Source organism: Amblyraja radiata, chromosome 35, assembly GCF_010909765.2.
Source record: "Amblyraja radiata isolate CabotCenter1 chromosome 35, sAmbRad1.1.pri, whole genome shotgun sequence".
NCBI classification, from domain to species: domain Eukaryota; kingdom Metazoa; phylum Chordata; class Chondrichthyes; order Rajiformes; family Rajidae; genus Amblyraja; species Amblyraja radiata.
The window spans coordinates 3,176,992-3,237,939 of NC_045990.1; the positions used below are offsets into that span (position 1 = coordinate 3,176,992).

Below are 60,948 nucleotides of genomic sequence, written 5' to 3' on the forward strand. Positions count from 1 at the left end.
CCCGTTTTCCGGGGTAGGAAGGCTGAAAGGTCCCGGCCTGAAAAGTTGTTATCCATATCCTCCAGAGATGAAGAGTAGAAATAAGGAACTACAGATGGTAGTTTACACAAAATGAACACAGAGTGTTGGAGTAACTCAGCGGGTCAGGCAGCATCTCTGGAGAACATGGATACGTGATGTTTCGGGTCGGGACCCTTCTTCAGACCCTTCTTCTTCAGAGATGGAGAGAGCACGGCACGGTGGCGCAGTGGTAGAGTTGCTGCCGTACAGCGCCAGAGACTCGGATTCGATCCAGTCTACGGGTGCTTGTCTGCACAGAGTTTGTATGTTCTCCCCGTGACCTGCATGGGTTTTCTCCAGGATCTCTGGTTTGCTCCCATACTCAAAAGACGTACGGGTTTGTAGGTTAATTGGCTTGGTATAATTGTAAATTGTCCCTAGTGTTCGTAGGATAGTGTTAGAGTGCAGAGATGGCTGGTCGGCGTGGGCTGAATACAATACAATACAATATTTATTGTCATTTGTCATGGGCCTGTAACTGCGCAGTATCCCTAAACTAAACTAATTAATGTTCTGTGAAGCAGTGGGAGACTGGTTGGTTTGAATCCATGTGCAGAGCAAGTCCCGGCAAGCTTTCAGCAGTCTGAGTTATTTTGCTGCATGCCTTCTGACAGAGGGATTCTCCAGCTAAATGTGTGCTCCTGTGTTTCAGCAGCCTCTTCTGCTGACGGTTGGGGCAGCGAGGTCAGGATGGCAAGTGGAGTGAGCGACGTCCCGTGCAATCCGCCTCCAACCGAGGGAGAGTTGGAGCAGGAGGATGAGCTGGAGCTGCAGGCCCAGGAGTACATGGACCACGTGCGCAACCCCGAGCTGTGCGGCCCCCGGCCCCGCAGCTGCCCACTGGAGCCGTGCAGCGAGCAGCAGCAGCAGCCGCGCGGCAGCAAGTCCTGCGCCTCTGACCTAAGTGTCCGGCGGCGGACCAGTCAGGTGCTGCCCATCGACAACGTGCAGTCCAGCCTCCTCTCCCTCCCCTGGGAGCTGGTCCTGGAGATCTGCTCCTACCTGGACGCCAGGTTCGTGCTCGGAGTCCTCCCCTTGGTGTGTCGAGCATTCCAGTGCGTCCTGACCGATGAGGTGACCTGGAGAATACGGGCGCAGAAGATCCTTGGCTTGACCTACCCAGTGTTGGAAGGTTGGTGACCAGCGCATAGACCAGGGGTTCCCAACCTTGTTCGCCCCGTTTACCCCTGGTAACTTTAATAGCACATAACAATGTCATTTCACTTATTTATGAACAACTAATGATGAACAGATACCGGTATACCAGAACCAAACACAGTCAGTCAATGAGAAAAAAAATGTACAAATTCAGAATCAACAAATTTACCCCCTAACTTTTGTCCATGCAGACCAAAGTTAGCATCTAAGCTAGTCCCATTTGCCTATATTTAGTCCATATCCTGCTAAACATTTTCTATCCATGTACCTGCCCAAGTGTCTTTTAAATGATGTTAATGTACTTTCCTCGACTACCTTCTGTGGCAGTCCATTCCACATAACCACCAACATCTGAGTGGAAAAGATGCACTTCAGGGTGGTATTAAATCTTGCCCCTCTGAAGTTATGTCCTCTTGTTCTTGATTCCCCTATCCTGGGTAAAAGACTCTGCGCATTCACCTAATCTATTCACATCATGATTTGATACACCTTCATAAGATCACCCCTTAGCTGAGAAAAGATAAGAGGATCCACATCTTAGGAGACACAAGCTCCAGACTGCTGGAGTGGGGAAGAAGTAGTTGAGGGATAGAAGGTAGGGTGCGAGCCCTGGGAGCGAAGGAAGGCGGCGGTGGTAGTAACAGCGTTAGGGTAAGATCTATGAGTCTGGAACAAGTACAAGCCCCATGACATGTATAGAAACCCGCTGGGGAGGTGTGTGGTTGGGACCAGGGTGAGAATGGGAAGAGACTGAGCTTGATGTGGAGAGGTCAGAGAGATTTCGTCAGACTTAACTCTGTTTAATTCTATTACTTTTTTTAACAGGTAAAGATTTTGATTGGCCGACTGTGTGCATTGAGCTCGAGGAGCACCTTTCCCACTGGTCAGGCACCAACCCGAAGGTGGAGCATTTCACACTGGCCGATGGCCACTTTGCCTCCGTGGACTCAGTGCTGCTCATTCAGGTGATGCTCCAGCTCTTGGCGCGTACTCACCAGCCCATCCCAGCAAATCCAATTATCCCCCTCCATCCCCCTTACCCTCCCCCCTCTCTCTCTCTCTCCCCGACCCTCCTCCCCCCCCTCCCTTCTATCTCTCTTTACTTCTGTCTGTCTTCCTCTCTACCTGCACGCGCTGTTTAATCATTCCTGCTCCTTCATGTTCTCCAGAATGCCACACTATGTATTTCGGGATCCAGGGACAGGAACGTTAACATCTGGGACCTTAGGCGATTAGCCCAGGATGGTGAGAAGGCGCTGGTGAAGACTCTTGGACACCAACCACGGGGAACGCACAGGGTGAGGATTTCAGCTTCAAAATCTATAACACGGCGGCGCAGCTGGTAGAGCTGCTGCCTCACAGCACCAGAGACCCGGGTTCAATCCTCACCTGGTGTGCTGTCTGTGTGGAGTTTGCATGTTCTCCCTGACTGTGACCGCAAGGGTGCCCTCCCTGTGCTCTGGTTTCCTCCCACATCCCAGAGATGTGCGGGTTTGTAGTTAATTGACCTCTGTGAATTGCCCCTAGCGTGCAGGGAGTGGATGCATTAGTGGGATAACAGAACCGGTTAATAAATAGTGGGAGTGCATTTGATCATAAGGTCATAAGTGATAGGAGCAGAATTGTGCAATTTGGCCCATCAAGTCTACTCCGCTATTCAATCATGGCTGATCTATATATCCCTCCTAACCCCATTATCCTGCCTTCTCCCCATAACCTCTGACATTCGATGGGCTGAACGGCCTGTCTCTATGCTGTATTGCTAAACTAAACTGTAAACATGCAGAGATAGTTTTATGTTATATGTACCTGAGAGTCACGTTATCGACCCGAGAACTTCGTCCTCCCTCTGGTCAGACCATCCAACCCCTGAGTCAGACTTCTGCTCAGTCTGCACGATGAGCTGCCAATCTTCTTCTTGCGTATGGCGTGCACAGCCTAAAGTTGTAGGACAACTTGTTCTATTTGATCTTGTTTGAACGTGCACGCCGGGTTGATTGCATTCGTCGAAACAGGGCGGGCCACGTGAAGGTTGCAATTATGTTGTGGTGAATGTCACTCAGTGGGCCAAAGGGCTTGTTTCCACACTATCTCTAAACTGAACTAAACACTGGTGTCACCCTTTCTGTGCTCTTGTTGCAGGGCTGGGTGTGGGCTCTCGCAGCCCAGGAGAATATGCTGTGCTCTGGATCGTGGGACAGCAGCATCAAGCTGTGGGACATGGCTGCAGAGGGGGCGGCAGTCCGGGACATCAGGTAGTGGCTGTGTCTCTGTATCACTTCATAGAAGATAGAACAGCACAGGAAGAGGCATCTCTGCTCATTTGCACGTGGGCATTTCACACCCCTCCGCATGTCCAAAATACCTCCCTTGATTGAATGGCTGGAGGAGATGGTTGTTCCTGAGCCACTAGATGCTGTGGGAGGAGGGGGGAGACAAAATGGGTGGGCACAGTTGTACAGCGGTAGAGTTGCTGCCTTACAGTGCCAGAAACCTGGGTTCAATCCTGACTACGAGTGCTTTCTGTACGGAGTTTGCACGTTCTCCCTGTGACCACGTGGGTTTTCTCTAACACTACAAAGGCGTGTGGGTTTGTAGGTTCATTGGCTTTGGGAAGTTGTAAAATTGTCCATAGCTTGTAGGATAGGGCTGATGTACAGGGTTGATCGCTGGACGGCTGTGGCTCTAATGTCTGAAGCAGTGCATTCAGCGTCATTCACCCTTGAGTCTTTATCACAAAATTTCATTCACCCTCGACTACATTTTCTTCTGTTTTTTCGTCTTATTCTCCCTTGTATAATTTTATATATAATTTATTTTGCCACATGAGCAAAAAACATAAATTAACTAATTTCTTAAATGTTTATTTTATTCAACTTTTTGAACATCCTAAAAATATGTTATAAAAACTAGGAGTGAAAAAAAAAAAGAAGTTTAATTACCACCGGAGTTGGAAAATCATTATTCAAAAGATAAAAAACCATTCCTGGGAACACTGGGCTTCAGCCCCATCCTACCCTTTCGGGCTTTGATTACTAGAGGTTTTTTTCTTGGAAAACTAGCCTTTTTTAATTGTGGAAAAATATATATAAATACCTGAATAAATTAAATCATTCACCCCTTTAGTTTCATTCACCCCAAAATAATTTAATTTGCCCTTGCGTGAACCATTCACCAGTTTAAGAAGCAGCACTGGTCTAAAGAGGCGGCTGTCCTCTGATGTTTGGGGGCTGGGCAATACGAACTGATGAATGGGTGACTGTGATGTTATTTCCACAGAGGGAAGGCGGCTGTGCTTTGTCTGGTGTATCATCCTGACGTCCTGGTAACTGGATCATACGATAAGTTGGTCACCATGTACGACCCACGAGGTCAGTATTCTCCTTGCACTGATGGGGAGGGGTAGAATCCTGCGGGGGGGGGAGTGGCCTCCGAGAACTAAGGGGGCTCGATGGGGGGGGGGGGGGGGATACAAAAAAATATATAAAGTGCTGGAGTACCTCAGCAGGTCAGGCAGCATCTCTGGAGGACATGGAAAAGTGATGTTTCAGGTCGGCAGCCCTTCTTCAGAAGTTTTGGTTCTGAATAATAATAATGATAATAATATCTTTTATTGTCATTGCACATAAGTGCAACGAGATTTGCAATGAGAACGCTCCCGAACCGAAAAGTCACCGATCCATGTCCTCCAAGAGATACAACGTGTAAATATCATTCACAGACTGTTAGAGCAAGTCAGACCCATTGAGCTGCTCCAACAGTCTGTAAATTATTTTGTGTAGGAAGGAACTGCAGATGCTGGTTTAAATCGAAGGTAGACACAAAATGCTGGAGTAACACAGCGGGACAGGCAGCATCTCTGGAGAGAAGGAATGGGTCACGTTTCGAGTTGAGATCCTTCTTGAGTCTCAAGGGTCTTGATCCAAAACGTCACCCATTCCTTCTCGTGTAAATGATTTTGCTGGTTTATTATTGGTGAGTGGGTGGTGTTTATTGCCCTGTGCCCTCCAACCCACAGTCAATTACCCGGTGGTGTCCAGTCGGAAGCTGCACTCCAGCGCGGTGCTGTGCCTGGCAGCTGATGATCGTTTTGTACTGTCTGGTAGTGAGGACAGGACCCTGGTGGTAGTCGATCGCAGAAACAATCATGTTCTACAAAGGCTACAGGTACGTATTGACGTTGGCAATAGATAAGGCCAGAGAATGGTTGCAGCAACAGCCTCCCCTCGCCCTGCTGTATCCTCCCTTCCCCTGCCTGACTGCCCATCCATGTCCTTTGGTCCATGCCTGATAGCTGGCCAGACTCAGTGGACAACAATAGCTTTTCACTGTACCTCGGTCATGTGAAAATAAACTAAACTGAATTGGAACGTTGGGCGTATTGAATGCTTTATGATTGAACACCCTTGCTCCCGCTCCCTCCGACTTTCTCGACTCGCTCTCTCCCTCTCCACCTCCATTCTCACTTGCTTTCATCTCCTCCTCCCCATTCAGTTGGACTCCTACCTGCTGAGCATGTCATATGAACGTGGTGAGCTTTGGGCCGGCGACAAGTGGGGCTTGGTACACGTCTTCGACCAACAGGGTGGCAACTTCCAGCATGTCAAGGTAAGGCCCTGCACCTGGTCTCAGGCTGACTCTGACAACAAGTTGTGGGTAGGAAGGAACCGCGGATGCTGGTTTACACCAAAGGCAAACACAAAATGCTGGAGTAATTCATAGAAACATTGAAAATAGGTGCAGGAGGAGGCCATTCGGCCTTTCGAGCCAGCACCGCCATTCAATGTGATCATGGCTGATCGTCCCCAATCATTAACCCGTGCCTGCCTTCGCCCCATATCACTTGATTCTACTACCCCCTAGAGCTCTATCTAACTCTGTCTTAAATCCATCCAGTGATTTGGCCTCCACTGCCCTCTGTGGCAGGGAATTCCACAAATTCACAACTCTCTGGGTGAAAACGTTTTTTCTCACTTCAAACTTAAATGGCCTCCCCTTTATTCTAAGACTGCGGCCCCTGGTTCTGTACTCGCCCAACATTGGGCGAGTCCAGAGTCCAGAACCACGGGCCACAGTCTCAGAATAAGTGGGACAGGCAGCATCTCCGGAGAGAAGGAATGGGTGACGTTTCGGGTCAAGTTTAGTTTAGAGATACAGCATGGAAACAGGCCCTTCGGCCCAACGAATCCACGCTGACCAGCGATCACCCTGTACACGAGCAGTATCCAACACACTAGGGACACTTTACAATTTTTACCAAAGCCATTTAATCTACAAACCTGCACGTCTTTGGAGGAAACTGGAGCACCCGGGGAAATCCACGCGGTCATAGGGAGAACGTACAAACTCCGTACAGACATCACCCGTAGTCAGGATGGAACCCGGGTCTCTGGCGCTGTGAGGCAGCGACTCTACACTTATGTTGCGTAAAGTGAGCTGCGTGTGCTCTATGGCCCTGTTGAACATTGATCGCCTGCAGGCTATGCAGCTAGGTGTGGCAGAGCGGGAAACCGGTTTCTTATCCACTACCGATGGTAATCACTTTACTGGCGTCTCATTCCTCACCATGAACTATTCTACTTCTCTCCCCCAGTGTTTCAATGTTGGTCACCATTCCCAGATGACAGGGATCAAGCATTCCGTGGGCACTCTATACACATCATCAACAGATAAGACCATTAAGGTAAGCTCCTGAGCTGGTGATTCTGATATCTGTTTGTGTGCCTCTCCACTGGATATAGTTAGCCCCCTCATCCTGAAGCGGGTAGACTGATGGGCTACTGTTAGTTACCTTTAGTGTGGGTGGGAGAGAGGATTGTGGGGGTGGGGGGGGAGGTGGGGTTGTTGTGAGAGAAAACAAGTTACAGGAAACTAGATGGGGAATGAGACTGTTTGGAATGGTCTGAAAGCTAGCATAAACTCGATGGGCTGAAGGGCCTACTGCATGGTAAGCTGGAAAGAGTGCAGAGAAGATTTACAAGGATGTTGGTAGGTACTATTGCAACTTTTAAGAATCATTTAGACAGGTACGTGGATAGGATACGTTATAGAGGGATATGTGCAGAACATGGGCAGGAGGGACAAGTGTCTTGGCATTGGCAAGTTGGGCCGAAGGGCCTTTTTCTATGACTATACAGTTAGATCACAGCTGCTGTGTACCTTTGCTCCACTTTCTTCAGCATAGTAACCTATTAAACGTAGTCCCAAAAGTATCCAAAGGATTTTAAAGGTAGACAAAAACGCTGGAGAAACGCAGCAGGTGACGCAGCATCTATGGAAACATAGAAACATAGAAATTAGGTGCAGGAGTAGGCCATTAGGCCCTTCGAGCCTGCACCGCCATTCAATATGATCATGGCTGATCATCCACTCAGTATCCCGTACCTGCCTTCTCTCCATACCCTCTGATCCCCTTAGCCACAAGGGCCACATCTAACTCCCTCTTAAATATAGCCAATGAACTGGCCTCGACTACCCTTTGTGGCAGGGAGTTCCAGAGATTCACCACTCTCTGTGTGAAAAAAGTTCTTCTCATCTCGGTTTTAAAGGATTTCCCCCTTATCCTTAAGCTGTGACCCCTTGTCCTGGACTTCCCCAACATATGGAGCGAAGGAATAGGCGACGTTTCGGGTCTCGACCTGAAACGTCACCTATTCCTTCGCTCCAGAGATGCTGCCTCACTTGCTGAGTTTCTCCAGCATTTTTGTCTACCTTCAATTTTTCCAGCATCTGCAGTTCTTTCTTAAACAAAGGATTTTAAAGGAGAGGTTACGCGACAAAGCGAATCCCGGACTCTCTTGGTGTTAAGATTATTCCTCTTTTGTTCTGGATACCTTTCTCTGATGCTTGCTGTGAACCTTTTGACCAGTTCACCCTCAGGCAGTGGAATACAAGGTAGATTTCTCCTGCTCTCTGAGCCCCAGCACCCCCTGATTCACTGGTGTGTTAATATTGATGGGCTGTGTTCACTTTGTCCCCAGGTGCACGTACCAACGGAGCCGCCTCACACGGTGTGCACTTTGCCGCACAATGACGTGGTGAATGGGGTGAGTACGGTCCGCGTGCGTGCTTGCGGTGGCCAGGCTCGGTGGCTATTTGCTGCCTATCTCCGCAACATAGAGAGTGGCACGGTGGCGCAGCGGTAGAGATGTTGCCTCACAGTGCCAGAGACCAGGGTTCCATCCTGACTACGTGTGCTGTCTGTATGGAGTTTGTACCTTCTAGTCGTGACCTGCGTGGGTTTTCTCCCACACTCCAAAGACATACAGGTTTGTAGGTTAATTTGCTTGGTAAAAAATGTGTGTGTGGGGATCGCTGGTCAGTGCGGACCAGGTGGGCTGAAGGGCCTGTTTCCGTGTTGTATCTCTAAACTAAACTAATCTCCCTACAGACGGTACCCGTATTCAGGAATGAATTGGGTCTGTGGCGCTGTAGGGCAGTAACTCTACCGCTGCACCACTGTACCCCCTCGATGGGATGGAGGGGGGGTGGTGAGCTGTGTTTTTGCGGGATGGGCACACCTCCAGTAATGCTGGCATTGATATTTCCTGCTGCAGATCAGTGTGGAACGGGACGTGTTGGCAGCAGCTTCTGGATCCATGACTGTGGAGATCTGGAGAATGACCAAGTGACGAGGACTGGCTCTAGCTGAGGCAGCGGCCTGGGTTCCTGCAGAGCAGCGTAAGGAGGTCTTCAGCCCATGCCAGCCTACAGCCGGTGTCAGGATCTTCCGTATGAAGGAATGAACGCTTTAGCATACTTTAGTAAAATCTCCCACTGGCACTATGTGGCTTCAGCCAACCTCATCATTTTCCTAATGCATTAAATTCTTATTGAATGGGACAGTTACACACTAATATTCTTCCTTGTTGTTCCTCGAATCTCTTCTTTCCGTGTGTGATAGTGGGAGGTGCTAGGAGTGCAGAGCCACACAGGAGGAGGCAGGTGTCGTACTGTTCTCTGCCAGGGAGCAGCCCTACTGTTTAATCTCAGAGGCTGCTGCGGCTTTGCTTAGAGCGAGCTTTCTTCCTGCAGCAATTCGAATGTTTTGAGATCCATCGATCCACTTCTTTGACCCACATTCATGGACATGTGTAATTATAATTGCGTGTTTAATATGCATGGTATTCTGCTGAAGGACTTATCAGTGGCGATACCCTCGGAGCAGTAGATGGGAGACGTTCTGTCTGATTTCCAGACTGTACATTGAAGAGACTCCCACTGAAAGATTGTGCTGACATATAGACAAAGAAGCACTTTGTAACGTCCCTTCATCGCACGCTCCCAACCCTGTGACACCACCTCTCCTCCCCTCCATCCTGCTTCTCTCTCTACTGCGGCAGGGTTTGGTTCCAGGATGGAACCCAGGGCTCAGTGCAGGTAGCTGGCCTCGTGGCTCTGCCTCGTCTGCAGGGACAACACACTCGCCTGAATCAGAAGGTTGTGGGTTCAATTCCTGCTCCAGCGTCTTGAGCACAGAAACTAGATGAACCTTACGATGTAGTGTGTTTGTAACATAGGACATGAGCCCTCTCCGACCTTCATATGGACTTAAAATAATTGTGTCTGTGCCTTCTCCTTGTACCTTTTCCTGTATGTTCACAAAACCTGTATCTTTCCTGACACTAAGCCCTGGCGTTTGCCCCAGTTGCCTAAATGCAATCCTCATGCCTTTTCTTTTTCTTATATACTCAAAGTATACCAGTATATATAATTATATACAGTGGCTTGCAAAAGTATTCATATCCCTTGAACTTTTCCACATTTTGTCATGTTACAACCACAAACGTAAATGTATTTTATTGGGATTTTATGTGATAGACTAACACAAAGTGGTGCATAATTGTGAAGTGGAAGGAAAATTATACATGGTTTTCAAATTTTTTTACAAATAAAAAACTGAAAAGTGTGGCATGCAAAAGTATTCAGCCCCCCTGAGTCAATACTTTGTAGAACCACCTTTCGCTGCAATTACAGCTGCAAGTCTTTTGGGGTATGTCTCTACCAGCTTTGCACATCTAGAGACTGAAATGTTTGCCCATTCTTCTTTGCAAAATAGCTCAAGCTCAGTCAGATTGGATGGAGAGCGTCTGTGAACAGCAATTTTCAAGTCTTGCCAGAGATTCTCAATTGGATTTAGGTCTGGACTTTGACTGGGCCATTCTAACACATGAATATGCTTTGATCTAAACCATTCCATTGTAGCTCTGGCTGTATGTTTAGGGTCGTTGTCCTGCTGGAAGGTGAACCTCCGCCCCAGTCTCAAGTCTTTTGCAGACTAACAGGTTTTCTTCCAAGATTGCCCTGTATTTGGCTCCATCCATCTTCCCATTAACTCTGACCAGCTTCCCTGTCCCTGCTGAAGAAAAGCATCCCCACAGCATGATACTGCCACCACCATGTTTCACAGTGGGGATGGTGTGTTCAGGGTGATGTGCAGTGGTAGTTTTCCGCCACACATAGCGTTTTGCATTTAGGCCAAAAACTTCAATTTTGGTCTCATCTGACCAGAGCACCTTCCTCCACATGTTTACTGTGTCCCCCACATGGCTTGTGGCAAACTGAAAACGGGACTTCTTATGGCTTTTTTTCAACAATGGCTTTCTTCTGGCCACTCTTCCATAAAGGTCCAATTTGTGGAGTGCACGACTAATAGTTGTCCTGTGGACAGATTCTCCCACCTGAGCTGTGGATCTCTGCAGCTCCTCCAGAGTTGCCATGGGCCTCTTGGCTGCTTCTCTGATCAATGCTCTCCTTGCCCGGCCTGTCAGTTTAGGTGGACGGCCATGTCTTGGTAGGTTTGCAGTTGTGCCATACTCTTTCCATTTTCGGATGATGGATTGAACAGTGCTCCGTGAGATGTTCAAAGCTTGGGATATTTTTTTATAACCTAACCCTGCTTTAAACTTCTCCACAACTTTATCCCTGACCTGTCTGGTGTGTTCCTTGGGCTTCATGATGCTGTTTGTTCACTAATGTTCTCTAACAAACCTCTGAGGCCTTCACAGAACAGCTGTATTTATACTGAGATTAGATTACACACAAGTGGACTCTATTTACTAATTAGGTGACTTCTGAAGGCAATTGGTTGCACTGGATTTTATTTAGGGGTATCAGAGTAAAGGGGGCTGAATACTTTTGCACGCCACACTTTTCAGTTTTTTATTTGTAAAGAAATTTGAAAACCATGTATCATTTTCCTTCCACTTCACAATTATGCGCCACTTTGTGTTGGTCTATCACATAAAATCCCAATAAAATACATTAACGCTTGTGGTTGTAACGTGACAAAATGTGGAAAAGTTCAAGGGGTATGAATACTTTTACAAGCCACTGTATACCAATGCATATTTAGAAAGAGCAGTGGGTCAAATAGTATGGGATTCAATAAAACCTTCTATTGTCACATTTAGAGACCCGGGTTCAATCTTGACCTAAGGGGCTGTCTGTGCAGAGTTTGTGTCTCCCTGTGACCGCGTGGGTTTCCTCCAGCTCCTCTGGTTTCCTCCCACACTCCCAAAGGCAGGCGGGTTTGTAGGTTAATTGGTTCCTTGAAATTGTCGGTTAAAAAAGTTGTAAATTGTCCCTAGTGTGTGGGTCAGTGCTAGTGTACGGGGTGATCACCATTCAGGGTGGGCTGAAGAGTGTTTCACGCAGTATCTAAGTTCTTACCCAAAGTAATACAATTTATTACATGCATTCTTGTTCACCCCAAGCAGCAGTCGTTTGGTTGAGGAATATACAATTCTGGATAATGAGCTGCACCTTCATGGCTAATTATCTTTCTGTTACCCGATCAGACGCTCTCACCCCCGCACTTTGATGCTTTTTGGAAGCAGGCAGAGTAAATAATCTTAGTTTTCTTAATCACATAATGGGAAGATCCTGTTGTGGTTGTGTGTGCATGAAGAAGTTGGAACTAATACTGCTCAACAGACTCATAGATCTCCTTCCGCCATTTGCCTCCATCTTGTCTCCTGGTCATAACATTCAGAAAGTTGTAGTCAAATGTGAAGTCAGGAGAATGCCTTTAATTTCCAACAGTCACGCATTAAAATTGATGATTCCTAACACAATAAGTCTTCTCACTGACCTTCCCTTGTCCACCCTTTGGCACCTAAACCTTATCACAGAACCTCCACCATACACCCCTCCAAGGACACATTGCTGTCTTCAAGACTGAAGCCAGAATCCATCTTGGGTTCTAACCAAACACTGAGGGGACTGAGAAGGTAGAAAGGTCCCATGTCATCCCCACTCTTCGCCCCCATCTCTCAACACTATAAAACAATCACCATTTGCAATGTTTGTACCCAGGGCCTTTGCTGTGTTACTACGATATGTACATCACTACTGCTGCTCCCCAACCTTCTGGCCTGCTCCTGCCTCTCTACAGCTCAGAAATTGAGATTATTAATGTATGCCATCTACATTGACTGATGAGGAATGAGAGGTCTGTATGTCTGGGGTAATACAGGAATGGATGATGCTTCCAAATAGATGCTGGGTGATGAATCTCCGTCGGTGAGGCTACAATATGGCGCAAGGCTTCTTGTCTTTGAAAGGATTGTCGGAGGTTGGAATTCCTGTCAGCAGTGGGTCCTTTGTGCCATGTTCCTCGCAGTAGTTCATCAGGTCTGTGGCAGCTTTTGAAATCTGAGGAGGGAGGGAGTGTGAGAGAGAGACCAAGAGATTAAAGTATGTGAAAGGCAAGCAAGCGATAGAGTCATACAGCATAGAAACTGGCCCTTCTGCTCAACCTGCCCATGCCAACCATGATCGTCCATCTAGGCTAGCCTGACGCGTTTCGTCCCTATCCCTGTAAACCGTTCCTATCCATGTGCCTGTCCAAATGACACCTGTTCTCCAATCTAAAGTTAGTGTCTGAAAATGAGGTTAAAGCTCTTGGTATCAATGAAGGCAACCCAGTGGGCGTCATGGCGGTAGAGTTGCTGCCTCACAGCGCCAGGGACCCGGGTTCGATCCTGACTACGAGTACTGTCCGTTCTCCCCGTGACCACATGGGTTTTCTCCAGGTGGGCTCCAGTTTCCTTCCACATTCCAAAGGTGGGCAGGTTTGTGGGTTGATTGGCTTCTGTAAATTGTCGCTAATATGTAGGATGTGAAAGTGGGATAACGTAGAACTAGTACACCGGTGATCGTTGGTTGGCGTGGACTCGATGGGCCAAAGAGCCTGTTTCCGCGCTGTATCTCCCAAACTAAAAACGGATTACTCCCTTTCCCTTGAGTGAAAACCTTTACAGCATTGTTTCAGAAATCACCCTTGAGTTTGTTCCATGACAGTGAAATTACTTGGCCTACCTGCAGGGACTTGCTTTTCCATCTCATATACTTGTAGTTATCAACTTGGGTAACTGATGCAGATATTGATCACCTTCCATCCAGTCCATCTTCACTGTGCGTTGCATCAGGAAGGCCGGACATGTCGTCAAAGATTTAAGAACTGCAGATACTGGAAAATCGAAGGTAGACAAAAGTGCTGGAGAAACTCAGCGGGTGCAGCAGCATCTAAGGAGCGAAGGAAATAGGCAACGTTTCGTCCCGAAACTTTGCCTATTTCCTTCACTCCTTAGATGCTGCTGCACCCGCTGAGTTTCTCCAGCACTTTTGTCTACATGTCGTCAAGGATGCCTGCTTCCTTGGCCATTCCCTTCTCTGTCTTCTATATTCTGGGAGAGGGGCTTGAAAGCCCCTGGACATCCAGACTTAAGAACAGCTTAAGATAGACACAGAATGCTGGAGTAACTCAGCGGGACAGACATGCAGCATCTCTGGAGAGAAGGAATGAGTGACGTTTCGGGTCGAGTCCCTTCTTCAGACTGGTCAGGGGAAAGGGAAACGAGAGATATAAACGGTGATGTAGAGAGATATAGAACAAAAGAATGAAAGATATGGAAAATGTAATGATAATAAAGGAAACAGGCCATAGTTAGCTGTTAGCTACAGTGGGTGAGAACGGGAAGCTGGGGCAACTTGGGTGGGGGAGAAATGGACAGCTTCTTTCCCACTGCTGTCAGACTCCTGTACAAATCACACCCCTTTCTGGAAGGCACATCCACTTTTAACTCTACCTCATTCAGTTATTCCACTCTTAAGTTTATGGGGTTTTTTGCACTATAATCTCAGCACCATTTTGCAGTTTTGTATTTATTATTGTATCTATTATTGTCATGTCTACTGTTTGCTCCTTGAACTTCATGCATGCAGGAGTATCATTACATCCCAGTGTATATGACAATAAACTAAACAAAACTATCAGCATATTCTACCACTCCATTCTCACACCTTGGTTTATCCCTGCTCCCACCCACACTCGACAGTACAACCACCCTGGTGCCTGAGAGATGTTTCTACTCTTCGGTGAGAAGAACAAACAAATAAATCCCTTAGGAAATGATCCTGGAAGTGGTGAGAATGTGGAACCAGCTCCTGAAGGCAGCGCTGGAAGAACTCAGCGGGTCAGGCAGCATCTGGGGAGGAAATGGACAGGCGACGTTTCGAGTCAGGACCTTTCTTCAGACATAACTCATGGCGTAGAGAGGAGTGGATAAATGTGCTGATACTGCGGTAAAGAGATGGTGAGGATGGTCCCAGATAGAGCAAAGATCGCACCACCGATCTGCTTGTGATCAATATCCACGTCACTTTCCTAACTTGCTTTGCAGTTTTTTAATTGACCCATGTGTAGCTTGAATGAAACAAAACATAATTACAAAAACTTTTGAAAGATAATGAATTCCTGAGAAATGGAAATGAGATAATCGATAATAGTCATACTGTGTGGAAACAGGCCCTTTGACCCAACTTGTCCACACCGACCAACATGTCCTATCTACACTAGATCTACCTGCTTGTATTTGGCCCATATCCCTACAAACCTGTCATACCCTGTCTGATTGTTTCAAGCGTTGGGATAGCCCCTGCTTCAACCACCTCCACTGGCAGCTCGTTCCATATACCCAAGGTAAGGATAAGGATAGCACAGAAACACTGCCTCACAGCATCAGAGACCCAAGTTTGTTCACAACCTTTGGTACTGTCTGTGTGGAGTTTGCACAATCTCCCTGTGACTGTGTGGGTTTCCTCTGAGTGTCCGGCTTCCTCCCACATCCCAAAGACGTTCAGTAGTGTAGGTTAATTGGCCACTGTGGAGGGAGTGGAGTAACAGAATCGGATGGTCGGTGTGGGCCAAAGGGCCTGTTTCCATGCTGTATCTCTAAAGCGATTAACTGGGGGGAAGAAGGTGACATGCTGCCAGATAAAAAAGCTTTGTCTAGAACGTGTCAGAACACAGAACATGCTCTCTTCTGTTTCACTAGATTTATAATTAATATTATTTTGTGTTTATGGTTTCTCAAACTTCGGTACCATTTATTTGTCCTTCTGTAGCTGTCATTTATTTTGCAGAGCTGCTCATTTCTTCTCCACCCTTCCTCGAGTTGGTCTCATGCCCGAATTGGAATCAATCTGCTGACCACACTCCCATGATCCACTGACTGACAAATTCTCCAGTCTCTTCATCTGCTGCCACTGATTGCCATGGATTTACCTTAATCCGTTCGATGCCCGCCTCCATCCGCAGCTGTTCCACCGCCTTCCTGGTGTGAGCGATGTGGTTTGCGGTGATCGCCTTTGTGGACATCGTTGAGCCTGTGCCAACTGCAGTGAGCAGCCCCAGCTATAATCCTGAGGGAGGCAAAACAGAGCAGAACCCGTGGGGCAAACGCAGGAATCCATCCGCACAGTACTGGTAATGTCTCAGCAAGCAGATCCTCAGCATTTGTTAGAACAAGGTCCAAGATGCAAGACCCTTTCTAGAAAATAACAGGTTGAATCCTTCTCTGGGCACTCAGACAGGGATTAAACCAGAACTGGAGAAGGGTCAGCTGCATCAAGTCACAATATACAATAGGTGCAGGAGTAGGCCATTCGGCCCTTCGAGCCATGAATGTGATCATGGCTGATAATCCACAATCAGTACCCCATTCCTGCCTTCTCCCCATATCCCCATGACTCCGTTATCTTTAAGAGCTAACTCCAACTCTCTCTTGAAAGCATCCAGAGAATCAGCCTCCACTGCCTTCTGAGGTAGAGACTTCCACATTCTGGGGAGTAACTAATGAGTCCTGAATGGCAGCATCAAATCTCAAGAATGGGTGAAAGGTAGACTACAAACAGAGTAGTTACACTGAAGCTCAACATTTTTGTGGTCCCAGTGCCCATCCAAGTTTCCCTAATCAATCCATGACCTGATAGTTTTCGTTTAGTTTAGAGATACAGCGTGAAAACAGGCCCATCGAGTCCACGCCGACCAAAGATCACCCCGTATACTAGTTCTATCCTACACTCGAGGGACAATTTTACAGAGGTCAATTAACATACAAATTGCCAATTAAGTTGTGCCTCAGGTAATCTCCAAGCCTATGTGGTTGGTCTAATAATTTCCCTACCAAATCCTGTGGTGAGCCTGAACTATTAAGGCAAATTCTTCATCAACCAACTGCACTGATGCTGGTATGAGTATTCTACATACTCCCTCTCACCTCCCTCTTCTGATGTCTGCAACTCAAACCCAGTCTCATTAGCAAGCCTTAGCTTTAGGCTCTGTTCTTTAAGGCTGAGCAGTCCCACAACAGGCGGTGCATAAGACAGCACCCAGCACAGATGTTTTATGCTCAAAGGCCCTACAGAATGCCACCTAGATCTCACAGTGGATGCTGCTATGATGCCAATGCTCAACTCCACCACCCATTTACAACAGCATCTCCCATTTATACATCACCTTTGATAATGTTACACATTGTTGCACGTTGTTAAAGTGTTACACATTGTATCAGATTGTTGCACATTGCTACACATAGTTGCATATTGTTGCACATTGCCCAAGATAGACACAAAAAGCTGGAGTAACTCAGCGGGTCAGGCAGCATCTCTGGAGAAAAGGAATGGGTGACGTTTTGGGTCAAGACCCTTCTTCAGACTGAGAGTTGGGGGATAGGGGAACAAGCTTTTTTTTGGTCCATCTTCGGTTTAAACCAGCATCTGCAGTTCCTTCCTACACAAACAATCCCAAGACACGCCACAGAAGCACAATCAAGCAAAACATAGGCGTTGGGGCTGATAACCTGGAGAGATTGTAAAGGTTAATAAGGAGCGCGAGAGAGAGATAGAGGAGGTTAGAGGTGAATGTAGGGGTGGGAACTTCAGAGTTTGGAGCCCAATGGCAGAGATGAAATCCAGGAAAAGAACAGAAATGGAATAGTGTGTACATACATAAAAGATGAGGCCAGCCAGAAAGTGCTGGAGTAACCCAGCGGGTCAGGTAGCATCTCTTGGAGAAAATGGACAGGTGATGTTTCGTGTTGTGACACTTCTTCAGACAGTCACCTGTCCATGTTCCTTCTTATACACAATGTATTATACTATTCTCTAACTCCACACATTGTAACATGGAAAAAGAGTAAAATAAAGTTGTGCTTGAGTATCATAGGAGTTCTATCCAAAGTCCAGCAAATCTACCAATCTAACACTAGAAAACAGAAGCTACTGTATTAGTTTTACTGTAGTCTATTAACTTGTCCATTGATTAAATTAGTAAGATATTAAAAACTAATAATACTAACTGACCAAGATTAAACACAATTTTACATACCCAAGGCAGCAACTAGTTCTTGGACTCTGCGTTCTCTCTCTTCAGAGCTCTGGTGTAGATGGTGCAGGTAAACCACTTCAGATAGGAACCAGAATTCCCTTTGAAGGTAAAACCGGGGACAGCAGCCTTTCCTCGTGCTCGGAGCAGTGTGTTCAGACTGACTGATGTACTACTGATGCTGGTGCACATTGCTCACACTCTGCCTCCATCCCACCTCCCTCCCTGATTCATTTGCTTCCCGGTGCTGCAGAGCAGCGGCTCACTCATTGAAAACTGCAGGGAGCTGCCTGCACACCAAGGGGTCATGCAGTTAAATGTCAGACTTCAAAACAACCCATCCCTCCCTCCACTGCTCTTTGCTTATTTATAAAGTCTTTGTTTTAAAAATAAGGCCTCTTTGGAATTCTTTTAATCCTTCAGGGCCACAGCACAGTGCTCCTGTTCAGATGTTTAAAGTTGCATCTTTGAGAATAATTGAAGTTGTGAGAGGGTTGATAAATCCGAAGGGGCCGTTTATTATCTTTGTGATGATTTAAACAAAGAACACCCGTAGAACAGTGCAGTAGGATAGACAAAAGGGGATCAGTGGATATTTGTTACTTGGATTTCAAAAGGCCTTTGATAAGGTACCACACATGAGGCTGCCAAACAAGATGAGAGCCCATGGTATTAGTGCGGATAGCATGGATGGAAGACTGGCTGAATGGCAGAAACATAGAAACATAGAAATTAGGTGCAGGAGTAGGCCATCGGCCCTTCGAGCCTGCACCACCATTCAATATGATCATGGCTGATCATCCAACTCAGTATCCTGTACCTGCCTTCTCTCCATACCCCCTGATCCCTTTAGCCACAAGGGCCACATCTAACTCCCTCTTAAATATAGCCAATGAACTGGCCTCAACTACCTTCTGTGGCAGAGAATTCCAGAGATTCACCACTCTCTGTGTGAAAAATGTTTTTCTCATCTCGGTCCTAAAAGATTTCCCCCTTACCCTTAAACTGTGACCCCTTGTTCTGGACTTCCCCAACATCGGGAACAATCTTCCTGCATCTAGCCTGTCCAACCCCTTAAGAATTTTGTAAGTTTCTATAAGATCCCCCCTCAATCTTCTAAATTCTAGTGAGTACAAGCTGAGTTTATCCAGTCTTTCTTCATATGAAAGTCCTGACATCCCAGGAAGGCAAAGAGTTCGTATAAAGGGAGCTTTTTTTCTGGTTGGCTGCCAGTGACCAGTGGTGTTCCTCAGGGGTTAGTGCTGGGGCCACTACCCTTCACGTATATTAATGATTTGGATGATGGCTTTGTAGATAATGCAAAGATAAGTGGAGAGGCAGATAGTGTAGAGAAAGAAGATAGTCTGAAGAGGGACTTGGACAGCATTGGAGAATGGGTACAGAAATGGCAGATGGAATACAGTATAGCAAAGTGTGTGGTCATGCACATTGGTAGTAGGAATAAAGGCGTAGACTATTTTCTAAATGGGGAGAGGATTCAGAAATTCGAGGTGCAAAGAAATTTGTGCAAGATTCCCAAAAGGTTAATTTGCAGGTTGAATCGGTAGTGAGGGAGGCAATTGCAATGTTAGCATTCATTTCGAGAGGACTAGAATATAAAAAGCTGGGATGTAATTGGCTTTAAAAGGCAATGATTAAACCGCATCTGGGGTATTGTGAGCAGTTTTGGGCCACATATCTGAGGAGGGATGTGCTGACTTTGGAGCGGGCCCAGAGGAGGTTTACGAGAATGAACCCAGGGATGATTGGGCCAACATATGTTAACATTAGATAATGAGTGTTTGACAGCTCTGTGCCTGTACTCGCTGGAGTCCTGTCCACTCAATCCATTCTGTCCACTCGCTCCTCTGTTCATACTGTCAATTCTGTCCACTCTCTCTTCTCTCCTCTGTCCATTCTGTCAACTCTGTCCACTCTCTCCCATGTCTATCTGGCCATTGTGTCCACTGTCCACACCCTCCACTATGCCCACTTTGTCCACACCCTCCATTATGTTCACACTGTCCACTCTGCCCACACTGTCCACTCTGGCCACACTCCACATTGTCCACACTGCTCAATCTGCCCACACACTCCACTCCGGCCCCACTGCCCACACTGTCCACACTGTCCACCCTGCCCACACTGTCCACTCTGGCCACACTCCACATTGCCCACACTGCTCAATCTGCCCACTCTGCCCACACACTCCACTCCGGCCCCACTGCCCACACTGTCCCCACTGTCCACCCTGCCCACGCTGTCCACTCTGCCCACACTGCCCACACTGTCCACGCTGCCCACACTGTCCACATTACCCACACAGTCCGCACTATCCACCCTGGCCCCTCTGCCCCCACTGTCCCCTCTGCCCCCATTGTCCCCTCTGCCCCCTCTGTCCACACTGGCCCCTCTGCCCCCACTGGCCCCTCTGCCCACACTGGCCCCTCTGGCCACACTGGCCCCTCTGCCCACACTGGCCCCTCTTCCCCCACTGCCCCCTCTGCCCCCACTGTCCCCTCTGCCCCCATTGTCCCCTCTGCCCCCTCTGTCCACACTGGCCCCTCTGCCCCCTCTGCCCCCACTGTCCACACTGGCCCCTCTGCCCCCACTGTCCACACTGGCCCCACTGCCCCCACTGCCCCCACTGTCCACACTGGCCCCTCTGCCCCCACTGCCCACACTGGCCCCTCTGCCCCCTCTGCCCCCTCTGTCCACACTGTCCACACTGGCCCCTCTGCCCACACTGGCCCCTCTGTCCACACTGCCCCCACTGGCCCCTCTGACCCCACTGTCCACACTGGCCCCTCTGCCCCCACTGCCCCCTCTGTCCCCACTGTCCACACTGGCCCCTCTGGCCCCACTGCCCACTGCGCCCATTCCCCCCACAGACACTGACCGACTGGCCCTCTCTCTCTGCCCCCTCCGGCTCCCCGTGTGATTGGCTGTGAGAGGGGCTGCAGTGGGATCGGCGGGCGCTGGGGGGCGGGCTAGAGCCGGCGCGCAGCCGCAGTGTGGAGCGGCGGGAGAGGACCAGGTTGCAGTGGCGGCGCTGACCGGGCCCGGGGTGAGAGGAGGAGGATGAGGGGGTGGAGGTGGAGAGGAGAGAGACCGGCCGCTGGCTACCGGGGGTGGGATGGCCCCGTGTCGCTGCCGCCAAGCCAGGAGGGCAGTGTTGATGGGACGTGGAGGGGGGGGCGGTGGCTCAGACCCAGTGGAGCCACTGTGGGAACTTGCTGTGTGTACCAGTGGGCCAGAGCATCTCACTGCCCCACTGACAGCCAGGGTAGGGATGCTGCCAGCCACCTCTGTGGTCATGGGCCAGTGTGCAGCATCCTGACAGCCCCTGGTGAGGAGGTGTTTGGTGAACTCACTGTGGTGGATGTTAAATTTGTGTTGGTTGTGTGTTTTTGTCATTTTTTTAACATATATGCATGACTGCAGGGAAACGAAATTTCGTTCAGACCGAAAGGTCTGAATGACAATAAAGGAATCTAATCTAAAAAGAAGGAACTGCTTCTTATTGCAAAAATGGTGCAGGGGAGAGAAAATACTTTGGCTTCCATCACAGTGGGGAGGGGATTCCCTGTCATTGTATTGTATTGTATTTTTTTTTAATGACCACACAGCCAGGCTGGTGGAATTTGTTCTCAGTACAGCTCGATACAGGTTCCAACCTGTTTGTGTGAATTCAATTGTTTTTGTGTCTTGTAGGAATTGTTTTGCCTTCCACCACAGTGAGGAGGTGTTTGGTGAACTCACTGTGGTGGATGTTAAATTTGTGTTGGTTGTGTGTTTTTGTCATTGTTTAACTTATATGTATGGCTGTAGAAACGGAGTTTCGTTTGAGTCTCACTGAGGTTCAAATGACATGGAATAGATATTGTATTGTTGCAGATGCTGGAAAATCGAAGGTAGACAAAAGTGTCGCGGGGAGAGGACGGGGTTGCAGTGGCGGCGCTGACCGGGCCCGGGGTGAGAGGAGGAGGATTTAAGAACCGTCAGGATAATTACATGAAACACAGAGGAATAGAAGGTGATTGGGTCAGCACTTGGGCGTACTGTGTGCAGTTCTGGTTGCCCAGACGCAAGAAGGATGTTGTTAAGTTGACAAAGGGTGCTGAAGAAACTCACCAGCATGTGGTGGGTGCTAATCCTCATGCACTTTGTGCTTTCATTGTAATTTAACATCTAGCCCAACTCATGACTGCAAGTTTCATGTATCTTGTGTTTTATGGGTCAAAGGTTTTTTTTCCCTCCATACTGTACAGTTCCTTGAATCTCGGACTAAATAAATGGGTGTAGTACAGGCCGCTGCAGTGAGAGGCATGGACATGATGGGCTGAAGAGCCTGCTTCTGTACTCTGGTTCTGTAACATTGCATCTTTCCTGCTGCCTTGTCTCAAACCCTCTCACTAACCCCGGTTTCTGTGGCTCATTCATTCCAGGGCTTTGACTGAGAGGAAGTTTGACGTATTGATCAGCCGATGGAAAGAGAAGGAATGGCGGAACTTGCTCCACCTGTGGCCCTGAACGCAGTTTACAAAGAGAGCGCCACGATGCCTGAGGGATCTCTGCAGGTCAAGGGCTATGACTTCAACAAAGGAATTGACTACCACGCATTGCTGCAGTCCTACCTGACCACGGGTTATCAGGCAACCAACTTTGGCCAAGCTGTAGAACAGATCAATGCAATGGTAAGTATCCCCGCGACTATTTATTTATTTATTTATTTATTTATTCCGAACAAGTAAAGACATTAAAGACATTAATATTAACAAAATCGAAATTATCAAACAATTGGACATTACAATCAATATTTACATAGCAATGAGAAGAACAAAATCAAATTTCCAATGTCCAACTCTGTGTCTGTACAAGCTCGAAAAGGAGTGAGAAGAAGAATAACTTATTAAATCTCACCCCTTTTCCCCAACACTTCTACCATATTTAAAAATCAATTAATTACTAATAATAATACTACCCTAGGCAATTTCCCATAATACCTACAGACATATATATACATACAACTATTATGTACATACAAACTTCATATCTGAAGTACCCAAACATAAGTAAACAATAGTAAAGCAAGATAAACATCAACCCCCACTTGTCAACCATCCCCTCCATCCCTGTACCCCTTGAGAATTATTTTTTTATATATCATTTTAAAATGATTCATGTTTGTGCATTGCTTCAATTCCCCGTTCAATTTATTCCACACTCCTACTCCACAAACCGAAATACAAAAGGTTTTTCTAGTCGTACGGACTTTTTGTTTCTTAAAGTTAAATATTCCTCTTAAATTGTAACCCCCCACACGCTCGTTAAATAATTTTTGAATGTTTCCAGGTAAATTTTTATTTTTGGCCCTAAACATTATCTGAGCTGTTTTGAATGTAACCAAATCTTCTAATTTTAATAATTTTGACTCTAAAAATAATGGATTCGTATGACCCAGATACTTAGCATTATGGATAATACGACTATGAAAACAGCATCCCTCTTCCCATCAGAACTGCCCCCTCCATTGACTCTTTTAAGTCTAGACTTAAAACTTATTTGTACTCTTAAGCCTTTGAAGTCCTCTGAGGGAGGGCTGTATGTATGTATTTATGTATCTATTGTTGATCCATGTACCACTGTTGGTAGAACGTTAGTACCTCCACCAATGTAAAACACTTTGGTCAACGAGAGTTGTTTTGTAAATGTGCTATAGAAATAAAATTGACTTGACTTGACTTTAGCAGTGATCAGGATGCATCTTACGCGAGGCAGGATGGGGATTAGGAAATTATGACATGGAGCTGGGTCTAAGGTGCAGGATTAGCTTTGAGTGCTCTTATGGAATCTGTGGAATTCTTTGCTACAGAGACGGTGGAGTCAGTGGATATTTCTACGGCAGAGATAGATAGATTCTTGATTGGTATAGGTGTCAGGGGTTATGGGGAGAAGGCAGGAGAATAAGGTTAGGTTGGAGAAAGATCAGCCATGATTGAATGGTGGAGTAGACTTGATGGGCCGAATGGCCTAATTCTACTCCTATTCCTTATGACCTTGTAGAAAAGGTAGAACAGCCTTGAATGGCAGAGTGGCCCCCTCCTGTTTTTTGTGTTCTTTTGTGACAGTGTGAGTTTAGATCAGAACTAAGAAAGCTGAGCTATAGGGAGAGGTTGGGCAGGCTAGGACTTTATTTCTTGGAGTGCAGGAGGATGAGGGCTGATCTTATACAGGTGCACAAGATAAAGCGAGGAATTTGGTAGATGGGGTAAATGCTCAGTCTTTAACCCAGAGTAGGGAGATCAAGAAACAGAGCACATAGGTTTAAGGTGAGAGGGGAAAGAGGTGTCTGGGGCAGTGAGAGGTGTCTGTTGTAATCTCATTGTTGAGCACATAGAGATTAGTGGGATATCTAGTCCAGAACATTGTGTCAGGGAGTTATACAGTGTGGAAACAGGCCCTTCGGCCCAACTTGCCTACAAAGACTGACAGATGGCACAATGGGCTAAGTGTTCGGCTGGCAACCGGAAGGTAGCCGGTTCGAATCCCGCTTGGAGTGCATACTGTCGTTGTGTCCTTGGGCAAGACACTTCACCCACCTGTGCCTGTGTGTGAATGTGTGTGAGTGATTGGTGGTGGTCGGAGGGGCCGTAGGCGCAGATTGGCAGCCACGCTTCCGTCAGTCTGCCCCAGGGCAGCTGTGGCTACAGAAGTAGCTTACCACCACCGAGTGTGACTGAGGAGTGAATGAATAATGCGATGTAAAGCGCCTTGAGTATTAGAAAGGCGCTATATAAATCCCATCCATTATTATTATTATTATTAAAGACTAATATGTCCCATCTACACTAGTCCCACCTCCGGCATTTGGCCCATATCGCTCTATCCGCATGCCTGTCCAATTATTTTTTTAATGTTGTGATGATACCTGCCTCAACTAACTCCTCCAGCAGCTCGTTCCATGTACCTAGTAGAACCATATACCTCATTCCATATACCTATCGCCCTTTGTGTAAAAAAAATGTTGCCCCTCAGGTTTGTACTAAATCTTTCTCCCTCTCTTTTCCCCTGCTGAGTATTTCTGGCATTGTCTGTTTGGGTTTTGGGTCAGCTCGTTTGCGCGTGGCTGTACGCGCACTGATTCCTGTTAGCAACAACAGGCCTGACCTCTGTTGTACGTTCTCAGATCGAGAAGAAGCTGGAGCCCTTGGAAGAATCGGAGAAGAATGCCATCAACCTGAACTCGTGTCAACGGAAGCTGACGGGCTGCACCATTTTCCTGGGATACACCTCCAACCTCATCAGCTCTGGGATTCGAGAAACCATCCGCTACCTTGTGCAACACAACATGGTAGGGTCTGGCATTGGGGCGTATTTTCCTGTCCCTCGGGCAGTAGCCAACTGGCTACCTATCCTAGAAAGGCAACGTCACCTGCTCTGGGCTGCTACTGTGATAGTCAAAGCAGTGAATCAGGCCAGTCAGCCACCAGGACATCGCTGACCACCAACCACACTAATTGTACACCAAACCCATTATTTTCCCCGTGTTCCCATCAGCTCCAGATTCAGGGACAGTTTCTTCCCAGTTGTTATCAGGCAACTGAACCATCCCACCACAACCTAGAGCAGTGCTGAACTACTATCTATCTCATTGGTGACCCTCGGACTATCATTAATCGGCCTTTACTGGCTTTACCTTGCACTAAACGTTATTCCCATATCATGTATCTATACACTGTAAATGGCTTGATTGTAATCATGTATTGTCTTTCCGCTGACTGGTTAGCACGCAACAAAAGCTTTTCACTGTACCTCAGTACAAGTGACAATAAACTATTAACCTGCTAGGCATGTCTTTGTGAAGTGGGAGGAAACCAGAGCACAAGGGGGAAGCTCATGGCGAATGTGGAAACTCCACACACAGAACACCAGTGGCCAGGATTGAACCGGCATCACTGCAGCTGTGATGCAGCAGCTCTGCTGGCCGCGCCACTGTGCCGCACAGATTGGTGGGCCGTTGTGGCCACACTTACCCAACCCACACAAAGCAACAAGCAGCACAATAGTGGAATTGCTGATGCCCATGATACCCATACATGTCCCCAGGCACCACTCCAGTGTCTCACTCTGCACACAATGCCAGCGACAACATTACCAACAAGAGGGACCAAGGCAAAGCCGGATCCCAACATTGTCCATCTCACTGTACAATCACCGAATAATGTCCGGTTTGCCACAGTGATGTAGACCATGAGTGCGGATCTCCATGTGGGAAGAAGCAGTTTGTTAATCCCGTTACCCAGATCCTTGTGCCCTTCCTGTTTACTGGCCTAACTTTCTCTTTCCCGCCCCTTACAGGTTGACTGTGTGGTGACCACCGCGGGTGGCATCGAGGAGGACTTTATCAAGTGTCTGGCTCCAACGTTCCTGGGGGACTTCAGCCTGAAGGGTAAAGAGCTGCGAGCCAATGGGATTAACAGGTAGGGAGTCACTACCACCTGCATACAATGTAAAGAGCTGTCCCGATGTGGTGCTGGCTGGTAGAATTATCTCAGAATGGAGGTTCTGAGAGAAGGTCCATACTGAGGATTGAGTATCATCAACGCTGCTAGTTCCAAGTACCATCTTACTGACATATGAAGGAATGGCTCGACTGGGCTTATTCACTGGAATTTAGAAGGATGAGAGGGTATCTTATAGAAACATATAACATTCTTGTGGGATTGCACAGGCTAGATGCAGGAGAAGTATTCCCCATGTTGGGGGAGTCCAGAACCAGGGGGTCACAATTGAAAGATTATGGGGTAGGCCATTGAGGACTGGGGTGAGGAAAAACTTTTTCACCCACAGGCCAATTCACTGGAAGTATTCAAGAGAGAGTTCGATTTAGCTCTTAGGGCAAACGGAATCAAGGGATATGGGGAGAAGGCAGGAACGGGGTACTGATTTTGGATGATCAGCCATGATCACATTGAATGGTGGTGCTGGCTCGAAGGGCTGAATGGCCTATCCCTGCTCCTATTTTCTATGTTTCTATGTTTACTGGTGTGCCACAGCCAGCTGGTTCCTCTCGGGGAGATGGTCACAGAGTCTCTGTGTATCCCATGTGTGTCAGTCAATTGAACAAACCAGGCACCTTTAGTGAAGAAACAAAGAACTGCAGATGCTGTTTACAACTGCAGATGCTGTCTCTGGGCCGGCTGATAGAATACACAGCTCCTGGACACTGCAGTTGCACATTTAGATGTCGGGGAAATTGGGTTTCAATGTATAGCACTCCACTGCTGCGTCGTTTGTTGCTGTTCCCCGTCTCAGCTCCTGTCCTGGAGCTGGAGAAAGCTTAATGCCTATGGATGTGGGCCCAGTAACAGGGAGATGCTTGGGGATGGAGTAGAAATAGAGGACTTTTCCAGCATGTGGAAAAACTTGGGTGAGTAACAACACTTCTTTAGTCAGAGTGTGGTAAATCTGTGGAATTAATTGCTACATTGCTGTGGAGTCCATTTGTGTATTTTAAGGTGGAGATTGACAGATTCTTGATTAGTATGGGTGTCGGGATATGGGGAGAAGGCAGGAGAATGGGGTTGAGAGAGAAAGATAGATCAGCCATGATTGAATGTCGGAGTAGACTCGATGGGCCAAATTGATTAATTCTGCTTTGCGACATGAACTTGGTTAGATACAATAAAGCTGCTACTCAGGATCTCATCAAACACACGGAGGGCAGGGTCAGTTAGGTTATGGAGTGGAGCTCACTATATGCGCAGTGAATCTGCTCTCCAGCCTCTAAGATGTACCACAGTTTAGCTTCAGCTCCCACACCTGAAAAGATGAAGCCAAATCCACTGCGTGTTTCGAATACAACTAATTACGGGTGTTGATCCTAATTGATCTTGTAATTAATGACAGGATTGGAAATCTTCTGGTCCCCAATGACAACTATTGCAAATTCGATGACTGGTTGATGCCAATTCTGGATCAGATGCTACTGGAGCAGAAGGAGCAGGTGAGGCTACCCGCCCCGTCTCCAGGAGAGATGGCAGCAACTTAATCCTTTCTGTAGATCTAAAGGCTAAACAGAAGAACTTAGCTACATGAACTTAGTTAATGTATTGACAGCGGTAGAGTTGCTGCCTTACAGCGCTTGCAGCGTCGGAGACATGGGTTCCATCCCGACTACGGGTGCTGTCTGTACGGAGTTTGTACGTACTCACCATGACCACGTGGGTTTTTTTCCGAGGTTGTGTCAATGTGCGGGAATCGCTGGTCAGTGTGAACTTGGTGGGTTGAAGGACCTGTTTCCACACTGTATTTCTAAATTTAAAAAAAAAAAAATTTTAAATGAACATCTTTTTGAGATAAAAGGCTGAAGCCCTTTAAATTGAAAAAGTGAGCAATTGTTGAAAGCTTGTTTTAATGGCAGCTTCAGTTCCATGCCGTTTCATGGCTGTTATATAGCAATGTTACAAAATTTTGAGATTTTAAAAATCAAGTCTGTAATTTATCCCATCAGATAAAGCATAAAAATAAGTTTAATTTGACACCTAATTCACTTTCATATCTCAAGTATTTAAAAAGTTATGGCCATTTTCATACTCGGAAATGAGCATCTTGTTCCCTATTGATTTTCTATGGACATAACAAAAAAGTTGTGATCGTGAACAGTCAAAAGCCCATAACTTTCTTAAAAATTAAGAGAACTGAATGAAATTTTCAGTTATCATAGATTGAAGCATTCTGAAACAAATATAAAATAATCTTACTTGGATGACCTGAAATTAAAGCATATAATTAGTTAGTTACCTAATTGTAGCTAATTTCAGACTTCAATTACTAGATCTAAACATCTATCCATTTCTTAATAAATTATTAACATTTTTAAATAGCCTAAATGTCCAAATAATATTCACAAATAATTCACAATAAAACATGATTTTTAAATCTCATTTACATTAATTTATAGACCAAATGGAAGGAATTTAGTGTTCAATTGCTGTAAATAAATGCCCATTTAAATCAGCTTTCCAGTGGGATCCTGTGGAACGCGCTGGTTTAGAACGTTCACATTGCGGTAGATTTGTGCCCCAAATGCCCAGAAAAATACTGCGGGATACAATGGGCCCAAAATGAGCTACTCGCAATATTAAACTTTGTATAAAGGGATCTTTAGAAGCCCTTTTTAATGTAAAAATATACAACCTAACTTCTGCTATTTGCTTTATGAGACTCTGCGGTTGCTGGCGGTCGCGGGTTTAGAGATTGATTTTTAAACTACTATAACTATTATACGAGGCCTTTAAACCTAATAATAGCTTTTGCGACGGGGTCTTCCAGCGATTTTTCGTTAATAATTAACTAGGCTGAACATCTTCGATTTGAACAGCCTAGAGAAAATCGCGTTTTAAACCCGCCCCCTCTAAACGGCGCCAAAATCGCGCACACGGACAGCAGCAGATTTTCAAAGACGCTTCAGGTACGCTTTGCAACATACCTATGTTATATGCAGGCTGCACTGCAGGCACTGATGACCTTGTGTTCTTACTGCAGGGAGTGAATTGGACTCCATCAAAAATGATTGCTCGACTAGGGAAAGAGATCGATAACCCAGAGTCTGTCTACTACTGGGCTTACAAGGTACAGGATTTACACACGAGTCTTTTTTAAATTTCAAAATAGACTTTATTCAGGTAATAAATATATACATGAACCGTGGAAAAAATTCATCCCACATTTTCGGAGGCTATACCAATTATTCAATACAGTCTACACACACTACACTACACACAAATTTATCTCCCACCCTTGACATACGAATCACTCGCTGAATCTGTCACTGTGTTTGCAACTTTTGACTCGCCCTGCGCCCTGAGGTCTGCAGGCTGATCATTTGACTGCACCTTCGGGTGCATGTGATGAATAAATTTGACTTTGAATTTGACTTTGATCAAAGTCATAACTGACGTGCCTGTGTGGACTGAGGCCGTTGGCCTGAGGGGCACTCTTCATCCTCACCCCTCTGCATCATCACCCTCCTCCAACATACTCCACTGGGGCCCAGTTCACTGGGACAGCTCTTGCCTGAAACATGAGAAGCTAAGAGCCGGTGTAGGCCACTCAGCCCCTCTAGCTTGCCCCACGGGCATGGAAAAGGTGCTCCAGGCTTCTTCTCTTCAGTTGTGCCATTTACGCACAGCCACCAATTACTTATTCTTTCAATGTATTTACCTCCTCTTAAATACTCCCATTGATCCAGCCTTTGCAATCCTGAGATGGAGAATCCAGTGATCCGTCCCTTTGTGAGGAGTCATGTTTTTAATACACCTCTGTTCGTAATGAGCGGCACCTCATCTTGTAACTGAACCTTTGTTCAAGACTCTCCCACTAGTGGAAACTTCCTGATGTCCACTCTGTCATGTTGTTTCCCACAGGATCTGATCCCGTTGCTGACTTTGTGTTCAATTGCAGCTTCTCTTTCCTTATGCGTGTGTGTGTGTGTGCATGTGTCTGTGTGTGAGTGCGCATGTGCGTGCGTGTGTCTGTGTGTGAGTGCGCATGTGCGTGCGTGTGTGCGTGTGTCTGTGTGTGCATGCGCATGTGTGTGAGTGTGTCTGTGCGCGTGTGCCTGCGCATGTGCGTGTGTCGGTGTGCGCGTGCGTGTGTCTGTGTGCGTGTGTCTGTGTGCGTGTGTCTGTGTGCGTGTGCATATGTGCATGCACATGTGCGTGTGTCTTTGTGTGCGTCTGTGTGTGCGTGTGTCTGTGTGCGCGTGCGTGTGTGTCTGTCTGTCTGTCCCTGTACACCTATTCCAACATGTTCGGATTGTGTCTCGCTCCTGGAGCCGACTAGAAATTGTTTCTACATATTTGAATCCTCCAATTTCGAAGAGCCTGAAGAAGGGTCTCATTCTGAAACGTCTCTCCAGAGATGCTGCATGTCCCGCTGAGTTACTCCAGCTTTTTTTTATCTCTCTCCAATTTTGATCCTCTTTTGCAGAACAACATCCCAGTCTTCAGCCCTGCCCTGACAGATGGCTCCATCGGTGACATGATCTACTTCCACTCTTATAAGAACCCTGGGCTGGTGCTCGATATTGTTGAAGGTATGTGGGCCTTGGGTTTATACACTAAGTTAAGTGTTTAATGTCCCATGTACTTACGGAGGGAAATATAGATCAGTCATGATTGGATGGAGGATTAGACTTGATGGGCCGAATGGCCTAATTCCTCTTGTGCTACTTATGAATGGAGACCTTCACTAATTGATTCTGGTGATGTTTATCTGTGCCTGTGTGGTTTGCTACACAAACTCTTTAAATCACTTCCTCCTGGAAGGCAACTCCGGACTGTCAAAGCTGCCACAGCCAGACATAAAAACAGCTTTTTTTCCACGAGTAGTAGCTCTACTCAATGACCAAAAATCTGTAGCCTCATTGTGCTCTGGTATTTTATTTAATTCACATGTTTAATCGATAATGTTTGATTATTGATGTTTCATGTTTTATGGGTCATTCCTAACTGTCACTGTATGTCAGTTGTGGGCAGAGCACCAAGGCAAATTCCTTGTATGTGAATAGTTGGCCAATAAGCGTATTAATTCATTCATAAGCAGTGCAGGGGAGGTGGTGTCAATGTGTGGTGCAGTGGGAAAGAGAGATTTAAGATGGCGGGTGTAGTTGTGGATGAAGGAACTGCAGATGCTGGTTTAAACCGAAGATACACACAAAATGCTGGAGTAACTCAGCGGGCCAGGCAGGGTCTCTGGAGAGAAGGAATGCGGGGGAGTGTTGTAGGGTCGGTGAACGAGTGCTGTAGTAACTCCTGTTCTTCCGCTCCTCTCCCCAGACATCCGAGGAGTAAACAACCAGGCGGTATACGCCAAACAGACAGGGATGATCATACTGGGAGGCGGCGTGGTGAAGCATCACATTGCCAATGCTAACCTCATGGTCGGTTCCTTCTGCCTTTGCTCCAATTTATTCCTTTTACCCCCCCCCCCCCCCCATCCTTTTATTGATCCTAATTTATTTTTCCCCACCCTTCATTCGCTGACAGAGGAACGGAGCAGACTACTCGGTGTTTGTCAACACAGGCCATGAGTTTGATGGCTCCGATTCTGGAGCCAAACCGGACGAAGCTGTGTCCTGGGGTAAAATCCGCATGGATGCCAAGCCCGTGAAGGTGAGTGTGTCTCATCGGTCTGCGGTGGTGTCAAACGCACAACCATTGCCAGAGGGAAAGCGCTGGAGTCACGGGCAACATTGGATGGAGTGAGGCGTCAATAACTGAACAGAGTGATCACTTTCGAAGAGCGAAAGGCCTGGATAGAGTGGATGTGGAGAGGATGTTTCCACTCGAGGGAGAGTCTAGGACCAGAGGTCATAACCTTAGAATTAAAGGACGTTCCTTTATGAACGAGATGAGGAGGAATTTCTTCAGTCAGAGGGTGGTGAATCTGTGGAATTAATTGCCAAGTCAATGGATATTTTTAAGGCAGAGATAGATTCTTGATTAGTACGGGTGTTATGGGTAATAGGTAGAAGGCAGGAGAATGGGGTTAAAAGGGTAGATCAGCCGTGATTAAATGGTGGAGTAGACTTGATGGGCCGAATGGCCGAATTCTGTTGCTATCACATATGAACGTTTGGAGTGTGGGTAGGTGGGACCCGGAGAGATCGCTGTATTGAGTACCTGTTCTTTCTCCTAGATCTGTGCCGATGCCACTCTTGTTTTCCCTCTGTTGGTCGCTGAAACATTCGCGCCCAAGTTGAGTGCATTTGCGTCCCGTTCAAAGATGATTTAACGCACTCCCCGCTTAAGCCAAGCATGTCGTAGAACCAGCGGCTGATGGCACCGTCTCCTGAGGTCGAGGGGACATTGAGATCCTATCTGCCACTACTGGGAAGCAGATGTTGCCACATTAGGAGCATACTGCGATTCCTAAGAACGAGTGAAAGAAGGAAAGAAGGAAGGAAGGAAGGAAGGAAGGAAGGAAGGAAGGAAGGAAGGAAGGAAGGAAGGAAGGAAGATGAGGCGTGTGGCACAGTGAGGGAATTACCTGTATCCGCATTCAGCATTTCATCAAACTCCTTGCAGTGGTGAATGCACGCTTACATTTTGTTTGACTATTATCTTCGCTTTTACATACCACCAGGTCTGAGACATTGAGTACCAGACAGCTGTGTGTGTCGATGTGTGTGCGCACACACAAGAAAAGGGAATCGGGATCAGGGAGAGAACATTATTTTACTGAAATCTTTCAAGGGCATTTGTAAGTTAAAAAATATATAACCACTTGGGTCAACTTCAGTGTGGATCTTAAGGTGATCTAAGCAGAGCTTGGAGGGTCTGGAGAAACACTTTGTCCCAGTGACTGAGTGTCCTCAACACACTAAACGCGGGTGTTTTCGGGTCGAGGAGACTACTTGGGGTTGCTAGCTGGAGAAACTTCTGCATAATGGATTTGTTCCAAATATGTAATTTTGAGATATGGTTGCTGCATGAATATGAATAAAATCATGATTGAGTTTAAAGACTATTTTGTTTGTCAGGTGTCCAATTGTTTGCTACGCACGGCGGCACAGCGGTGGAGTTGCTGCCTTACAGCATTTACAGCAGCAGAGACCCGGGTTCGATCCAGACTACGGGTGCTGTCTGAACGGAGTTTGTACGTTCACCCCGTGACCTGCGTGGGTTTTCTCAGAGAACTTCAGTGTCCTCCCACACTCCAAAGACGTACAGGTTTGTAGGTTAATTGGCTTGGTATAAACGTAAATTGTCCCTAGTGTGTGTGTAGGATAGTGTTAGTGTGCGGGGATCGCTGGTCTGAGTGGACTCGTTAGGTCGAAGAGCTTGTTTTCGCGCTGTAAACCCAAATTAAACAGTTTTGACACAGAATGATGACACTGCTTGTTGAAACAAACCTTTTCTGAAAGTAATCACTTTATTCTTCTCAAACTAGACATTTAAATGACAGGGGCCAGATATTGTGGGCAGTGGACAACAGGTAGTCATAGCTGGGGAGATAAGTGGAATTGCTGGAGTAAATCACAGATACTGCCTGACCTGCTCAGTTCTTCCAGCAGTCTGTGTCCATTTCGCTCTACAGAAGCTGCCTGACCCGCTGGGTTCCTCCAACAGTTTTTGTTCAGCTAACTGCATCATGGATCCTCCTGCGGTGTGTCACATGAGCAGCCTTGCTGGAGTTATGGTGCTTGTTCTCCAGTGCAAAGGCCAAGAGTTTATCGTGTCTGAAGAAGGGTTACGACCCAAAAGCCACAACCTCCTTTTCACCAGAGATGCTGCCCTGATCCGCTGTTACTCCAGCATTTTGTGTCTATCTCAGTGAAAACCAGCACCTGCAGTTCCTTCCTGCACAGTTTATCGCCCATGTTGGGAGCCTGTGCCCGAGCGTCATGTGGCTGTCACCATCTCTTCCTCGTATTCTTCATCCCCCCAGAGCTGCACGTTGCCCTCTGTGGCAGTGAGCAAACACGACTGCGTTGGGTGGTGACTCAGGGACTGCACCACTCCCTTCCCCACCGTCAGCGTTGCAGCCTGCGATCCCTGCAACAAGAATTGCATCGTGCTAATAAATTCAAACAACCCAAATCCTTCAGTCAATGCCCTAACAGAAGAAACTTAGGAGCATTGTGCATGACACAAACCCTCTTACAGCAGTGGTATAAAGAAAATGTGTTGTTAGTGGTGATGGCAGAGTTTAGAGATACAGCACGGAAACAGGCCCTTCGGCCCACCGAGTCCGCGCCGACCAGCGATCCCCGCACACAAACACTGGGGACAATTTGCAATTATACCAAGCCAATTAGCCTACAAACCTACCCAAGATCCCCATCTTGTCTGAGAGAAAGGAAGGGTGGCTGTTGGGGAAAAGATAGTCTGAGATTCTCAGTCTGAAGAAGGGTCTCGACCCGAAACAACACCCATTCCTTCTATCCACAGATGCTGCCCGTCCCGCTGAGTTACTCCAGCATTCTGTGCCTTATTTGTTGGGGAAAGGATGCTCACCTCAATGAGATCCCAGAAATACACCTTCCCATCCTCGGAGCCGCTGAGGACATGCGTGTCCGTCTCGTTGAAGCAGCAGTCTAATTTGTACTCTGCATTCTTGTGGTTTTTGTACCTATTGAAACAGCGAGGAAGGGGTAACTGTTAACATTGTGGTCTACTTCTCGTAGAGCAGCAGATGGCCCAATATTGAATACCATGGTCTTCTGCTTTAGTATAGAGATACAGTGTGGAAACAGGCCCATCGGCCCACGAGTCTGCGCCGACCAGCGGTCCCCCTTACACTAACCCACTAGGGACACACTACTCACCAGGGACATTATGTATCTTTTACTTGGAGATGGAAGAGACCATCAACCAGGCGGTGACACCAAGGGAGTAGTTAGTGCCAGTTAGAGGGCAGGTTCTGGAGTCGGTGTGTGATTGTGATCCTCCCACCACAGGGAGGTGCACTTACTGTCCCAGCAGTTCCCCCGTCTCCTTATCCAAGAGGCGCAGTGTGGAGTCCAGGCTGGAGCTGAGTGAACACTGCCCGTCCCTGCTGAAACACACACTTGTGATCGGACCTGTGTGAGATGGGGAGATGGTAACAGGTCAATCTGCAGAACAAGCTGACAAATATATCCTCAAGAACTGAAGACACAAAGTGCTGGAGTAACTCAGTGAGTCAGGCAGTGTCTCTGGAGAACATGGATAGGTGTAGTTTTGTCTAAAGAAGGGTCTCGACCTGAAACATCACCCATTCCTTCGCTCCAGAGATGCTGCCTGTCCCGCAGAGTTCTTAAGGGGTTGGACAGGCTAGATGCCGGAAGATTGTTCCCGATGTTGGGGAAGTCCAGAACAAGGGGTCACAGTTTAAGGATAAGGGGGAAATATTTTAGGACCGAGATGAGAAAAACATTTTTCACACAGAGAGTGGTGAATCTGTGGAGTTCTCTGCCACAGAAGGTAGTTGAGGCCACAGTTCATTGGCTATATTTAAGAGGGAGTTAGATGTGGCTCTTGTGGCTAAAGGGATGGGGGGTATGGAGAGAAGGCAGGTACAGGATACTGAGTTGGATGATCAGCCATGATCATATTGAATGGCGGTGCAGGCTCGAAGGGCCGAATGGCCTACTCCTGCACCTATTTTTTATGTTTCTATGTTTATCTTTCTTAAATAACATCAGCCAACCTGTAGCACAGTGGGACAGTCTGTCAATGTGTAGTAAGGAACTGCAGATGCTGGTTTAAATCGAAGAGACACAAAATGCTAGAGTGACTCAGCGGGACAGGCAGCATCTGACAATGTGTACTACAACGAGAGACAGTCTGCCTCCAGCACAAACACTGACAATCTAATCTGTTCACATGTGATAAAGAAAGTCATTCACATGCATCATTAAATGGGCTCTGTTGTCCAGTACTCACTTCCAATGTAATCTGCGAACAGTAGTCCCTTGCGCAAGTCATAGCGCCGGACCCGTCCATCGACAGACCTACAGCAGCACAGGGTTAGGATAAACAACAAACCTCATCTACACAGACCCACCCTCGCAACCTCCCTCACTCCTCTGCACACATCAGTGTCCGACCATTAGTGTGTCTCTCTGGAGTGGGACTGCAAGCAACAATCATTGGTGGCACACTGGCATAGCAGAGCCTTAAGGGCCTGTCCCACGAGCATGCGACTGCATGCGGCAAGCGCAACCAAACCAGATGCGGGGGCCGCGCGGAGGTCGAGTGAGTGACGTGAAGTTCGAGCGAAGTCCGCGGGAAGTTTGCGCGTGACGTACGGCGTCAAGACGCTGCGTACGGCATCGAGGTGGCTGCGGGCAGGCCGTTGCCGCGCGGCATTTTTGAACACTGTCAGTTTTCCGGAGCCCCGTGCGATGTCGGGAACCAGCTCCGCACAACTACATACGGCTCCGGCGATCAAAGTGGGACCGGCCCCGCGAGACCGTACGGCTCAAGCGACCACGTTTGGTCGCACTTGCCGCATGTAGTCACATGCTCATGGGACAGGCCCTTTACAGTCCAGTCCTGACCTCCAGTGCTGTCTGTGTGAAGTTTGCACGTTCTCCGTTCAGTCCTGTGCATGGCCCAGGTGCTCTGTTTCCTCCAAGATACCAAAGGCGTGCGACATGCTGGGCTAAATAGGCTCTGTAAATTGCTGCAATGTACGAGCTGGGTAGAATGTATTGTATTCTATGGGGAATAGCTTACGGTGATAATAAGTAGGGAATGATTACTGGATGAGCTGGCGTAGACTCGATGGGCTAAGTCGTTTAGTTTATTTCACTTTATCGTCATATGTACCGAGGTACAGTGAAAAACTTTAGTTGCTAGCTAACCAATCAGCAGAAAGACAATAGATAATTACAACAGTATACAGTTACTGAATACTGGGATAAAGGGATTAATGTTTAGATAAAGTCCAATTAATGATAGTCCAAAGGTCTCCAATGAGGCAGATGGGAGGTCAAGACTGATCTCTAGTTGGTGGTAGGATGGTTCAGTTGCCTGATAACAGCTGGGAATAAACTGCCCCTGAATCTGAAGGTGTGCGTTTTCATACTTCTGTACCTCTTGTCTGATGGGAGAGGGGAGAAGAGTGGTCAGGCTGAGACTGGTCCTAGACTGGCTCCTATGTCAAAAGAAAATGTGGCGAATATATAAAGACACAACTTTCTGACTCTGAGACAGAGCATTGGGGGTAGACACATTTAAGTGCATGTTGCTGTGTATACATTGTGTTTCTAGATGTGCAGGAAGGAACTGCAGATGTTGCTTTAAACCGAAGATAGACACAAAATGTTGGAGTAAATCAGCGGGACAGGCAGCATCTCTGGAGAGAAGAAATGGGTGACGTTTCGGGTCTAGACCCATCGTTACCAGGGGCCTGGTGCTGAGCCTGGAACTCGGGTGCAGTGACGGCTCCAGCCCGCTGGTGGGCGGTGGAGAGGCAGGGGTCGACAAAGTCTGAAGAAGGGTCTCGAACGTCACCCATTCCATCTCCCCGGTGTTTTCTAGAGGTTGTTTTCCCGCTCTGTACACTGTTTGTGGGTCCCAGTTATTTGTGCCCCCCCCGCGACTCTCACCCTGATAGAATCTCGTGGTCTGAAACCTTCACACTGGATACGCCATCCTTCGCTTCACTGAGAACCTGAATGGGCTCCGATTTCCGCGACCGACAATCCCAGCATCGAATGCAGGAGTCAATGGAACCTGCAATCAGTTGATCAGCGCAGTTAATGAGTGCAGTGTTAACACAGCTCCATCTGTACCCAGCCCGAGGGGGAGGGATAAAGGGAATTCCCAGTAAAATGCCCAGGACAAGAAGGCTCTGCAGAGAGTAGTGCATTTGGCCGAACGCACTATGGGAACTACACCCGCCCCCCTGCAAGACCTATACACCAGGAGGTGCAGATCCAGAACCAGCAACATTATGGGGGACCCCAGCAAGACTGTCCCATCTGCTACGGTCAGGCAAATGCCTCCGCTGTCATGCTGTGAAAACAGAGAGGATGAGACGGAATTTCTTCCCACAGGCAATCAGGACTGTAAACTCTTATCTCACCAGGAACTAATCTACTGTACTAATTTACTGTTGTGTTGTGCCTTTAAAACATTTTTTTTTTTCTGTTCTATTCTGTTCTGTAGTTTTTGCACAATCCCGCAGGCATTGCCACTTTCATTTCACTGCACATCTTGTATGTGTATGATGGCTTTCAATGTTAGATGTTGCCTTATCTGAGCACATACTTTCTATGAGTTCTCCCCCCAACAAGACCCACACCTTTCTCACCTGAAACAATGACAGTCGACTCCTCGTTGAACTGAACACAGTTTACTTTCTGTGAAAAGAGAGAAAAGAGTGGCTTTTCAGAAAGAGCAGAGGAAGGCTACGAGAGAGACTGATGTGGAGGACACAGGGAACAGAGGGCTGTGGAGCTTGGTGCAGCTGCTGCCAAACAGTTGGGAAGGCCTGCTGACTGACTGCCTGCGTGGAGCAGCTGCCTCATCTACTTCCGCAGCTCGTTCCATACACCCACCACTCTTTGTGTGAAAGAGTCACCCCTTAGGTTCCCATTAAACCTTTCCCCTATCACCATAAACCAATGTCCTCTGGTTCATGATCCCCTACTCTGAGACCTCTATAAGATCACCTCTCATCCCCCTGCGCTTCAAGAAGCCCCAGCCTGTTCAACTGCTCTCTATAGCTCAGACCTTCGAGTGCTGCCAACATCCTTGTAAATCTTCCCTGTCCCTTTTCCAGCTTGACAACATCTTGTTGCTCTCCTCAGCATCAGCCAACACTGTTTGTGTGTAGGAAGGAACTGCAGATGCTGAAGATAGACACAAAATGCTGGAGTAACTCAGCACGACAAGCAGCATCTCAGGGGAGAGGGAAAGGAGAGATGTGGAAGGGTAAGGTGTGAAAACGAGCGATCAAAGCCACTCTTACCCCTCCGTGACCCCGGTATTTGCGGACCAGTTGTCCCGTCGCCACGTCCCACAGCACGATGGTCTTGTCGCTGCTGCACGAACAGACCTGGCTGTTGTCGCAGGAACTGCAGGGGGCAAAGGTGCCAGTGTAAGTCACAACATCCTGCCAAAGCTGCAGTGCCGGGGGATTGGGGGCAGTGAAAGGCTGGAGTGAGAACCAGAGCTATGGGGTGGAGGTAAGAGTGATAGGCTGAGTGAGGGCACTGATGCAAGGCGACAGCCCACTGCGTCCACAGCGTGCAGGGCAACGTCTTACCCAGCGGCATCCAGAACCTCGTAGCCGTGGCCCGCGTACGTCTTCAAGAAGATCCCTCGGTGTGGATTCCACAGCTTCAGCGTTTTGTCACTGCCACAGGTCAGGCAGTAATTACCGTCCACTGGAGGGGAACAGGCAGCAACACAGCCAAAGGATTAGTCCTCAAATACAAGACCAAATGGGAAACATGCATGCAGTACTGTTGATACACACTAAAAGCTGGAGTAACTCAGCGGGACAGGCAGCATCTCTGGAGAGAAGGAATGGGTGACGTTTCGGGTCGAGACCCTTCTTCAGACTGCAGAAAGGGACCAACCCGAAATGTCACCCATAACTTCACTAATGAGGTAGATAGTAGTTCAGTACTGCTCTATAGTTGCGGTTGGATAGTTTAGTTGCCTGATAAGTTGAGGGTGAAGATGGGGCAACCATGTGTGTTGGGAGCACCCAAGGGTGGGGAAGCGTGTGTGAGGGTGGGGAAGAGGAAAGAGTGGCACCCTAGGGTGGGGATGGGTGTGTGAGGGTGGGGAAGAGTGTCTGCGAGTGGGGAAGAGTGTGTGAGGGGCACCCTAGGGTGGGGATGAGCGTGTGAGGGGCACCCTAGGGTGGGGCTGGGTGTATGTGGGGCACCCCAGAGTGGGGATGAGTGTGTGAGGGGCACCCCAGGGTGGGGGTGGGGCTGGGTGTATGTGGGGCACCCCAGGGTGGGGGATGAGATGAGCGTGTGAGGGGCACCCCAGGGTGGGGGTGGGGATGAGCGTGTGAGGGGCACCCCAGGGTGGGGATGAGCGTGTGAGGGGCACCCCAGGGTGGGGGTGGGGCTGGATGTATGTGGGGCACCCCAGGGTGGGGATGAGTGTGTGAGGGGCACCCCAGGGTGGGGGTGGGTGTATGTGGGGCACCCCAGAGTGGGGATGAGTGTGTGAGGGGCACCCTAGGGTGGGGGTGGCTGTCTGCCGCCACCTGTGGCCGTGATCCGTGCCGGAAGCTGCTGCCGTGGGTCTCGGCTCCACCGCCACTCACCGTTGAAGCGCACGGCCCTGACGGCGCCCTGTTTACACTCCCAGTCGCGGAGCTGTTTGTTGGGGAAACGCGGGGCCGGCGGCCGCGGCGCCGGGAGCGACATCCCCACCGGACTCACTTCCGCTTCCGCTGCCGCTGCCGCCGCTGCTGGGGGAAAGGTTTGGTGACGGGACCGGCGTCATGGCGGACCCGCGGAGAGTCAACAAGATCCTGCGGTGAGTGAGTGGAGAGAGATAGATGGGGAGAGGAAGAGGAGGGAGAGAGAGGAGAGAGAGGAGTAGAGGAGGGGGAGTGGAGAAGAGGGAGAGAGGAAGGATAGAAGAGGAAGGAGAGAGAGAGAGGGGAGGAAGAGAGACTGGAGAGAGATGAAGGAGAAAGAGACGGGTAGACAGACAGGAGGGAGAGAGAGAGAAGGTAGGGGGAATAGAGGAGAAAGAGAGAGAGGTAGGGGAGAGACAGGGACAGATCCTGGGACGACAGATGGCGCAATGGGCTAAGTGTTCGGCTGGCAACCGGAAGGTGGCCGGTTCGAATCCCGCTTGGAGTGCGTACTGTCGTTGTGTCCTTGGGCAAGACACTTCACCCACCTTCGCATGTGTGTGAGTGATTGGTGGTGGTCGGAGGGGCCGTAGGCGCAGATTGGCAGCCACGCTTCCGTCAGTCTGCCCCAGGGCAGCTGTGGCTACAGAAGTAGCATACCACCACCGAGTGTGATTGAGGAGTGAATGAATAATGCGATGTAAAGCGCCTTGAGTATTAGAAAGGCGCTATATAAATCCCATCCATTATTATTATTATAGAGAACTAAGAAGAAGATAAAAGAAGCAGGGACTGTAGGGTTACAGGCATGGCATCAGGACACGCTCAGCAGAGAGGATAGGTTCATTAGTGATAGGAGCAGAATTAGGACATTCTGCCCATCAAGTCTACTCCGCCATTCAATCATGGCTCTCCCTCCTAATCCCATTCTCCTGCCTTCTCCTCATAACCCCCGACTCCCGGACCAATCAGGAATCTGTCAATCTCCATCTTATAAAGAACCATTAACTTGGCCTCCACCAGCATCTGTGGCAAAGAATTCCACAGATTCACCACCCTCTGACTAAAGAAAGTCCTCCTCAAGATGGTCATGAGGATGATGGTCATAGAGAAAATCACCACATAGAGTAAAAAAACATCCCATCAGATCTGTGCCGACCATCAACCTCCCACTTCCACTTATTCGTATTCCTATCACAGACAGAAAATGCCGGAGTAACTCAGTGGGCCATCTCTGGAGAGAAGGAATGGGTGATGTTTCGGTTTGGGACCCTTCTTCAGACTGAGAGGCAGGGTAAAGGGAAACTAGATGTATGAAAAGGTACAGAACAAATCCGAGCCAGCACCAATGACCTATGAAAGGTGGAGCCCACACTAGTCCATTGTTACATTATTAAGCATATGTGGGATCAAGTGGGAAGAAAGACTTGCAGACAGGATTAGTCCTGAACACTTTGAATGGTGGAGAATGCTGGCTGGTTGGTGCTGCATGTATCTCCTGCTTCCAATGGTTCTTTGTGTTTGTAGGTACAAGCTACCCGCTAGTGACAACAACCCGACCCTGGAGGACCCAACCCCCGATTACATGAACCTGCTGGGAATGATCTTCAGCATGTGTGGGCTGATGCTGAAGGTACACCAATTCTCCATGCTCTTCCTCTCACTTTCCATGAATGACTTAAGTCTTTGCCGAGCTCTCAGGGCTGAGGGGTTGCATTCGGGCCACCTCGCTCTGAGTGTAGTTTCGTTTATTTCTTAAGTCACATGTACGAGATGCATTAAAAAGCTTTTTTTGTGGCGTGCTATTCAGTTTGCAAAGACTATACATGGTTACAATCAAGCCATCCACAATGTACAGATACAGGATAAGGGAATAATGTTTAGTGTAAGATAAAGTCTAGTAAAATCTGTTTAAAGATAGTTTGAAGGTGTCCAATGGGGTAGATGGTAGGTCAGGACCAGTTCAGTGGTGTAGTAAGCTCTGAGGACATTCTGATAATTCCTGCTTGCACACGCATTTCCAGACTAGGACTGCTAGATTGTTTTATTTTTTATTTAATCAATTAAATTTGTCAAGTCAAGTCAACTTTATTTGTCACATACACGTACAAGATGTGCAGTGAAATGAAAGTTACAATGTGTTTTCACTGGTGGGTTGGACGGGGCCTAAATGATGCCAAATTCGATCGGGCGATACACTGGCTGGGGATTGGAGGTGTGATTTGTAATGTAACCAGAGTCTAACATCATCTCATCACTTCCCAGCTGAAATGTTGTGCTTGGATTGCCGTCTACTGCTCCTTCATCAGCTTTGCCAACTCTCGCAGCTCTGAAGACACCAAACAAATGATGAGCAGCTTCATGTGAGTGGAACCACTATTTTTACCACTGGCCCAGAGGTGCAGCAGGTGGAGCTGCTGCTGCACACAGTTGATTCAATCTTGACCTCAGCATTGTTGGAATAATTTACACAAAACGTGACAGTTAACTGTAGCTTTATTAGCAATAACTTGCCAGGCAAGGAGAGCAGTCAATCATAAGTCTGCTCCACAGACACAAAGCATGTAGCCATTTTATACCATAATTTGACGGAAAGATGTGGAGTGGGTCACATACTGTTGTTTACAGGATTAACTGTTGTGATTCAGTATTCTGCCCTTCCCCCTCGTGACACAGCCTTATCACTAAAAAACAAGACATGCCAGTGTTCAAGTTGTTGTCTTCCTGGGTCAGTGTGAAGAGACATGTTTAGCCCAGTGCTGATGAGAAGCTATACACAAGAGGCTGGAGTAACTCAGCGAGTCAGGCAGCATCTCTGGAGAAAAGGAATAGGTGATGTTTCGGGTCGCGACCCTTTTTCAGACTGAGAGTCTGGGGAGAGGGAAACTGGAGGTAGGAGTCGGTACAAAGGATGAAAGATACTTTGTTCTTTGTGCCTTTCATTCTTTTGTTCTTTGTCCCTTATGCCTCCAGCTTTCCTCTCCTCCGACTCAGTAGCTTTGCATCAGGGCTCAAACAGGTTGTTCGGGAGGAGTAAAGAGCTGACAGTGGCAGAGTTAGAGGTTGTTTAGGCAGTAGAAAGGGTGGGCGGTAGCTGTGTGATTTGGTTTGTATAATCCCCTCACCCATTCCCTCCTGTCTGGCCTTGCAGGTTGTCGATCTCAGCTGTGGTGATGTCGTACCTGCAGAACCCGCAGCCCATGTCGCCGCCCTGGTGAAACACGAACCCCCCTCAACTCTGGTAATGGACAAGGGAGGGGACACCGTGAATGCAATCCTCCTGCTTCCTCCCCCATCTCCAGCAACCTGTCTCTCCGCCCTATCACTCGCACACACTGACAACCTCGAAGCCAGGCTACTGGACGCCATCCTGCCTCCAACGCCAGCTCTCCTTCCAGTGGCAGTGCCCAGCGATCAATCAATGTTGGCACCACATTACACTGTGCAGTGGGCACATCACGAGGATGTCTGTGTCACGGCAAGGGGAATCACTACATAATAATAGGAATAAAATCCAATTTATCACTTCTTGATTACTACTGTTTTAATTTTGACTTTGTCGTGAAGTTTATTGAGCATTGTAAATTGTTCATTGTATTGTTTTCGACATATGATAATTAAACTCTTGACTCTCTTGACACTTGAAGTTAATCAGTATTCGAGATCAAAGGTATTACTGAGAAGCGGGGGAATTGGACTAATGAAATTGCTCTGATAGCAAGCATGATGGGCTGAAAGACCACCTACATTTGAGGTTGTTCTGAGAGCCAGCATGGACTCGATGGGCTGAAAGGCCTCCTACATGAGATTGCTCTGAGAGCAAGCATGGAAACGTGAATGGCACGATTGTAATCGTGTATTGTCTTTCTGCTGATTGGCTAGCATTGGTTAACAAAAGCTTTTCACTTGCACACGTGACAATAAACTAAACTGCACGAATAGGAAGGAACTGCAGATTCTGGCTTCCACCAAAGGTAGTCACAGAATGCTGGAGTAACTCAGCAGGATAGGCAGCATCTCTGGAAAGAAGGAATGGACTAAACTACATGAAATTGCTCTGAGGGCCAGTATGGGCTCCATGGGCTGAAAGACCTCAGCCCCACCACGTGATCAGTCGCGGTTTCCCCGTGTGCGCACGCGCCTCACCTACAATGCATCGCGCGGCGAGAAGATGGCGGCGCCCATGGACTGATCTGAACGGGTCGTTTTTACTCACAAAGGCCTTTTCCTCGGGGCCATGAGTCCGAGCGGCCTGTGTGTGCGGGCCCTGGGCCGGGGCAGGGCGCTGAGGCCGCGGGTGTTGCTGCTGCAGCCCCACAGGCCGCACGGAGCGCCGGGCCCGCAGCTGATGCTCGCCTCCAGCCCCGCGCTGGTCCAGCGCTTGTCCCGGGACGTGGAGCTGCGGCCCGGCTTCGTAAGCCCGGCCGAGGAGGCGGCGCTGCTTCAGGAGCTGGAGCCACGGCTCAAGCGCCAGCGCTATCAACACGATCACTGGGACCAGGTAATCTGCACCACCGCGATCAAAGGCTAAAACTACCAAGGTGACCACCACCTCTGTGTGGAAAACCTACCCTTAGATCTCCTTTAAATGTCTCCCCTCTCGCCTTGAAACTCTACACTCCCCTGCCCGACTATCCTGTAGTAGATAGCTCAGGGTTGTGATTGATTTTTTTCTCCCTCTTTCTGTTAACTGATCTGAGGCAATCCATGGTTATCGAGAGATTGAGAAATTGCAGTGGAGTGAGCAGAATGCAGCTATCCTGCAGCGGCTGCGGGATATTGCGTTCCCTCCAGGGGTGCCTCAGCTCTCAATGGTGCATGTACTGGATCTGGAGAAGACGGGTTTCATCAATCCTCACGTGGACAGTGTGAAGGTTAGTGTCCAACATTGGCTCCATCCAAAGCAAGCTAGGTGTATTTGAACTCTTCTACCTTTTACCCTCATTCATGTGCTGGAATTGGTCTATTCACAGTATTTTGGGATTGGACCCCAATGCAAAAGAATGATAGTAAATACTTTATGTACTTTCCTTCCTAAACCAATTTTTGATAATTTCTGTTGAGATTGCCTTTCACAGCCCCTCAGGAAGCGCTACCCAGTGCACCACAGCTCGCTCCTTATCATGCACACACCCACTTACATGGGTATGGACACACACACACATTTGCTCACACCTCTCCCAGGATTCATTCACATCCATTGGAGCATTATGTAACTATTGTCTTTATTAATTCCTATCAAAATGTTTAGTTACGTTCCTATCTACAGAGTCCAATTGTGCAGTAAAAATTGTTCTTAAAATGTTTTTAGATGGGCTTTGATTAAGACAGAATGTTGTGTGTGCAATATGTGTGCGCACTGGCACAGTTGTGTGCTTGCGTGATAGAGCACTGCTCTTTGTGTGGTGAGTTACCTGCCGGCGCCCCCTCTCTCCTGGCAGTTCTGTGGGGACACGATCGCCGGCCTGTGCCTGCTGTCGGGCAGTGTGATGCGGCTGCTGAGTGAAGACAACAGCGGGGACCGAGTGGATTTGCTGCTGCAGCGGCGGTGTGCCTACATCCTGCGGTGAGCTGCAGAGTGGGGCCAGACTGGAGAAATGGGAGGAGGGGGAAGAACAGCAAATGACAGAGGAAAAAATAGAGGGTGTTTGGGGAGTGAAGGATGTGTGAGGGAGATAAGAGGCATGCGTGTCTCTGTCTGCATCTAGATATATGTCTCTGTGTCTGTATGTGTGTGGTTTTGTCTTTCTGACTGTGTATGTGTTTATTTCGGTCCGTGTGTGTGTCTCTGTCTTCTGTGTGTGTGTGTGGTTGTATGGTGTTGTGTGTGCTTGTGGTGTTGTGTGTGTACCCGCCCGCATGTATGTAAAAGAGAGAAATGAAGATGTGGGTTGTAACGGAAAGACTTAGGAGGATGAAGGAAAGTGGGAGAATGTCCGGGATGGGATAGGAAGGAGCATTGCATCCTTTCTCCCCTCGTTCACCACGGGGCTGGGGGGTGTTTTACAGGGGAGCCGCTCGATACCAGTTCAGCCACCAGATACTGAAAGAGGAGGAGTCGTTCTTCGGTGGACAGAAGGTACTTCGCAATCGTCGGATCTCAGTAATCTGCAGGAACCTGCCTGTTAGCCCAGTGGCAGCGACAGGATGACCAGCTCTGAGCTCCTCAGTAACTCCACTGATTCATTCATGGTCTAACATGGTGTTGTGCCATTGCATTTTGTCCCTCCCTCCCTATAATCACACACCAGGTCATCTCTTCAGCAATCTTTATTTGAATAGAGAGTGAATAAATCTTAAGCATTGAACAGCAGTCTTTAAAATAAATAAATAATTTAGATACATAAATATTTCTGACAACATGAACCATCAGCAATCTCTGGCTCCCGCTGCTCGTCACTGAATCTGCCTCCTGCTCTCTCTCTCTCCGCTAACCCTCACCCCCACCACCACAGCCCAAACTTCAAACCACCTTCATCATGGAGAATGGAAATGTTAAATACTAGTGACCAGAGGGCCAGTTTCAGTATAAATACTTGTCACATTTACAACATTGAGCTTAGCTGCAGTTCAGCAGGCTAGATAAAGTCTGTAATTCTCTAAAGGATTGACTTGAACAACTCCCAACCCTTGGTCCGAAACCCTTGGTCTGTTCTGACCTGACTCTTGTATTTCAGGAATGTTTGTTTGTCTGGGTCCGTGTGTGTCGGGGTGTGGGTGTGTGTGTAAGTGTGTGTTGGGGTACGTGGTACATGTATGACTGTGTGTGTTGGGGTCTGTGGCTGGGCGTGTGTGTGAGTGCCTGGGGGTGTGTCTGTGTGTCTCGTGGACAGGACGGATGGGTCCCCTGGGCTGATCGCTGCAGAGTGTGATGAATCCCGAGTTGGACCTGCACCATTCCCCCCCCCCCCCCAGCTTCTCCCTGTCTGACAGCGCAGGTCCCCCGCCAGCAGGCTGCTGGTACTCAGGCACATCCGGCCCTCCAGACCAGCCCGGCTGGGATTAGTACATTGGGATGGTTGACAAGGACAGAGGGCTCCACGAGTATGGGGAACTACTGTCTCGCATACGAGGCACTGTCAGAACAACCCCCCCTCCCCCATCCCAACTACAAAGTTGGTTGTGTACCCTAACACACCCCTGGTGGGAGAGAGGATGTGCGCTGGAACTTAATGTCTGCACACTGACTGTTTTTTCAACATCCCCCTGCCCTTCTGGCTCAAGAATTTGCCTCCTTTTCAGACCTGGTCGTCCTTAAACCCCCCTCCCCATAGACCCCTCCCCCCCCCAACCTCCCCCCGCACGCGGGTTAACCGATGCAGCTGCACTCAGATGCGGAGAGCTTCTCCACAGTTTGCCAGCGGTTGGTGGTGTCGAGGAAGGTGACGTCCTTGAACTGTGTTGGGCGGCAGCAGGGGTCGCTGACGATCTTCTCCCGGGACAGGTTGAGCAGCTCGGCCTTGCGCAGGAGCAGCGACAGGGTCAGGTCGTGGTTGGTGCGGGTCCGGGGGCAGCTGCCGCTGCAGTACTTGAAGAGGACTATCTCGTCGGACTGGTAGCCCAGGCCCAGGTCCTGCACCCGCAGCTGCAGCGCCTGCAGCCTGCAACCCCGCTCCTCCCACGCATCGCCCTTCCTCATCACAAACATCTTGCGCTTCCTGCGGGACCTGCCTGGGAGCGACTGCGGGTCGGAAGCTTCAAGCGACAGCACTGGCATGGGAGATGGTGTAGACTCCTCCTCTGGCCCTACGTCAGAAACTCTGGACATCACTGCAAGAAACAGCACACCAATTAATACCCCAACAACGAATGGCTCCTTGCTTCAGTATCAGTTTATTGTCACGTGTACCCAGGTACAGTAAAAACCTTTAGTTGCATGCTAACCAGTCAGTGGAAAAACAATACATGATTACAATTGAGCCATTGCATTGTATAGATACATGATAAGGGAATAACATTTAGTGCAAGGTAAAGCCATAAATTAATATCCCAACAAGCAATCGGAAACACCACTCAGTAATCAGGCGTATAATTTGAACAAACAGAAATATCCATTTCTGAGATGCTGAATATGAAAGCTGACTTTAGTACGTTTCCACAAATCTCCGAATCCTGCGGACCTAAAGACTACTCCTCTCCAGGCTTGAGTTGTTCAAATACATTTATAGTATTATGCATAGGAAGGAACTGCAGATGCTGGTTTAAACCAAAGATAGACACAAAAAGCCGGAGTAACTCAGCAGGACAGGCAGCAGCATCTTTTCAAACCTTTCATTCTTTTGATCTTAGCACCTTTTCATATCTCCAGTTTCCCTCTCCTAACTCTGTCTGAAGAAGGGTCTCGATCCGAAACGTCACCTATTCCTTTTCTCTAGAGATGCTGTCTGACCCGCTATGTTACTCCAGGTTTTTGTGTCTATCTATAGTCTCGTACACCTGATTTAAGCACAACATTTAGGCACCAGGACGAGCAGCCAGCTGAATGTTGTCACATTCCTTAATCTGTTGTTTACAGACTAGGAACATCAGATGTCATTACCGAAAGCATGCGTGTGAATCAGATGGTAGATAAAAAATGCTGGAGTAACTCAGCGGGTCAGGCAGCATGTCTGGAGAAAATGAATAGGTGACGTTTTGGGTGGAGACCCATCTGTCTGTCCCCCCAGTCTGATGAAGGGTCTCGACCCGAAACGTCACCTATTCCTTTTCTCCAGAGATGCTGCCTGTCCCGCTGAGTTACTCCAGCATTTTGCGCCGATCTTCAGATAAAGCTAAACTATGTATACACACACACACACACACTCCCGAACGTCCCCGAAGGTTATCCTGTAACTGTGACGGGATTGGGGAGCCTGACTTACCAGGCAGACGTGGTGCTGGCTCCCTGGTTTCTGGAGGTGCGCTTCCCCTGACAATGGGAAAAGCGATGAGTAGAGCGAGCAGTGTGGGGATTGCCATTGTCCTAGCGTTCGGAGATCCCCTCTTGTGGTGAGCAGGCAGAGCGGCTTTCCCCGCGATCGCTCCCAGTTCTTGATCTGAATGTAATTTCAGCCGCTCTTGCCCTGCTGCTGCCGAATGTTATGTGATGGAGCGAGTGAATTGAAGTATTTAAAGCGCATCGCTCTCCCTGAATCCTTGCACCGGCACATATTTCATAGGACATTCCTGGCATGTCTAGCCGGTGAGCTGCCGGGTGTCAGCAAGTCCACATACCTCAGGGAGCTACAGAAACCACGCTCACCGTGAGCAAAGCAAAGCTCATCCTGATCCTGCCAATGATTCATCAGCTGCAGGCCAACAGTACCTGCCCAGCCCACCAGAGGCAGCACCTGCCTCATGACCACCCTCCACCAGGTCCCTCCCTCCACATCTGCCCTTCTATTCTTAAACTTCCTTAAAAGGATGGCAGTGGAGCAGACATCACTCTCACTGTTGTGTTAAAATGGGGGTCTCTGCTCAAGCCAAACCCTTCGCTTCAATCCGAATCGCAAGTGTACACGGGTCACTCAACTCACGTGGACCCGACACGATACAAACACCTGTACACAAAACCCATCGCATCTGTGAAGACACAAACCTAGTTGTATCCAAGGACACCTGGTCACATGCAACACCTATGCTGCACCCAAAGCCCCATGTTCCTGCACAGTGAACCAAGCCCATCCAACACCAGAACCCATTGCCATTCCAGGGCATATTTAACCTGCAATATCCTCAACCCATCACACACCCAGAGCGTGCTCTTAAAAACCTCTTCCCACTTGCACCGTGTCCAAAACCCAATCACATCTGTACTGGGTCTGGAGTCCCTCGCACAGCAAGAGGCCAGCGTGCAGGTGTAAATAACCTGGGCAGTAAATGGCCTTGGACGTCAACGAGACCTTGACATTCACAAGTGGCAGGCGATAACCATCTTCAACAAGAACATCTAATCACATTCAACATTCACCAACCCTGTGATCTCTGTGGGTCAATGTTGACCAGGAGTTTAACTGGCCTGGGTTGCTACAAGGGGTGGATCTGCAATCACACATTCAATCCCTACTCCCACAGCAGCATTTCTTGCTTTCTCTTTTATCATGTACCTAAACACTGGACTACCCGATTGTAATCATGTATTGTCTTTCTGCTGACTGGTTAGATCGCAACAAAAGCTTTTCACTGTACCTCGGTACACGTGACAATAAACTCAAACTCTCTCCTCATCATCTACAAAACACAGTTAGAAACACAATGGAACAAGTGCAATGCTCAACAAACAGAGCACTTTGCTTGAATTATGAATCTAAACAGTAATCTCCTCCACAACTGTTACACAGTAACTGCAGTGATTATTTGCTAAAGCTGCTATGTCAAACTGGTGACCTTGACCACCATGTAGAAGGATATCAGACAGACAGGAGTGTTAATACCACTGGATTCCTCTCCACTTAGCACACCTTTACCACATAGACTATCAACTTCCACTGCACCATCACATAATCTCTCAGAGTATGGAGTAACCCATCATCATGTCCATACTAAAGATAGACACAAAATGCTGGAGTAACCCAGTGTCCTGTGGAGAAAAGGAATAGGCGATGTTTCGGGTCAAAACCCTTCTTCAGACTGAACCCATTCAACATGCAGAATAACTGATATCTTCAGACTGAAGGAGGATTCTGACCTAAAATGTCACCTATTTCTCCTCTCAAGACGCACTGAGTTACTCCAGCATTTGGTACCTATCTTCGGTATAAACTTGTGTGTGTGTGTGTATATATATATATGTATATATACACACACAAACATATATATATATATATATATATATATATATATATATATATATATATATATACACACACACACACACACACATATGTGTATATATATATATATAAATAATAATATTAATAATAAATTTTATTTATGGCCGCCTTTCAAGAGTCTCAAGGACACCTTACAAAAATTGAGCATGTAGAGGAAAAACATGTAAGGGGAATGAAATAAATAGTAGAGACATGACTAGTACACAAAGTAAAGACAGAATTCAATACAAAACACAGTATGAGGCAATTAATGCACAGATGAAAAGGGAGGGGGACGTGGGGCTAAGGATAGGCAGAGGTGAAGAGATGGGTCTTGAGGCGGGACTGGAAGATGGTGAGGGACACAGAATTGCGGATCAGTTGGGGGAGGGAGTTCCAGAGCCTGGGAGCTGCCCTGGAGAAGGCTCTGTCCCCAAAACTGCGGAGGTTGGACTTGTGGATGGAGAGGAGACCGGCTGATGTGGATCTGAGGGACCGTGAGGGTTGGTAGGGGGAGAGGAGGTCAGTGAGATATGGAGGGGCCAGATGGTGGAGGGCTTTGTAGGTGAGGACCAGGATTTGTATATATATATATATACACACACACACACACTCATATATATATATATATACTAGACCAAGTGCAGACCCGTTGGGTCTGTTTCCCCAACGGATCGACAGGCCTGTACTTGCTGGAGTTTAGAAGGATGAGAGTGGATTTCCTTGAAAACTACTGAATGATGAAGGATATGGAAAAGATGTTTCTTTTAATAGTGGGAGAGTATTTAATAGTGGGAGAGTGGGATGAGGGCATAGCCTCAATAAAAGGACGTACTTATAGAATGGAGATGAATTTATTTAGCCAGAGGGTGGTGAATCTATGGAATTCATTGCCACCGATGGCTGTGGGGGTGAAGATCAATTCATTGGATATTTTTAAAGTGGAGATTGATAACTTCTTGATCAGTAACGGCATTAAAGATTATTGGGAGAAAACAGGAGAATGGGGTTGAGAGGAAAAAATAAGAGGAAGAGTAAGCCATATTTGAACGGCAGAGCAGACGATAGGCTGAATGGCCTAATTCCGCTCCTATGTCTTATGGATCTGGCTGCTGCAGCAATTCTTTCTGAGCAAGAGGGGAATGCAGAGGGAAATACCCACAGCAAAGCCATCCAACACTGGCACTTCAATGTGAAGAGGGTGCTTCCTGTAGTGATCCATCACTCACAAGGTGCTTTTGATATTTACAACTCCTCGAAATGCTTGTTTGAATTTTCTCCGTATAATCCTGCAGACTGTGCTCGTAAATCCCTCAGCACCCGGCCTCCAGCCTAATCCCCTCACAAATCACCCTGGCTGGTTCGGGGAGAACATTTCCACCTGCAGGCTCCCCTCACCGGGATCCTGAGCAAAAGCAAAGCAGCCGTGGAGATAGCAAGGCAGGGACTGCCTGCATTCGGACATTGGAGAGGGCAGTTCAGAGAGGCTGCTTCTCCGGACTGCCCTCTCCAATGTCCGAATGCACACATCAGGTTTCAGCTCCCTCTAGATAGACACAAAAATCTGGAGTAACTCAGCTGGACAGGCAGCTACTCTGGTCCGAAATGTCACCCATTCCTTCACTCCAGAGATGCTACCGGTCCCGCTGAGTTACACTGGCTTTTTGTGTCTATCTTCAGTTTAAACCTGCATCTGCAGTTCCTTCCTGCACGTTTCCTCTGCTCCGCTCTCCTGCCCCACAGTCTGTGGAAGGTTGCAGCTCTCACTATTCTGGTCTGGCATCCAGCCTCAGCCACAAAGGTGGCAGTCATTTGTGAACCTTTCTGCTTGGCCCAGGCTAGAGAATGATCTGTAAATAGTGGAGGTTCGCCAACTGATGTGGGTCTTCTGTGCGGCTTGTCTCAGCTCAGTCTGAAGCACAGCAGAGGCACCATGGCCACCAGTGCAAAGCACAACCCCTGGGTCCTGGCTGATGCTAGGACATGCATTGAGAAGGGCAACAAAATTAGTTCCTGAGAGGTTGAGGTGCCTCCTCTGTTTCTCACAACTCCTCGTGCAACATTTGGAGCAGTTGGAAAGATGCATTGCCTATATCACATAGGAAACTGAAGATGAGGTCTAAAGAAGGGTCTCAACCTGAAACGTCACCTATTCCTTCTCTCCAGAGATGCTGCCTGTCCCACTGAATTACTCCAGCATTGTGTCTCATCTATGAGATATTCACTGTTTGGATACATCTCCAAACTGGAATAACACAATCTTGTTCACCTGAAAAACAAATAACCAGCACACCAAACTTCAACAACCTCTAAAGTTGACACGCCAATATTTCTACACTATTCAATGTTAAAACCCAACATTCCAATAACCCCCTTTACCCATATCTCAGCCTCAAGGAACTCCCCCTCGCCATATCCCACCACTCAAAGAAATTCCTTTATCCATATCTCTTAACTCCAGGAACTCCGTGTATGTGTGCCACATTAGTCCATGGGCTAAGCTATGTTTAGTGGGGAGACAAGGTTAATAGTGTAGGAATGTGACATTAACAGAGAAAGCTCTGACTAGGGACCTGAGAGCAAGTGGATACAATGTAGGATTAGAACCAGGCCCTACCAGAGAAAAAATCAGGAACCATTTCTTCACACATAAAGATGGTGGAAATGTGTTCTTCCAAAAGGCTGGCTGCTAAAGGGCTAAGACAGTTTATGTTAGCTGGGAAAGGATATCAAAGGATGAAAGAAGGGTTTTGGCCCGAAACGTTGCCTATTTCCTTCGCTCCATAGATGCTGCTGCACCCGCTGAGTTTCTCCAGCATTTTTGTCTACCTTCGATTTTCCAGCAACTGCAGTTCCTTCTTAAACACAAAGGATGAAAGAGTTGGGAATTCTTGATCGGTCCAGGTGTCAGGGGTTATGGGGAGAAGGAAGGAGAATGTGGATCAGCCATGATTGAATGGCGGAGTAGACGTGATGCACTGAATGGCCTAATTCTGCTCCGATCACTTATGATCAAAGAGGATTTAAGAATCATATTCCCTCCCAGCTCTCGGTAGGAGGTTCCACACTGAACTACCTTTGCAGGAGCTTCCCATTAAGGCTGAGGAATGGGAGTTATTTTATCAATGGCACATTCCTGGTGTGTTCTCTCACTGATAAGGGATGAGAGCATAACAGACACTTCCTGGAATTCAGCTGATATGTCCCACTTAGAATCCAGACACCACTCCTGCTAATTAAGCCTCTAATTATCGACAAACCTCCTGTGAGGAAGTGAGAGGAATGATGATGCAGCAGTGATGGAGGATACAGAGACCCACCTCATTGTTGGTCCTTATTACTGCATTTTTCCCCACATTTGATTATTCATCAATAGACAATAGGTGCAGGAGTAGGCCATTTGGCCCTTCGAGCCAGCACCGCCATTCAATGTGATCATGGCTGATCATCCCCAATCTGTACCCCGTTCCTGCCTTCTCCCCATATCCCCTGACTCCACTATTTTTAAGAGCCCTATCTAGCTCTCTCTTGAAAACATCCAGAGAATCCGCCTCCACCGCCCTCTGAGGCAGAGAATTCCACAGACAGACCACTCTCTGTGAGAAAAAGTGTTTCCTCCTCTCCGTTCTAAATGGCTTACTCCTTATTCTTAAACTGTGGCCCCTGGTTCTGGACTCCCCCAACATCGGGAACATGTTTCCTGCCTCTAGCGAGTCCAACCCCTTAACAATCTTATATGTTTCAATGAGATCTCCTCTCATCCTTTTAAACTCCAGAGTGTGCAAGCCCAGCTGCTCCATTCTCTCAGCATATGACAGTCTTGCCATCTGCTTTTTGAAGGCTTTGTATTCAATTTGCTTTCACAAGCCAACCTGGCAGCAGACCCCACTCTTCTGAACCTTGTGATCTTCACTGCCATCCCCACCCGAGTCTGTGAAACAACCATTTATCCCAACTCTTCTCATCGTCCTGCTTAAGGGCTGTCCACTTTAGCTGATGTTATTGGCCCTCCAGCCACGAAGAACAGTTGCTATTTTCTGTATCTAAACCCATCTTGATTCTAAGCTTCTATCAAACCTCCTCGTGACATCCTCTACTCTAACAACAATGCTAGTTTCCAGTTTCTTCTCCAGTTTCCCCACAGAACTGAAGGTCCTCGTACTGGGGACCAGTCTAAGATATATCTCTGAAGTCTCCCAAAAAACCTCAAATGTAAGGGGAAGATATATAGTTTTGTTTTGAGATAAAGTGGGTTGTCTTCTGGGGTCAGTCTAAGATCACCCAGTACACATGAGTCAGGAGGACTGAGAGGTGGTCTTATTGATCGAGTCATAGAGTGATACAGTGTGGAAACAAGACCTTTGGCCAAACTTGCCCACACTGTCCATCATGTCCCAGCTACACTAGTCCCACCTGCTGCATTTGGCCCATATCGCTCTAAACCTGTCCTATCAATGTTTCTTAAACATTGACAGACTTGTGCCGGACTCTCAGATTCAACCTTCAATCAATGTAAGTGCATCCATTGTTAGTAACAGTGTCTCCAAAGCCTGTAACAGGACTGGAGGGTGTGAGCTATAGGGAGAGGTTGAGTAGGCTGGGTCTCTATTTCATGGAGCGCAGGAGGATGAGTGGTGATCTTATAGAGGTGTACAAAATCATGAGAGGAATAGATCGGTAGATGCAGAGTCTTTTGCCCAGAGTAGAGGAATCGAGGACAAGGGGACATAGGTTTAAGGTGAAGGGGAAACATTTAATGGGAATCCGAACTTTTTCACACAAAGGGTGGTGGGTGTATGGAACAAGATGCCAGAGGAGGTAGTTGAGACTGGGACTCTCCCATCGTTTAAGAAACAGTTGGACAGATACATGGATAGGACAGGTTTGGAGGGATATGGACCAAGCGCAGGCAGGTGGGACCAGTGTAGCTGAGACATGTTGACCGGTGTGGGCTCTATGACTATCAGCTCTACCGGCCTCGTATGATGCCGACCAGCGGGTTTTATATTAGATCCCTCAAAGGTCACATTTCACATTCCCCCAGGAAAGTAAATTCACCAAATAAAGAGGATTGTGGTTTTATTTTCCTTTAAATTAAATGTTTTGCAGTTATTCAACTAATTCAAAATCCATGCGGGATTATCAATATCGTCGCTGCTGCGATAAACAGCAGGAATAACTTGGGCAGCCCACAACTATGCAGGAAAGCTTAGAAGAATGGAAGGAATTCTGATAATAACCAAATAGGAAAATTCCGGAATCTATAAATACTGAATCGCCATAAATCAGACTGGGTGTTCGAGCTGTTTCTGATGGTCAGTTGTGGCAGGGTCCGGTGCATGGGGGGCGGGTGTGGCCTCCACAATAGCTGTCTGTCTGTCGAGACCCAGGTCGATGAGGAATCAGGGGGTTGCACACTCATGTCTGAGACAGCATCTGACCATCAAAGTGTAAACAGGCGCGTTGCAGACAGGCATCACAGGCAGGGGCGATGGAAGCAGTGGGTGGTTTTGTTTAGTGCGAGGACATGCAAGCTGATAGATAGCGTGTTCACGAAGGAACTGAAGATAGACGCGAAATGCTGGAGTTCAGGCTGATGTGAGTCCGGGCAGAGGGGGGATGCAACCCGGGGGACAGGCTGGGGTTACTCGCTCGCTAAGCGGGGTTTCAGTCTCAATGTGTAGGAAGGAACTGCAGATGCTGGTCTGCACCGTGGGCGCAAAGTGCTGGAGTAACTCAGCGGGTCAGGCAGCATCTCTGGGGAAAAAGAATGCGATGTTTCAGGTGGAGACCCTTCTTCAGACTTCAGAGTCTCTATAAAACTAAAAAAAAAAATTACTGGACATAAGTAGGTAAGAAGACAGAGACAGCTCGAATTGAGTCTGAAGAAGGATCTCGACCCGAAACGTTACCCATTCCTTCTCTCCAGAGATGCTGCCTGTCCCGCTGTGTTACTCCAGCTTTTTGTGTCTATCTTCGAATTGAGAAATGTTGGAGTTGGTGATGCATTTCAACACTGGAGCAGAAACACTATGACTGGACAAATATTGAGGAAGTGTACCAGAGGTAGAAAGGGAGTCCCAAAGGAGCAGTGCACTGTTGGGGGGATAGACACAAAATGCTGGAGTAACTCAGCGGGACAGGCAGCATCTCTGGAGAGAAGGACTCGGTCTGAAGAAGGGTCTCGACCCAAAACGTCACCCATTCCTTCTCTCCAGAGATGCTGCCTGTCCCGCTGAGTTACTCCAGCATTTTGTGTCTATCTTCAGTGTAAAGCAGCAGTTCCTTCCTATAGTATTCTCACCGGCGTGTAGTTGTTCCATGTGCGTTAGCATTCTCTGGGGCCCAGAGGCAGAGGAGGAGAGAGGCAGAGAGAGGATCAGAGGGGCAGCAAAAGATAGAGAGAGAGAGAGAGAGGGGCAGAAGGAAATAGATAGGGAGAGAGATAAAGAGAGAAGGAGGAGTTGAGAGAGGGAGGGAGGTTCACCTGGTGGTCTGGGACTTGGATCAGTGCAAACCTGAGAGCTGAGCCTTTTTAAAGAGCTGAGGAAATATGTGTGACACGAGTGAATACCTGGTATGGACCACACTTTCACAAGCTCCACTGATGCTGGGACAGATAGGAATTGCGTTTTAAAGACAGCTTTTTCTCACCACAGATATCTAACAAAACACAAGGTGATGAATGGTTCTAAGGAGTCAGATCAGAGAGCAGCCATGATCCCACTGAACAGTGCAACATAGACACATAAACAGTGTCTGAAGAAGGGTTTTGACCCGAAACGTTGCCTATTTCCTTCGCTCCATAGATGCTGCTGCACCCGCTGAGTTTCTCCAGCATTTTTGTGTACCTTAGTGCAACAGGGTTGAACGGCTTCCTCCACATTCAGTAGTGCAGCTGCATCACACCTTAAACAACCCAGCTCAAGTGCTACCTCCGATGCTGCCTGTGTGGTGTTTGCACCTTTTACCTGTGCCCGTGTGGAGATTCCCCTGGATGCCACAGTAACCTCTCACATCTCATAGACGTGCTAATTGGCTGTTGAACATTGCCCCTGGAATGTCAGCTCGTTGGTGGCCGTTGATTTGAGGCAGAATAGGCTAGAGGGAAGTAAGTGGGAGAATGGGATTGCTCTCATGACTGGCATAGTTTTGATGGGCTGAAAGGCCTCCTCTATTGTAAGGAGATACGTGTTGAATATTGTACTCCATGCATACTCCAAGCCTATACTTTGTCAGAAGATAGGCACAAAAAGCTGGAGTAACTCAGCGGGACAGGCAGCATCTCTGGAGAGAAGGAATGGGTGACGTTTCGGGTCAAGACCCTTCTTCAGGATGTAGCAGTGGAAGGGTTACTTGTAGCATTGCTGAAATAAACACCAGGATTCTAACTAGAAAGAGCTTTGAAAAGTACAACGCGAGGACACAGACCCATCAATCCTGTACACTTCTTCACAGCCGCTCCGTGGCAGCTCCTAATCCCAGATAATCCTCTGATAGTTGAAGAATTCCAGCCGCCTGGCCCTTGGCAAGAATCAAATCGGAATCAGCGTGCGAGTGCCACAGCTCTCCCCCTGGCACTCCATGTCGATCCTGAACACCCCCCATCCACGCCAGGAGCTTACCCGTGCCAAGGGGGTAGCCCCAACGCTGCACAGCTACCTCAGCTGGCAATGGAGAGGGGTCGGGGCAGTTGGGGAAGGGAGGTGGGAGAGGATTGCGATCAGCACAGCGGTAGAGTTGCTGCCTTACAGCGCCAGAGACCCGGGTTCCATCCTGACTACCGGTGCTGTCTGTACGGAGTTTGCATATTCTCCCTGTGACAGTGTGGGTTTTCTCCGGGTGCTGTGGAGGCCAAGTCAGTGGATATATTTATGGCAGAGCTAGGTACATTCTTGATTAGTACGGGTGTCAGGGGTTATGGGGAGAAGGCAGGAGAATGGGGTTAGGAAGGAGACATAGATCAGCCATGATTGAATAGCGGAGTAGACTTATAACCATATGACAATTACAGCACGGAAACAGGCCATCTCGGCCCTTCTAGTCCGTGCCGAACACGTATTCTCCCCTAGTCCCATATACCTGCACTCAGACCATAACACTCCATTCCTTTCCCATCCATATAACTATCCAATTTATTTTTAAATGATAAAATCGAACCTGCCTCCACCACCTTCACTGGAAGCTCATTCCACGCAGCTACCACTCTCTGAGTAAAGAAATTCCCTCATGTTACCCCTAAACTTCAGTCCCTTAATTATCAAGTCATGTCCTCTTGTTTGAATCTTCCCTACTCTCAGTGGGAAAAGCTTATCCACGTCAACTCTGTCTATCCCTCTCATCATTTTAAAGACCTCTATCAAGTCCCCCCTTAACCTTCTGCGCTCCAAAGAATAAAGACCTAACTTGTTCAACCTTTCTCTGTAACTTAGTTGCTGAAACCCAGGCAACATTCTAGTAAATCTCCTCTGTACTCTCTATTGATGGGACAAATGGCCTAATTCTACTCCTAGGAATAGGAGTAAGCCATTCAGCCCTTCGAGCCAGCACCGCCATTCAATGTGATCATGGCTGATCATCCACAATCAGTACCCCGTTCCTGCCTTCTCCCCATATCCCCTGACTCCGTCCGCTATCTATAAGAACCTTATCTAGCTCTCTCTCTCTATGACCTTATGAACACAGCCTGAAGAAGGGTTCCGACCCAAAACATCACCCATCGTTTTGCTCTGGAGATGCTGCCTGACCAGCTGAGTCAGTCCAGCGCTTTGTGTCTAACTTCAGTGTAAACCAGCATCTGCAGTTCCTTCCTGCACAGGAACAGGCCTTTTGCTCACAATATCTGTGCTGAACGTGACGCCAGATAAACTAATCTCATCTGATTGCACGAGATCCATTTCCATCCATGTCCATGCCCGATCTAAATCCCTCCTGAACACCACACAAGGTATTATCCAAAGTTGTGGTCCATCATAACTAAACCACTTGGCAACCACAAGTCGTGTTTCCTTATAACAACAAAATGCTGGAGGAACTGGGCAGGTCAGGCAGCATCTGTGGAGAACATGGATCCACGTCCTCCACAGATGCTGCCTGACAAATTACATGCTGTTTCTAATCGCTCGTGTAAAGCACAAAAGATAAACCCCAAGCTGCTGATGTCTGTAAGACCATCCCGGTGGTACTTGACACCTCAGGGCAGTCTGAAGAAGCATTCTGACCAAAACGTCACCTGCTCGTTCTCTCCAGAGGTGCTGCCTGACCTGCTGAGATACTCCAGCACTTTGTGTCTATCCCCCAAGGAGCATCCAAGTGCCCGTGCAACTTAACACCAAAGTTCGACTCCGTCTCTGTGGCATCAAACTCAGTGAACAACCATGTCAGTGGAATGTATACAGTGGCCAGATTCACAGGGTCCCAACCTGAAACATCCATATC

At 47.9% G+C, this 60,948-nt stretch overlaps 7 protein-coding genes across 8 annotated transcripts in view; 4 read left to right on the top strand and 3 right to left on the bottom strand.

Annotated features, from left to right (window-relative positions):
* The window catches only part of fbxw9 (F-box and WD repeat domain containing 9), a 14,423-nt gene extending 4,587 nt beyond the window's left edge, over positions 1–9,836 (top strand). Inside the window, exons 3-12 of one of the 2 annotated variants that reach the window (XM_033050973.1) lie at positions 713–1,192; positions 2,044–2,183; positions 2,388–2,516; positions 3,361–3,473; positions 4,498–4,589; positions 5,237–5,385; positions 5,713–5,826; positions 6,812–6,901; positions 8,199–8,264; positions 8,775–9,836. In XM_033050973.1, coding sequence (XP_032906864.1) covers positions 751–1,192; positions 2,044–2,183; positions 2,388–2,516; positions 3,361–3,473; positions 4,498–4,589; positions 5,237–5,385; positions 5,713–5,826; positions 6,812–6,901; positions 8,199–8,264; positions 8,775–8,849 — 1,410 coding nt within the window. In that variant the 5' untranslated portion in view covers positions 713–750 and the 3' untranslated portion in view covers positions 8,850–9,836. The remainder of the gene's footprint in view (positions 1–712; positions 1,193–2,043; positions 2,184–2,387; positions 2,517–3,360; positions 3,474–4,497; positions 4,590–5,236; positions 5,386–5,712; positions 5,827–6,811; positions 6,902–8,198; positions 8,265–8,774) is intronic. The other variant, XM_033050974.1, reaches the window with a different exon arrangement.
* A 2,213-nt stretch (positions 9,837–12,049) lies between these two features.
* Positions 12,050–18,222, bottom strand: gng14 (G protein subunit gamma 14). Its single transcript, XM_033050980.1, has 3 exons — positions 17,891–18,222; positions 15,788–15,924; positions 12,050–12,873 (listed from the first exon to the last, which is right to left on the bottom strand). The coding sequence occupies exons 2-3, from the start codon at positions 15,878–15,880 to the stop codon at positions 12,748–12,750; spliced, it is 219 nt and encodes a 72-aa protein (XP_032906871.1). The 5' UTR covers positions 15,881–15,924; positions 17,891–18,222; the 3' UTR covers positions 12,050–12,747.
* A 2,661-nt stretch (positions 18,223–20,883) lies between these two features.
* Positions 20,884–32,842, top strand: dhps (deoxyhypusine synthase). Its single transcript, XM_033050975.1, has 10 exons — positions 20,884–20,954; positions 22,336–22,584; positions 25,077–25,241; positions 26,249–26,370; positions 27,800–27,896; positions 29,438–29,524; positions 30,884–30,989; positions 31,732–31,835; positions 31,942–32,067; positions 32,594–32,842. The coding sequence occupies exons 2-10, from the start codon at positions 22,375–22,377 to the stop codon at positions 32,687–32,689; spliced, it is 1,113 nt and encodes a 370-aa protein (XP_032906866.1). The 5' UTR covers positions 20,884–20,954; positions 22,336–22,374; the 3' UTR covers positions 32,690–32,842.
* Positions 32,843–33,810: 968 nt separating this feature from the next.
* Positions 33,811–40,818, bottom strand: wdr83 (WD repeat domain 83). Its single transcript, XM_033050976.1, has 9 exons — positions 40,682–40,818; positions 39,659–39,779; positions 39,362–39,467; positions 38,702–38,750; positions 37,995–38,121; positions 36,325–36,392; positions 35,372–35,480; positions 34,915–35,029; positions 33,811–34,452 (listed from the first exon to the last, which is right to left on the bottom strand). The coding sequence occupies exons 1-9, from the start codon at positions 40,782–40,784 to the stop codon at positions 34,300–34,302; spliced, it is 951 nt and encodes a 316-aa protein (XP_032906867.1). The 5' UTR covers positions 40,785–40,818; the 3' UTR covers positions 33,811–34,299.
* On the top strand, positions 40,795–44,256 carry wdr83os (WD repeat domain 83 opposite strand). The gene is made up of 4 exons (XM_033050979.1): positions 40,795–40,896; positions 42,248–42,353; positions 42,986–43,083; positions 43,872–44,256. The coding sequence occupies exons 1-4, from the start codon at positions 40,862–40,864 to the stop codon at positions 43,936–43,938; spliced, it is 306 nt and encodes a 101-aa protein (XP_032906870.1). The 5' UTR covers positions 40,795–40,861; the 3' UTR covers positions 43,939–44,256.
* A 518-nt stretch (positions 44,257–44,774) lies between these two features.
* On the top strand, positions 44,775–47,068 carry alkbh7 (alkB homolog 7). The gene is made up of 4 exons (XM_033050977.1): positions 44,775–45,221; positions 45,421–45,594; positions 46,162–46,286; positions 46,730–47,068. Exons 1-4 carry the CDS (start codon positions 44,958–44,960, stop codon positions 46,869–46,871), a joined length of 705 nt encoding a protein of 234 aa, XP_032906868.1. The 5' UTR covers positions 44,775–44,957; the 3' UTR covers positions 46,872–47,068.
* Positions 47,069–48,024: 956 nt separating this feature from the next.
* Positions 48,025–48,491, bottom strand: pspn (persephin). Its single transcript, XM_033050978.1, has one exon. The coding sequence runs from the start codon at positions 48,486–48,488 to the stop codon at positions 48,030–48,032; it is 459 nt and encodes a 152-aa protein (XP_032906869.1). The 5' UTR covers positions 48,489–48,491; the 3' UTR covers positions 48,025–48,029.
* Positions 48,492–60,948: the final 12,457 nt, after the last annotated feature.

Bases quoted from the DNA above. Each gene is read 5' to 3' on its own strand.
- gng14 (XM_033050980.1), bottom strand. From the start codon at position 15,880: ATGTCCACAAAGGCGATCACCGCAAACCACATCGCTCACACCAGGAAG. The intron at 12,874-15,787 runs GTAAATCCATGG...CTCCCTCCTCAG, and splicing joins CGGGCATCGAACGGATTAAG to ATTTCAAAAGCTGCCACAGA.
- dhps (XM_033050975.1), top strand. From the start codon at position 22,375: ATGGAAAGAGAAGGAATGGCGGAACTTGCTCCACCTGTGGCCCTGAAC. The intron at 29,525-30,883 runs GTACAGGATTTA...CCTCTTTTGCAG, and splicing joins TCTACTACTGGGCTTACAAG to AACAACATCCCAGTCTTCAG. The intron at 32,068-32,593 runs GTGAGTGTGTCT...TCTTTCTCCTAG, and splicing joins TGGATGCCAAGCCCGTGAAG to ATCTGTGCCGATGCCACTCT.
- wdr83 (XM_033050976.1), bottom strand. From the start codon at position 40,784: ATGTCGCTCCCGGCGCCGCGGCCGCCGGCCCCGCGTTTCCCCAACAAA. The intron at 35,030-35,371 runs GTAAGTGCACCT...CTGTTTCAATAG, and splicing joins ACGGGGGAACTGCTGGGACA to GTACAAAAACCACAAGAATG. The intron at 34,453-34,914 runs GTGAGCATCCTT...TTCTTGTTGCAG, and splicing joins ATTTCTGGGATCTCATTGAG to GGATCGCAGGCTGCAACGCT.
- wdr83os (XM_033050979.1), top strand. From the start codon at position 40,862: ATGGCGGACCCGCGGAGAGTCAACAAGATCCTGCG. The intron at 42,354-42,985 runs GTACACCAATTC...ATCACTTCCCAG, and splicing joins TGTGTGGGCTGATGCTGAAG to CTGAAATGTTGTGCTTGGAT. The intron at 43,084-43,871 runs GTGAGTGGAACC...CTGGCCTTGCAG, and splicing joins CAAATGATGAGCAGCTTCAT to GTTGTCGATCTCAGCTGTGG.
- alkbh7 (XM_033050977.1), top strand. From the start codon at position 44,958: ATGAGTCCGAGCGGCCTGTGTGTGCGGGCCCTGGGCCGGGGCAGGGCG. The intron at 45,222-45,420 runs GTAATCTGCACC...AACTGATCTGAG, and splicing joins AACACGATCACTGGGACCAG to GCAATCCATGGTTATCGAGA. The intron at 46,287-46,729 runs GTGAGCTGCAGA...GGTGTTTTACAG, and splicing joins CGGTGTGCCTACATCCTGCG to GGGAGCCGCTCGATACCAGT.
- pspn (XM_033050978.1), bottom strand. From the start codon at position 48,488: ATGTCCAGAGTTTCTGACGTAGGGCCAGAGGAGGAGTCTACACCATCT.